The sequence below is a fragment of the Macaca fascicularis genome, chromosome 16 (assembly GCF_037993035.2).
Source record: "Macaca fascicularis isolate 582-1 chromosome 16, T2T-MFA8v1.1".
Lineage (NCBI taxonomy): Eukaryota > Metazoa > Chordata > Mammalia > Primates > Cercopithecidae > Macaca > Macaca fascicularis.
Genome location: NC_088390.1, coordinates 57,528,158 through 57,599,536, shown reverse-complemented (window position 1 = coordinate 57,599,536; position 71,379 = coordinate 57,528,158). Strand labels below are relative to the sequence as shown.

Sequence of the window (71,379 nt, the reverse complement as noted above, 5' to 3'; positions counted from 1 at the left end):
CTGAGGTTGAACAACAGCTCTGATTCCTTCACCTAAGGCTGCAGTTATTTCTGGGTTCAGCTATCACTGTTGCCATCCCTTGTTCCCTCAAGCCTAAGGCAGTAACAGCTTCCTGCTCTTGCTAGTCCCTGAGTGCTTCCCCATCCCTTGTTGGTTTCCTTAACCCTATGCACATCTCTGTAAATAGGCCCTTGTTCAAACTCCGCAGTTACCCCCTTTTGAGTGTGCCATGTTTTCTCTCATGAAACTGACATTGACTAATGCATATGATTGTTTAAGGAAGTTTAAATATTCATCAAAGGTCCCTTGAAACTTCTTATTATTATTTTGAAACAGGGTCTTGCACTGTTGCCCAGAATGAAGTGCAGTGGTATGATCATGGTTCACTGCACTCTTGACCTCCTGGGCTCAAGTGATCCTCCCACTTCAGCCTCTCAAGTAGCTGGGACCAGAGGTGTGTGCCACCATGCCCAGCTAATTTTTGTATTTTTTGTAGAGATAGGATTTTACCATGTTGCCAAGGCTGAGTTATTTTTAAAATTTATTAGACTTATTGATAGAAATATGTCTAAGGTGACTTTTGCAATAATAATGCTGTATAACAAACCACCCCAACCATGCTTACAATAAGTTTTATTCTCGTGCTTGTGGGTATGAATATCAACTATAGTTCAGTTGATCTAGGCTGGGCTCAGCTGGGTTACTCTGCTACAAACTGCTGGCCAGCTGGGCTTGGCTCTGCCTGGCCCTGGGTTCAGTTTGGATCCGATAACTGGGTTTTCTCCTGGGGCCAAGGGCTGAACAGGCAATAGGTCCCTGGGGCATGTTCTTCTAATGGTGGATCACTGGAACTCAGGAGAGAAAGCTGATCCATACAAACATATTTCAGCCTCTGCTTGAGTCCTCATCTGCTAACATCCCTTTGGCTACAGTAAATATTTTGGTCAAACCCAAGGTTGAAGGGCATTGTCCATTCTGAGGCTATGGCAAGGTGTGATGTTCAACTCTTTTACAAGGAAGCGAGGAATTCAAACTAATAATTCATCCCATCACAAATTAAAAGGTCTGTTTGTTGAATATGGAGCTTGTACTCGTGACTTCACTACATTTATTTATTTATTTGAAACGGAGTCTTGCTTTGTCACCCAGGCTGGAGTGTAGTGGTGTGATCTCAGCTTACTGCAACCTCCGCCTCCTGGGTTCAAGCGATTCTCCTACCTCAGCCTCCTGAGTAGCTGGGATTACAGGTGTGTGCCACTACGCCTGGCTAAGTTTTGTATTTTTAGTAGAGACAGGGTCTCATAATGTTGGCCAAGCTGGTCTCAACCTCCTGACCTCAAATGATCCACCTACCTTGGCCTCCAAAAGTGCTGAGATTACAGGCATGAGCCACCATGGCCTGCCTACGCTTAATATTAATTTAAACCGTAGTAACCATAGGAGACTTTTCAACTCACAAAAGATGCCCTTCAAATAATAATTGCTAACACTATGGCAAATGTTACTTCCCAAGCACTGTTTTAAGGACTTTACATTTATTAACTCATTTAATTCTTAAAACAACCTCATGAGGTAGGTGCTGTTACCATCCATATTTGCAACTGAAGGCACAGAGATGTTTAATCATTCGTTTAAGGTCACACAGCGGGTTGGGAGCAGGAGCAGAGCCAGCCTCTGGAATTCATCTTTTTTTTTTTTTTTTTTTTTTTTTTTGAGACGGAGTCTCACTCTGTTGCCCAGGCTGGAGTGCAGTGGCCGGATCTCAGCTCACTGCAAGCTCCACCTCCCGGGTTTACGCCATTCTCCTGCCTCAGCCTCCTGAGTAGCTGGGACTACAGGCGCCCGCCACCTCACCCGGCTAGTTTTTTGTATTTTTTAGTAGAGACGGGGTTTCACCGTGTTAGCCAGGATGGTCTCGATCTTCTGACCTCGTGATCCGCCCGTCTCGGCCTCCCAAAGTGCTGGGATTACAGGCTTGAGCCACCGCGCCCGGCCTGGAATTCATCTTTTAACTAGGATTGCACAGCCTCTTGAAGACATCAAGATAATTCAGAAGATAATTGAGAAGAAATCTGCAGCCCCTCGAGTCTGCACCCCCTTTGCCCTGCTCCATGTCAATGATATACAACCATTCACCCATCCTTCTTGACTCCCAGGGTCAGGCTGAAGTCAGCTGGGCAGCATCCTGGACTTCTGTCCCTTCCTCACTGTTCCGGACTTGGCCCTGGCCCTTCCTGACTGTCTTCCTATCTCCCCTGCATCTCTCCCATTCTCACTAACCTAGACCCTCCGCTTCAACCAGGCAGCAGGGCAGATGTGGGCTCTATATCCAGTGGAACTGATTCCGGTCCCCTCTGTGTCCCTCTACAGTTCTGATTTTTACTTTCCTCATGTGAAAGGGAGACAAATACAACACTGAAGACCCAAGATTGTTCTGAGCATCAAATGATAGAATAAAATTCATTCATTCCTTTCTCCATCAGATGGTTTTTGAATATCAACTATGAGCCAGGCCCTATGCTAGGGATACAATGGAGAGCAAAACAGGAATGGCATTGCCTTTCAGGGAACAGGGGAAACAGATAGCAAACAAACACACACAGAGTAATATGCAATTACAAACTCTGATCAGTGTTGTGACTGGAAGGTACTGGATGCTGACTGTCAGGGCATGAAAGAGGACTTGGACCTAGTCTGTGGCTAGGAAAGGTCTCCTTGAGGAACTAACATTTAACCAGAGACAGAAGGGTAAAAGTCAGAGAAAAGAAGCACAGGTGAGTGGAGGAGTTTTTTTCTTTTGTGTGTGTATGAAACAGAGTCTTGCCCTATTGCCCAGGCTGGAGTGCAGAGGTGTGATCTCAGCTCACTGCAATCTCTGCCTCCTGAGTTCAAGAGACTCTCCTGCCTCAGTCTCCCGAGTAGCTGGGACTACAGGCATGCACCACCATGCCTGGCTAATTTTTTTGTATTTTTAATAGAGACCGGGTTTCTCCATGTCAGCCAGGCTGGTCTCAAACCCCTGGTCTCAAGTGATTCATCTGCCTCAGCCTCCCAAAGTGCTGGGATTACAGGCGTGAGCCACTGTGTCCAGCCTGGAGGAGTGTTTTGAAGAGAGGGAATAGCAGGTGAGAACTTGAATAAGCTTCACGCCTCACTGAGATCCTAGCACAATCTGTTTAGAACCTTCCCCACAATTGAGGACCCAACCCCACACACAAATTGCTTAATCCTCATCCTTGAGCAAGTGACACCACTTGCTTTTTCCTTGAGATTATGACAAGCCTGGATGTTTTGTTCCCACTTCTTCAGTCTTCTGAAGAGCTGACCCCTCATCTTTTTCCTTTCAACATACATTTATTGAGCATCAGCAAAGGCTGAATTTGAAGAAGAGGAAGGGTTACTGATGATTTGGGTGGGAAAACACTCCCAGCACTCATGGGAATTGTTCATTCAGTCAGTGAATGGTGCCTACTCTGAGCCAGGCCTATGCAAGGCTCTGGGAACAGAACAAGGAATAAGACATGGTCCCATTCCTCTGGAGTCAAGCAATTGCTAACTGGCAATCACCACCTTGTTGGGATGGCCCAAATTGTTCTACTTTCTTCTTCCCTGAGCACTTCTCTTGGTAGGAATTGCTGTTTTAACTAGGCCAAGATGCAAAGCTAGCTTAATCAGTCTTCCAGGAACAACTTTCAGAAAACTCAGTTATGGCACTAGAATCTGTTGGCTCAATCTGGTCCCATGTGGACCACTTGAAGCTTCTCCCATAATGGATGAGTAGATAGGGGCTTGGTGGTGAAAGGTAAAAAGAGTTTGTCCTTTGGCCCAGCAAGACCAGTGCCAGAGGTGGGTATACTGGGCACTGGGAGTAGCTGGAAAGACCAAATATAAGGGAGATTCAGGTTACTTAAGAATTTGCCAATTTGTCAAAGCTGATTGCTGGAAATGGGTCCACAGCCAGGGAGAAGTGGAAGTCTTATAATGGTAGTAAAATGGATCTACCACAGTGAAAAAGCCTGGGGTCACCACTAGGGGAAGCTACCCTCAGACTGATCCCAGACAGGGCCTGTAATGTGATGTGCACAGGCTGGACAGCCATCAGGGCTCCAGGTGGACTTGGACAGCCATCTCTTCTTTAGTCCTCAGTAAGAGTTAAAGAAAGAGGAAAGAAACACGAAAAGCAGCTCAACAGTCAAAGACAGATTTATTTTGGAGAATAAACCTGAGAGGGGCTTCTGGCCGATTTCGGTCATGAGTGCTCTCTCTTACAGACTAAGAGTATTGGTTTTAGGGTGAGAGAGCTTATCACAGGCTTGGAATGTTTCTATGTGTGGGAGAAATTTATTGCAGGTTGGAATGTCTCTGGTCAGAGAGGAGGCAGTCTTGGGCTGGCATGTCTCTGGTTGGGGAGGGATTTATCTTATGGTTGGAGTGTTTCTGGTCAGAGATGTCATTTGTGATTTATGGTCATGCTGACCTTAGACATTAGGCTGATGCCCTTTGGATTTAGGTGGTTTTTGATCAAGGTAAACTTTAAAATGGCGGTGCTTGTCCAAGATGGTGATACTCCTGCTCTGTCAATCCTGACCCTATAGTTATAAAAAGGATGAGGGGTGGTATGTTCTTTCTGGCTACTTCCTGCTGATTGGGGGACAGAGAGTTTTCTGGTCTCAGATTGACTGTAGGAGTAACACTCTGTATTTGTTTCTGGGTAGTTGTCTGTGAAATGGCAATGATCCTTTCAGTTAAAAATATTTGAAAAAAGGTTAATTAGGCAGGGTAAGAACATTAGTCCTAGGTATGTTATTAGAAGAGAAGGCCCAGAAATGGGATGACCCATGCTATTATTTTGTTTCCAAACTAATAATCTGCTTGGTTGTTTTGGTATTCTCTTACCTTTTCAGCCCTTTCTTTAAATTTTTCAGCAGCGACTCTTACTAGGCCCAATTGGTTGAGATAGAAACAACATTCCTTACCTAATGAGAGGCAGAGGCACATGTTTGGAAAGGCCTGTGTGTTATTTTCTGTTAGTAACCATTTTTCCTGCTATGAGGATAATAATTAAGCAAAATGCTACAGTAACTGAGATTCTCTGTCTGATATTCCACCTTGAGGCCGCTACGGTATATAATCCTACTGCAAATTGTAGAGTGAGTAAAGCAGTTCCCACAGGGTGGCATAGTCAATAATTTCCATTAAAAGATTTTAATATTTGGCTGAGAAGGAGAGGTAGGAATGACAAAAAGCATTTGGTGAAGTAGGGGTGAGACTGAGTAAGATGAGTAGTTCTCACTTAGTTACTTATTTTTTATGATTTTCAGCTTAAGATTTCCTATTTCTTTACATTGATATTTAGGATGTTCCTTTGGGCTGTCAGGGGTTGCTTCCTCAGCTTTCCAGGCTTTGACTTGAGTGTGATGTACCCAGGAGTTGATTCCTGTAACAGATACTGTCTCAATTACCCTGGGTTCCATGGACTTACTAGACGTGGGGGCGAAGGATGCTGGGCACCCTCAGTTATTAGTTGTCAGCGCCAGCAGTGAAGAGATTTCCTCGTGTGATGATCAGAGGCTTAGAGGCAGCGCCTGCTGAAACAGCTAGTTTTCAGTTCATAGGGCTTTAAGAAAGCACAGCTTATTTTGGAAACTTGTAGCCAGGAAAGTTAGAATTTAATTTAAACTGTAGAAAATAATAAAAATTGAAAAACATTTTGCAACACTAGAATTTAATAACAGGCATGCTATAGTTTTTGAAACATAATTTCCTTTCTTCAATTTCCCATTTTTATTAAAAGACAAATCATGGTAGGAATGGCTTGTTTTATTACTCTTGGCTTAATTATTTGCATAAGTGCAGCAAGGATAATTATTTGTTACATAGGCCTTTTAAATTGGCATTGATGGAACTTTTTTCCACAGAAGGAATCTCAGATAAGACTTTTTAAAGCTGAGCCCAGCCATGGAATTGTACTATTAAATACCTATTAGTTTCCCCTTGAGATTCCAAAATAACTTGGGGTTCCTGGCCTATCAGAAAGTGACATTCTTTACTTACTGCAGATCAGAAACCCTGTACAGGGACTGTGTACACAAAACATGAGGCCAGTTTCCCAAGGGCTTCCTTGGCTTCATAAGTCAGGTTTGATTCCTTAAAGGAAAGCACACCATTCCAGTCAAAGCCTTGGTAAAATAACCAGTTTTTCCAGTTGTGTCCTGTTACAAAAGAAAACAGATTCTTATTGCACTTATGCAAATAACTATATTGGCACAACTTAAGAATACTCAGTTTCCAAATTCTGGAGAAAGTCAGGTAGAGAGAAACAAGTATGCTCCAAATTTTGTTCATGGGAGTATACTAAATTGTCAAAAGCTGTCAATAGCTCAAAAGAAGAGTTTCTTTGACTTTGAAAAGCAAAACAAAGGATTATCACTATTTTAAGCAAAACGTCAAAGAGATCACTTCAGTCTCCTATTAGTTCAGTTAATGCAGTTAATTTCTGTCCTGCTTGATAGTAATGAACATATTAGCTCTTCAAAAGTCCTGAATATTTTTCCTCTATTCTGATGTCACAGTCTCCAAAGTTATCCAAAACCTCCATTCAAGAGCACCTGTTAGAGCTTTATAGCTGATTATAAGACTGTCTTCTAAAGAGGACCAAAACAACGCAACAATTGTTGACGGATGACAAAAAGTTTTAGAGTAGCTATAGCTAAAGTCACAATTGACAAGGATATCTGTTACCTTTGTGGCACACAATAATTTTAACATAACAATTATAATTATTACTGATAACATACACTAAGATATATCAGAATTATAGGAGTCTCCCATAACTTTGGAACACATGCCAATAACATATTTATACAAATATAGCTCAAAGAAAGCCAAACACCATTTTATATTTGACAATGCTTTCTGTATGATTTTATACCACATTTTACCATTATATTAGTGTGCTATTAATGTTAAGCTCAATTTTTAACAAAACCTTGTACACAAATTTACTCAATTTTAATGTTTGACCATAAGGTAAAGATTTTTATAGACCCTTTTTAACCCTTTATAATTTTTGCTAAAAATCAAGTTAGTGCTTTAAAAGAAATCTGTGCTTTTATTTTAATGCTCAATTTACAGAAAAACTGGATCATACCCCTTCAACTTTAGCCAATATGTTTACAGAGAATTTCCTTTACAATTAACCTTTCAAAAATTGCTTAAACCTTCATTTTTATTTTATTAAACTTAAAACAGTTCTTTAATCTTTAAATCTAGGTAAAAATCCACATTACATTTTCATGCCTCCTTATAATCTTTTTACCAAAAGTATATGTAAACTTTTTTCAGTAGTCTTAAATACATGTCACACTGTTAACTTTTAGCAACCTTTACTTTTGTTGGTGAGTTTGGGATTTTATTTTTATTTATTTATTTTTGAGATGGAGTTTCACTCTTGTCACCCAGGCTGGAGTGCAATGGTGCAATCTCAACTCACTGCAACCTCCACCTCCTGGATTTAAGCGATTCTTCTGCCTCAGCCTCCCGAGTAGCTGGGATTACAGGCGAGTGCCACCATACCCGGCTAATTTTTATATTTTTAGTAGAGACGGGGTTTCACCATCTTGGCCAGGCTGATCTCGAGCTCCTGACCTCAGGTGATCCTCCTGACTTGGCCTCCCAAAGTGCTGGGATTACAGGCATGAGCCACTGTTCCCAGCCAAGCTTGGGATTTTAATTATGTACTAGGTGTAGAGCCTAGGACTAGACAGAAGTGCAGATAAAGTCTGACTTATCCAAGCATTTAACTCCATGTGTCCTAGGTCTTACCTATCTTCAATGAATCAATGAAGGCCAGTTGTACAGCTAAGAGTTATAGTGGCATTTTATAAAGCATGCAGGAGGCCTAATCACTTTTAAATTGTACACTTCTTTTTCTTTCTTTCTTTTTTTTTTTTTTTGAGATGCAGTCTTGCTCTGTCGCCCCAGGCTGGAGTACATTGGCACAATCTTGGCTCACTGCAGTCTCCATCTCCTGGGTTCAAGCAATTCTCCTGTCTCAACCTCCTGAGTAGCTGGGACTACAGGCACATGCCACTATGCCCAGCTAAATTAATTTTTGTATTTTTGGTACAGGCAGGGTTTCACCATATTGGTAAGGTTGGTCTCGAACTCCTGAAATGCCTTGGCCTCCCAAAGTGCTGGGATTACAGGCATGAACCACTGCGCCCACCCTAAATTGTACCTTTCTTACATAAATTTCCTTTTATAAAACTTTTTACGACGTACACAGACAATTTCTGACTTGCCTCAACTTTCTGATTTGTTGTAAACATTCCTTTCTTTAAACAATCAGTTAATTTACTTTAGGACAAGACGTTACCATATAAGATTCTTTTTTATATAAATTATCTTTTCTTTAATTTCAAGATTAGAAGTTAGGGTATCTCACTAAATAGTTCAAGATGGAGCTATCTTTATTAAACCAATATTAATGTTTCATTTATTAAACAATTACACAAGCAAAGATTATTCTGTTTGGGCTGAGTTACAGTTTTATAGCCTCTACGCCAAAATTTAATACCTTACAGTATTTGGCAGAGATAGGTATGAAATTGCTTGATAAATAAATGCAAACAAAAATGTATGCTGGCAACTCTTAAGACATTTCTTTTTATTTATTTATTTATTTATTTATTTATTTATTTATTTTGAGACGGAGTCTCGCTCTGTCGCCCAGGCTGGAGTGCAGTGGTGTGATCTCGGCTCACTGTGACCTCCTCCTCCCGGGTTCACACCATTCTCCTGCCTCAGCCTCCCAAGTAGCTGGGACTACAGGCGCCCACCACCACGCCTGGCTAATTATTTTTTTATATATGTTTAGTAGAGATGGGGTTTCACCGTGTTAGCCAGGATGGTCTCCATCTCCTGACCTCGTGATCCACCCGCCTCGGCCTCCCAAACTGCTGGAATTACAGGCGCGAGCCACCGCGCCCAGTCAAAACATTTCTAATCTTACTGTACCAGTAGGTTTTAAAGATTAAAGTCATGCGAACTGAAGGTCCTACAACTTTTACTTTGTCCTTAAAAATGTTTGATTTAGGCCGGGCGCGGTGGCTCAAGCCTGTAATCCCAGCACTTTGGGAGGCCGAGACGGGCGGATCACGAGGTCAGGAGATCGAGACCATCTGGCTAACACGGTGAAACCCCGTCTCTACTAAAAAATACAAAAAACTAGCCGGGCGAGGTGGCCGGCGCCTGTAGTCCCAGCTACTCGGGAGGCTGAGGCAGGAGAATGGCGTAAACCCGGGAGGCGGAGCTTGCAGTGAGCTGAGATCCGGCCACTGCACGCCAGCCCGGGTGACAGAGCGAGACTCCATCTCAAAAAAAAAAAAAAAAAAAAAAAAAAAAAAAGTTTGATTTAAGTGCTTATTTTTCTTAGGTCAATTAATTAGAGCTTTTAAAATAGATACTGCACACATAACACGTATATAGCCACACAGATAACCAGAAAAAGATCCAGTAATTATAAGATTTAAACAAAAATTTCCCTGTTGGATTAATGGCCTTCGGGTGAGGCCCTTTAAAAATAGGGCTAGGAAAACAATTTCCAGAACCTAATAAACAAGCATAGCTGGAAGACAAAGACAGATTTTGGGAAGTACTTAATCACCTCTAATTCTAGCGGTTGCATAAGGAAAACAGAGATTTTTCCCAAAATGGGATTTGTGGTGCCTTTTTGTTTTCCCAAGGAGTCCCAGGCCACCAGAAGTCATTTTAGGGTCTTTCATACATGCATCAAGAATGGCAAGGCAGAGTGGAGAAAAGTAATTCAGTTGACTGGGAGAAAAAACCTTTCCTAGGAAAATAAGATTTATGAAGAGACAAAACATAAAGGCCTTTTGAATATACTCATAGCTTGGATATCCATTTTAATTAAGCTGAGCACTTTTTTTTTTTTTTTTTTTTTTAAATCAGGGGTGAGGGTGAAGGTTAGAATTATGTAAATGTTAGGCCAAGTTAAAGGATTGGGTTATGTGCAGGAATTCCCTGTGGTAATGAGAGGGATTTTTCATAGAAAGATCCTAGGTACTGTTTGATTTGCAACAAATCAGACATGGAGAAAGGGCATGAATGCAAGCAATGCCTTCAACCCCAGCCACTTGCCAGAGAGGGAGAATGGCAGAGATGGTTTGATTAGATGGAGCAGTTTTTGAACGGGTAACAGGTGGAGAAGGGGGGGAAGCGGGGTTTGGGGCTGAAGGCTTGGGGGCAGGAGGGGCCACCGGGTCAGAGGGTTCAGACATGCGAGGAGCAGATGCAGGGGGATGAGAAGGCAGAGGGGGTTCATCTGCAGGGTCAAAAGGGGTTTCAGAGGAAGGGGTTTTGAAGGAAGGAGTTTCAAAGGAAGGAGAGACCTGGGGAAGGTTTTCATTAAGAAGAAGGATTTCATGAAGGGTGTAAGCTTGACACAGGGAGGGTTGGAATCTAAGGTAGAAGAAAGCCTGAATATAGAGAACCTCTTGGCATTTGCCATTCCTGGTTATAAAGTTGTCAAGGTCCCTGAGAATTTGAAAGTCAAAGGTGCCATTTTTGGGCCTTTGGCTTGAAAATTTAATTTGCCATTATTTAATTTTTACTGGGGCCAGGCCATGTTGCAATAAAAATCCAAACACTTTGGCTTTATATTTCCTGTTAGCCAAGTTTGGTGAGTTTGTGAAGGAGACAGCCCAGTGGAGAGGATGTGGGAATGTGGGATTGTTTGGCACCCATGTGGACTGGTAAGAGGAAGCCGAGGGTGTCTGGTTTAGTTCTAGGCATTCCCAGTCAAAAGACAGAGACCTGGAATCCTCTTTATAAAGAGGATGGTCAAGTTGAGAAGAAATTGGGCATCCCCAAGATTTCTTCTAGCTTAGTCCCACTGGTCCTCTGAGGACTAGGATGGTAGACCTGACTTTCCCGAGTACCACAAGAAAGAAAGGGGAAGGCAGATCTTACCAGTTAGCTGGATTAGTGTCTGATGTTAGATGTTCCAGGTGGACTGGCAAAGGGCCTCTTGGACTGGAGCCACAAGAGGTGGGGTGGGGAGGAGAGAAAAACAGAGAGAGAGAGAGAGAGGAGGAGGAGGAGGGAGGAAGAGGGGAGAAAGAGAAATACCTGATACCCCTTGTGGGCAGTCAGAGGTGGATTCCTGAGATCTGAGGGTTTTGAGGGCTCACTGGAGAGTAGCCCCAGCCCGAGCCTCGCAGTCTCCTTCAGGTTAGTTGTCCTTGTCACGCAAATCGCTCAAAAAATAAAGTGAGAGACAAGATGGGGTGGATGGCCAGAGACTCTCAGGATCCAGTGGGATGAGCAGCTGCTGTCCACTGCTTCCTGGGTTGCAAAAGAGCCTCTATCCCCAACACCTGTCCTGGCTTTCAGCACCAAATGTAAGAGTTAAAGAGGGAAGAAACACAAAAAGTAGTTCAACAGTCAAAGACAGGTTTCTTTTGGATAATAAACCTGAGAGGGGCTTCTGGCTGATTTTGGTCAGGAGCATCCTGTCTTACAAACTAGGAGTATTTATTGGTTTTAGGGTGAGAGAGCTTATCACAAGCTTGGAATGTTTCTGTGTGTGTGGGAAGTTTACTGTGGGGTTGGAATGTCTCTGGTCGGAGGAGAGGTTATCTCGGGGCTGGCATGTCTCTGGTTGGGGAGGGATTTATCTTATGGTTGGAATGTTTCTGGTTGGAGATGTCATTTGTGGTTTATGGTCATGCTAACTTTAGCCATTAGGCTGATGTCCTTTGGATTCAGGCGTTTTTTTGATCAAGGTGAACTTTAAAATGGCAGTGCTTGTCCAAGATGGTGATGCTCCTGCTCTGTCACTCAGGGAAGCAGCAGGGCAGCTGCTTGGCTGTGGTCTAGGTAGTCAGGGACCACAGCTAGCTCTGCTATGGAGAAACCCTGATGAAGCTGAAAAACAGTAAATACATTCTCCTTTAATCCACTCTCCCTCCCTGCAGTCATCCCTAGAGCAGGGAGAGAGGATCAGCAACTATAGAGGGTTCACCTTGGAACCACAGTCACCAATCACAACACGATTGTGAAGGAAGAGTTATGCCTCAACTATCCTCTTCCCTGCTTCCAAACCACAGAACTGATGGAAAAGAGTTTTCCTACTTAAATAGAGCTGGTGTGGGGACAAGAGCCACTTTATTTTAAATGCAAATCTACCTGGTTAACCCCCAGTCCCAGGAGTGCCTCTAAAATGTCTAGTTGGGCCAGGCACAGTGGCTCTTGCCTGTAATCCCAGAACTTTGGGAGGCTGAGGTGGGAGGATCACCTGAGGTCAGGAGTTCAAGACCAGCCTGACCAACATGGTGAAACCCTCGTCTCTACTAAAAATACAAAATTAGCCAGTTGTGATGGTGCATGCCTGTAGTCCCAGCCACTTGGGAGGCAGAGGCAGGAGAATTGCTTGAACCCGGGAGGCAGAGGTTGCAGTGAGCCAAGATCATGCCACTGCACTCCAACTTGGGCAACAGAGTGAGACTCCATCTTCAAAAAAAAAAAATGTCTAGTTGATGTATTACTCTTTTTTTTTTTTTTTTTTTTTTTGAGACGGAGTCTCGCTCTGTCACCCAGGCTGGAGTGCAGTGGCCTGATCTCAGCTCACTGCAAGCTCCGCCTCCCGGGTTTACGCCATTCTCCGGCCTCAGCCTCCCGAGTAGCTGGGACTACAGGCGCCCGCCACCTCGCCCGGCTAGTTTTTTGTATTTCTTAATAGAGACGGGGTTTCACCGTGTTAGCCAGGATGGTCTCGATCTCCTGACCTCGTGATCCGCCTGTCTCGGCCTCCCAAAGTGCTGGGATTACAGGCTTGAGCCACCGCGCCCCGCCGATGTATTACTCTTTATGTATGAACACTTACTCATTGTAAGTTTCCTTCTTATTGTTGCAGAAACCATAAGCTGTGATGCCTGTAGTCACCCATGTATTCCTTCTAGGATACATATGCTTTTTGCCCAAGATATAAGCTGTGGTTTGAGGGGTTGTAGTGTAGAGATCTACCTGCCTTGTGGTGCCCAGGACCACACATCTAAGTTCCCTTAATAAATCACCCAATACCAACAAACTGGATTTGTGTGCCTCCTCCTTTGGTTTCTCAGCTCCTTCAGCATTTGGGGGTCTCTTTGCATATACAACCCTTTCACAGAACAGTTGGTGATACAGGGGGTTCGAGGGAGCCAGCACTGGCTTTAGAGACAGCACTCCTGGGTGAAAATCCTAGCCCCATTGCTGGCCACATAAGCTTGAACAAGTCATGAAAGATCTCATAGGCTCAGTCTTCACATCTGAGAAATGCCTGACAGTGTTATTACAAGAGCTGAATGAAGGAGGGGAATGCATGTGGAAGCTCTTCCTAAGCAAGGAGGTGTTATACAAATGTCTTTTTTTTTCCCCCCTACATGCACGTGGTCAGTACAACACTTTTCTGGTTGGTCTTGTCAAAGAGGATCTCTTTTCCAGCCTGGAGCTAGAAAATAGTTACCCGCATTTGCTACATTAAAACTCCTTTCTGAGAGACTCCCTTTCTCTACTGGCTGCCAAGGAGCTCAGACCTGAACTTGGGACTCACCTGCATCAAAGTTGTAGATCACACTGGCATTTCCTTCTACTCTTTTCCAAGACTCACTTTCCCAGACTCCGTCAAAAAGAAAAGCACTGGTCATTTTTTTTTTTTTTTTTTTTTTTTGAGATGGAGTCACTTTCTGTTACCCAGACTGGAGTGCAGTGCTGCGATCCCAGCTCACTGCAACCTCTACCACCTGGGTTCAAGTGATTCTTGTGCCTCAGCCTCCCAAGTAGCTGGGATTACAGGTGTGTGCCATCACCCCAGGCTAATTTTTGTATTTTTAGTAGAGATGGGGTTTCACTATGTTGACCAGGCTGGTCTCAAACTCCTGGCCTTAAGCGAGTCACTTACCTCAGTTTCCCAAAGTGCTGGGATTACACACGTGAGACACCGCACCCGGCCCTATTTTGCATGCACTTTCACGCCATATTTAAAGATTCTTGCCGGTCGTGGTGGCTCACACCTGTAATCCTAGCACTTTGGGAGGCCGAGGCAGGATGATTGCTTGAGCTCAAGAGTTCAAGGCCAGCCTGGGCAAGAGAGTGAGACTTCCTGTCTACAAATTATTATTATTTTTTAATTAGCCAGGTGTGGTGGTGGGTGCCTGTAGTCCTAGCTACTTGGGTGACTGAGGTGGGAGAATCACTTGAGCGCTGGAGGTCAAGGCTATGAGCTACGATTACACCATTGCACTCCAGCCTAGGCAACAGTTTAAAAAATAAATTCTCATATTTGTGACAGCTGGGCCATTAGAATACAATATAATCATGCGTGAGAGGAGCCATGGGAAACACTGAGCCTGGCTTATGAAAAAGGTCCTGCAAATCTAATTTCATCTGAAGTTCAACAGACTCTTTCTTCCAGGCACACAGGCGTTATGTGGCCCCACGGGTCCCTTGCCCGTTAGAGGGATTCAGCCACACCCCAGCTTTCCAGTCCCTAGGGTCTTTTGCCAGGACAGTACTTGTGGAGTGTGGGGTGAAGTGGAGGGTGGAGGTGGGACCAAGGCCGAATTTAGCGACCCCCAGCATAAGCTGCGGACGGGTCAAGGCCACGAGGTTGGAGTGCACGGGAACACAGCATAGCGAGGAAGGAAAGGTAGGGACTGCGGTGATAGACTAGGGGTGGACGCGGGGATTGTGTTTTTCTGTAAGCGGGAGAGAGAAGCGCGATCACCAGTGGCAGAGGAGAAAGGTCCAGGGTAGAGATGGGGGCGCTGGGATGGGGGCGGTTAGGAGAGAAGGGCGGGGGCCGGATCGCTGCGAGGACCGGCTCCGGTAGCCGGGGGAGAGGACGCAGGCGCGGGGCGGGAAGCGCAGGGGACGCAGCTCGTTGCTCCTGGTGGGCGAGTGGAGACGCTACCGACCCTGGATCACGTGAGCCTCCCTGCCCCGTCTCGCCCACCCCTTTCCACACAGAAGTTCGGGGACTCTCACCCACCGGTAGAGTCCGGAGGGTCTGGAGGCGAGCGGTGGCGTCTTATAACTTACCTCCGAGTTCGAGGGACAGAAAATGCACGACTGGAAGCTTCAGGTCACCCAGACTTGGTTCGAATCCTAGCGTCTGCACTTTCCAGCGGATTACCCCACTTTTCCTCGGCTTGCTCTTCTGAAAGGTGAGCTGGTAACTGTCCTCATCTCGTAGGGCCGTTGTGATGAATAAATGACCCCGCGTAGATGAAAAGCGCTTAGCGCCGAGCTCACTGTTTACCTAGCGAGTGTCCCATGCAGGGGCGGTGGTCATCCTTGTCGCCTTCTGGAGTTCTCCTGGGCGCGGGCCACTGGCGGGTCTGTGCGCCGCGGGGTCCGGTGGTCCCCAAACCACGACAACGATGTCTGGACGTGTCGGCGCCAGGCTGGGCGCACAGAAAGACCTAGGGCGTGGGCGGGGAGTGGGTGACGGGGGCGGGGACAGCCCCAAGCGTCCTGCACCTGCTCTGCTCGCCGAGAATTTGCCCGGGTCGGTGCCAGGGCAGGGCAGTAGGAGGCCTGGCTGCTAGGGTCCGCGACATCCGGCCGTCCGAGGGCGGCGGGATTCGGGATGACTTCGGGCAGGTGAGTGTCCCCGGGGCAGAGCGGGGCAAGAGGTGAAACTTCGGGAGCCTGGATCGCCGCGGGTCCTTTCTGGCGTCTGCAGAGCCGGCAGATGCGGGGGCCACAGACGCCGGAGCCCAGGGAGCTGGCGGTTGGAGTCTTAAGTCCAACCGGTTCCCCGCATAGGTGGCTGCAGACGCGAGGTGAGGGCGCCTTCGAAACGAACTCTGCACCCGCAGGAACGGGGAACGCTGGTTTTCCATGGGAAAATTCCACGTGGAGGTGGTCTCTTGCTGTCGGGAATGTGTCTCGGGGACGCCCGAGTGTGGAATCGGCTCGGAACTGCGGGGTTCGGGGCTGGCTGTTTGCTTGGAACTCAGAGGCGCTGACCCGGCCTGGGGCCCCTTTGCTGCCCACGGGAGGAACCGCCGTCAGGGGTATGTAGGTGCCCGGGCGCGGGGATTGAGTGGGGCTCTGGACAGTCGGGGACCCCGGCGGCTTGGTCTCCTTCACAGTCCGCGCTGAGTCAGGGAAAAGTCGGTTTTCAGATCCAGGCGCCCACCGCAGGGCAGAGTGAGCGGCGGTTGTGTGGCCCCGGGTGCTAAAGAGCCTCTACGGAGTGATATAATAATTAACGGGGTAAAGTCTAAATTAATTTTTATAAGCTACGAAGAAGGATCAGGCACACATTTTGTGTTCTTTTATCCCCGAAGTTTATTTTGTTTGTATTTTCCAAAACTCTAAAACAATTATTAAACATTGACAAAGAAGTCATCTCACAAAAATACAAAAACATGTTTGTGACATGACATCTTGTAAGCATGAAAAAGAACACGTTTGGCTGGACGCAGTGGCTTACACCTGTAATCCCAGCACTTTGGGAGGCTGAGGTGGGCGGATCACTTGGGGTCAGGAGTTCAAGACCAGCCTGGCCAACATGGTGAAACCCGTCTCTACTAAAAACATAAAAATTAGCTGGGTGTGGTTGCAAGTGGCTGTAATTCCAGCTACTTGGGAGGCTGAAGCAGTAGAATGGCTTGAACCCTGGAGCAGAGTTTGCAGCCAGCCCAGATTGCTCCATTGCACGCCAGCTTGGGCGACTGAGAGAGACTCAAAAAAAAAAAAAAAAAAGTAGCAGCACAGGTTGAACAGAGGATTGGTGGAATGGGGGAAAGGAAGGCAGATTGCATCCATTTACGTCCCTGGCTAAGGCTTTCACTCCTGCGTTCCCCTTCCCCAACTTCCCCCACTCCACCTTCCTTAATGGGTGACTGAGAAGGAGGAAGCTGGAAGGCCTGATAATGATGCCAATAAATTTAAAGCTGGCAAATCCTTAGCAAATATGACTTTTCCTCCACCTGTGGAAACATGCACAAAAGGTCTGCAGTTTTTTTTTTGAGACGAAGTCTCCCTGTGTCTCCCAGACTGGAGTGCAGTGGCGCCATCTCGGCTCACTGCAAGCTCCACCTCCCGGGTTCACGCCATTCTCCTGCCTCAGCCTCCCGAGTAGCTGGGACTACAGGCGCCCGCCACCACGCCCAGCTAATTTTTTGTATTTTTTAGTAGAGACGGGGTTTCACCTTGTTAGCTAGGATGGTCTCGATCTCCTGACCTCGTGATGCACCCACCTCGGCCTCCCAAAGTGCTGGGATTACAGGCGTGAGCCACCACGCCCGGCCTGCAGTTTCTTTTTAACTGACAAATAATAATCGTACATATTCACGAGGTACATAGTGATATTTTGATACATAGTGATAAACACATAGCATAGTGATCAGATCAGGATAATTAGCATATACATCTTCTTAAACGTTTATCATTTCTTTGTGTTGGGAACAAACATTAAATATCTTCCTCTTAGCTATTTGAAACTATATTATTATTATTATTTTGAGATGGAGTCTCGCTCCATTGCCCAGGCTGGAGTGCAGTGATGCGATCTTGGCTCACTGCAATCTTTGCCTCCCCAGCTCAAGCGATTCTCCCACCTCAGCCTCCCGAGTAGCTGGGATTACAGGCATGCACACGCGCAACACCATGCCCAATGAAATTTTGTAAATTAATTTTATTTTATTTTAATTTTTTGAGACAGAGTCTAGTTCTGTCGCCCAGGCTGGAGTGCAGTGGCGCAATCTCAGCTCACTGCAACCTCCACCTCCCTGGTTCAAGCAATTCCCCTGCCTCAGCCTCCAGAGTAGCCGAAATTATAGGCCCACGCTACCACACCCAGCTAAATTTTTTGTATTTTTAGTAGAGACAGCGTCTCATCATGTTGGCCAAGCTAATCTTGAACTCCTGACTTCAAATAATCCACCTGCCTCGGCCTCCCAAAGTGCTGGGATTACAGACATGAGCCACAGTGCCCAGCCTGAAACTATATATTATTGTAACTATATTCATCCTACAATGTTACAAAATACTGAAAGGCATTTCTGCTATCTAGCTGAAACTGTGTAACCATGCCCTTGGACTTCCTAGTGTTCAGGACCATTAGCCAAATAAATTTTTCTGTATAAATTACCCTGTGGTATACCTGTGGTGTTTTGTAATGGCAGCACAAAATGGGTTAAGACAGTTTCTGTAACTTGATTAGTTTAAATGTATTTATTTTTCTGGGTACCATTTTAGAAAATTTGAAATTTAAGATGTTACAGAAATATGTGACAAAGATAGTGCAAATTCAAATTACACACACACACACACACAACACACACACACACACACAGAGTATTTCTGGACTTCGATTTGTTCCATTCACTTATTTGCTTATTCCTGAATTCGTACCATGCTTTTAATAACTGTGGCCTTGCGATAACTTTGCTCTTCAGTAGTAATATAGCTATCCTTATTTATTTATTTTTTTTAGATGGAATTTCACTCTGTCACCCAGGCTGGAGTGCAGTGGAGCGATTTCTGCTCACTGCAACCTCCACCTCCCAGGTTCAAGCGATTCTCCTGCCTCAGCCTCCCGAGTAGCTGGGACTACAGGCGCGTGCCACCACGCCCTCCTGATTTTTTGTATTTTTAGTAGAGATGGGGTTTCACCATGTTAGCTAGGATGGTCTTGATCTCCTGATCTTGTGATCTGCCTACCTTGGCCTCCCAAAGTGCTGGGATTACAGGCGTGAGCCGCCACACCTGGCCCATCCTTCTTATTTTTAATATCTTCCTTGCTATTCTCATGTGTTACTTCTAATAAATTTTAAGAGTCATTTTGACCAATAAAAAATCTGTTCTGCTGGCTTCTGTGGTGTGTGCCTATAGTCCCAGCTACTCAGAAAGCTGAGGCAGGAGGATTACTTCAGCGCAGGAGTTTGGGACCAGCCAGGGCAACACAGTGAGATCCTGGCTCTAAAAAAAGAAAATCCTGGCCAGGTGCGGTGGCTCACGCCTGTAATCCCAGCACTTTGGGAGGCCGAGGTGGGCGGATCACGAGGTCAGGAAATTGAGACCATCCTGGATAACATGGTGAAACTCCGTCTCTATTAAAAAAAAAAAAAAAAAAAAAAAATTAGTCGGGCGTGGTGGCGCATGCCTGTAGTCCCAGCTACTCGGGAGGCTGAGGCAGGAGAATGGCATGAACCTGGGAGGTGGAGCTTGCAGTGAGCTGAGATCGCGCCACTGCACTCCAGCCTGGGCGACAGAGCGAGAAAAAAAGAAAGAAAATCTTGTTTTGCTTTTATTCATGTGGTTATTATATTGAATTTATAAATTAATATAGGGCAAAGTTACATCTCTAAAAAGTTGAGCCATTCTAATCAAGAATAAAAAGAAGGCATCTCAATCTATTCATCTATGTATTTCCCTAATACAGTGGTAATTTGCTTAATTCTTTATTTGTTCAGTGATGAAATTAATTCTTGATCATTACAAAAAAAGAAAGAAAAAAGAGAGACTATAGAAACGTGTTCATTGAATAGTGCAGATCACAATTAAGAGCTTGATGTGTGTCATTTCAGGCATACAATCCAATAAGGTTTTAAGTTTTTAAGGGCTCATATTTTATATTTTATGTATATTCAGTAATTTGATTTTTTAAAAGGTGCCTTTATTTACTTAGATGTTTAAGCTCTCACATTAGAGTTTATTTATTTATTTATTTATTTATTTATTTTTGAGATGGAGTTTCGCTCTTGTCGCCCAAGCTGGAGTGCAGTGGCATGATCTCAGTCCACTGCAACCTCCACCTCCTGGGTTTAAGCGATTCTTATGTCTCAGCCTCCCGAGTAGCTGGCATTACAGATGCCTGCCACCACACCTAGCTAATTTTTGTATTTGTAGTAGAGACAGGGTTTCGCCATGTTGGCCAGGTTGGTCGTGAACTCCTGACTTCAGGTGATCTGCCCACTTCGGCCTCCCAAAGTGCCGAGATTACAGGCGTGAGTCACCGTGCCCAGCCTCACATTAGAGTTTCACAAGCTGGTGAACGCTTGGCAAATTGTTTCTCCCAGAGAACTACAATCATTCATTCTTACACATTAAACTATTATCAATACACATCACAATTTTATCAATTACACAGTAAAACAAATTATCAAGTATACAAATATTAAGTTACACAGCTTAAAAGGCATGCAATATATCAGATGTCTGCTCAATTCATTACCAGAAACCCACTTTTTTCTTTTCTTTTTTTTTTTTTTTGCCAGAGATTGACAAGAAAAGGAAAAATCACACTTAAGCAAAATAGCTGTAAACGACTTCCAATAGGTATTTCAAAAATTACAAGTTGTTCAGAAATCTTACGAAATTGCTTTAGCTATATAATATGGTTTGCATGTGTCCCTCAAAGTTCATGTGCTGGAAACTTGATCCCCAATTACACAATGTTAAGAAATGGAGCCTTATAAGAGGTGATTAGGCCAGAAGGGCTCTGTGCTCATGAATGGATTAATGCCATTATCATGGGAGCGGGCTCATTATAGTAGGAGTGGATTCCTTATAAAAGTACAAATTCAGCCCCCTCTTGCTCTGTCTCTCACACGCACTCACTTGTTTTTCCACCTTCCACCATGGGATGATGCAGCAAGAAGGTCCCCAGATGTGTCCCCTGGATCTTGGACTTCCCAACCTCCAGAACATGAACTTCTGTTCCCTGTAAATTACCCAGTCTCAGGTATTCTGTTATAGCAGCACAAAACAGCACAAAACAGACCAAGGCAGTGTGATAACAGAGCACTGTTTCCTTTTAAAACGTATTTACTAAATTAAAAGGTATATTCTACATATTCTGCACAAGACAAAAACCACATTTTACCAAAAATATTTAATTGTTCCCTCCCATTCTTTTTCAGAACTTAACAGGGAGGGCCCTGTTAAGTTGCCCACTAAAATTTAAGCATTTGATGAAATGTAATGTCTGGAGACATTAAAGACATGTGCTTCCATACAGTGTAGATTTTCAAAATGAAAATCCATAACAGCACAAGATGAGACTTATAGGAAGATGTTAAATGATCACTGTGAGACCTGATTACAATCCAATAAAAATCAGCGGTTGCACAAATCTGATGTAGACTGGTACAAATGCAGTAGATATAAACATACAGTGAGCAGGCAAATAATCAGATAGGCCCCACTTTCAATGTTTGAAATGACGGGAGGAATAAACCATGTAAGGTCTAGAGTGCTCCTAGTTCCAGGGATTTTAGTTCAGTATGATACTAAAAATATACAAGTATTGGGCAGGCCATTTTGGTACTTAATCTCTCTAAATTTCCTATATATTAACAAGATTCTAGCATGGCAATAGATTTAAAGAAGATTTATAACTCAAGACTGCATGATTTCAGGAAATGTCAGTTGGTACCACCCATAGGCACATCTTGAATGCTGAAAACCAAGAATCTTTTGCTAAGTGCCCAAGAGATCAAGATCGTATGGGCCACCTAAGAGTCTGCCACATAAGTCCCACATGTTTCTTCTTAAGTATCTGCCTGCCTGGGTCATTTTGTGTTGTGTTATTCATTTGAAGCAGATTTCTGCTTTCATTATGTTTTCTGAGTTGTTGGCTTATAGAAACCTCTATAGGGTAGTGGCTAAAAGTGTGGTCTGCTTTTGAATTCTGCATCCGTCATAACCAAGAGAGCAGGTTACTTTTCCCATTTAGCTTCAGCTATCTCATCTGTTAATTGGTGGAGTAATCAAACTTCTCTCGGCCAGGCGTGGTGGCTCATGCCTGTAATCCCATCAGTTTGGGAAACTGAGGCAGGCAGATCACCTGAGGTCAGGAGTTTGAGACCAGCCTGGCCAACATGGTGAAACCCCGTCTCCACTAAAAATACAAAAAATAGCCGGGCGTGGTGGTGGGCACCTGTAATCCCAGCTATTTAGGAGGCTGAGGCAGGAGAGTTACTTGAACCTGGGAGGTGGAGGTTGCATAGAGCTGAGATTGCGCTACCGCACTCCAGCCTGGGTGACAAAGCAGGACTCTGTCTCAAACAAAACAAAACAAATAACAACAACAAAACAAAAACAAAAAGTAAAACTTCTCTTGTTATGCTCTTGTGAGGACTAAATGAGATAATGCATACAAAGCTCTTGGCAGGTGGTCTAGAACATACTAAGTGGTCATTAGATAATTATTATTATTAATTTTTTACTATATTTTGTCACCAGATACCCTACTAAAATTTTACTAATAGTTTCTCATCTAATACATTTTAGTTTTCTGAATATGTAGTTATTTCATCTGTAAATAATACTTTTTATTTCCCTTTTCATTATTTATCTTTTTATTCCATAAGCTAATCTTACCTGCATTGATTAGCACTTCCATGACAATGTTAGATAATAGCAGTGGGCTTTTTTTTTTTTTTTTTTTTTTTTTTTTTGAGACAATCTCCCTCTGACACCCAGGCTGGAGTGCAGTAGTGCAATTTTGACTCACTATAACCTCTGCCCTCTGGGCTCAAGTGATCTTCCCACCTCAGCCTCCCAAGTAGCTGGGACCACAGGCCTGGGCCACCATGCCCAGCTATTTTTTTTTTCCAGTAGAGACATTCACCATGTTGCTGGTCTCAAACTCCTGAGCTCAAGTGATCCGCCTGCCTTGGCCTCCCAAAGTGCCGGGATTACAAGCGTGAGCCACCATGCCCAGCCTATTATTTTTTTAGAGATGGGGTCTCAGTTGCCCAGGCAGTAGTGCAGTAGTGCAATCATAGCTCACTACAGCCTTGAACTCGTGGGCTCAAGGGATTCTCCTGCCTTAGTCTCCTGAGTAGCTAGAACTACAGGCACATGCCACTGTGCTTGGCTATTTTTCAATTTTTTGTAGAGACAGGGTCTCGCTTTGTTGCCAGGCCAGTCCTGAACTCCTGGTTTCAAGTGATCCTCCTGCCTCGGTCTCCCAAAGTGCTCAGATTACAGGCATGAGCCACTAAGCCTGGCCAGGTTACATTTGAATTGTGTTGTCAAAATGTATGATCTGAACTATTTCTACTTTATTACAGTTTTCTTTGTGTCCTAATATGTGGCCAATTTTTATAAATGTTCAAGAGCTCTTTAAGAGAATACAAATTACATCATTTTGTTGTTCTGCTGCTTTAAAATATTTTTGAGACTTGATCAAGTTAGACATGTCAGCATCTCTAACTATCTTTGTATTTCTGATCCTTCTTTCATACCCTGCCGTTTTTTCTTTGTATACTTTAATGCTATTATTAGTGGATAAAGTTCATGGCTATCTGTTTTGGTATCATGCATTTGATCACTGTAAGTGGTCTTTTTGTCCTATTTAATACTCTTTTTTTATTGCCTTGAATTTAGCTATGCTGACATTAGCATTACTAACCTTTTTTTTTTTTTTCAGAAGGAGTCTCGCTCTGTCGCCAGGCTGGGGTGCTGTGGCATGATCTTGGCTCACTGCAACCTCTGCCTCCTGGGTTCAAGCAATTTTCCTGTCTCAGCCTCCCAAGTAACTGGCACTACAGGCATGCGCTACCATGCCCAGCTAATTTTTGTACTTTTAGTAGAGACCAGGTTTCACCATGTTGGCCAGGATGGTCTCGATTTCTTGACCTCATGATCTGCCCGCCTTGGCCTCCCAAAGTGCTGGGATTACAGGCGTGAGCCACCGTGCCCAGCCTCTAACCTTTTTTTTTTTTTTTTGCTGGATTTTTTTTTTTTTTGGCCATCCTTTTATTTGTAATTTTTCTAAGTCCCTTTGTTGCAACTTGATTCTTTCCTCCTCTGTTTATCAGAAATCAATTTTAGTGATCAATATAAGCTATATGCTTAGCTTACATTTTTCCTGAAGTTATCAGTCTCATATACATTACATAATCAATAAAAAAGATTTTAACATAATCTGTTCTTTTGTGTCCCAACAGCTCGAGATTTCTGTGGCTCCTCAAGATATTAGTCATAATCTTGGGACTTGGCGTTGCTGGTTTTATGTTCGGAAGCACGTTCCTTCAAGCAGTGTTCAGTAGCCTCAAGCCAGAGCTCCCAAGTCCTGCCCCGGATGTCCGGAAGCTGAAGCTTCTGCCTGAGGAACATCTCAGGAACCTCTTTTCCTACGATGGAATCTGGTGAGAGACTGAGTGTTCTTTCTTTCACCTTAGTGCACACATCTTCCTTGCTCCTCCTCTGGAGTACTGGCCCCATTGTACAGATGGTTCTCTTGCTTTTCTAAACCTGTGCTGAATGCGCAAGTTACTGCAAGCCAGGATAGGGCTTGGTCTATAGGATCCAGTCTATGTCCTCTATAGCACCCAGTAAAATCCCTGCAAACTTTGGAGAGCATGTAGTTTTTGATCAAAACCGCAGAAAAGATGCTGCTTCTCTGTCCCTCTGCCCTCCTTTCATGGTGGGGTGAGATACAACTGACAGTCATGTAGCTCTCAGATTTAAAGAAGTTAGGTGCAGGGGATAATTCAAGAGGAAGAGTCTTCAGCCTTTCTCTGTCCCTACTTCCCTCCCTTTGTCCCTTTGTCTCTGTGAGGGGCCAGTGCAGGGGATTCCAGGGTCTCATCATCTCAGAACAGTTGGGTGTAGGAAAGAAGATTTTCAGAGTAAACTACACATTGGATTAGGACTCCGGTTTCCTCTCACCCACCAGCCTACCCACCCAATCCATATTTACAATCCTCTTGCTTGTTTCAGGCTGTTCCCGAAAAATCAGTGCAAATGTGAAGCCAACAAAGAGCGGGGAAGTTACAACTTTCAGGATGCCTATGACCAGAGCGACCTCCCAGCAGTGAAAGTGAGGAGACAGGCTGAATTTGAACACTTTCAGAGGAGGTAATGCAGGCCATGAAGGCTCTTGGGTTCTGAGATGGAACAAAAGCTCTCCCCATGTCCTGAGGGTGTGAGTCTTAAGAGAAAAAGCAGGAAGGAATTCTCTCTCTTGCAAGGGTCCCTGGGAGGAACTATTAGGAATGAAACAAAAAGAAGGAATTGAGGAAATCATCCTTAAATGAAGATTTCCAAAACTTTGTATGTATAAAACATTTCATAACAACAACAAAAAGCTGGGGTTGGTGACACATGTCTGTAATTCTAGCATTTTGGGAGGCCAAGATGGGAGGATAGCTTGAGCCCAGGAGTTTGAGACCAGCTTGGGCAATATAGTGAGATCCCACCTCTACAAAAAAAAATTTTAAATTAGCCAGGCATGATGGTACACGCCTGTAGTCCCAGCTACTCAGGAGGCCGAAGTGAGAGGATCACTTGAGCCCAGGAAGTTGAAGCTGCAATGAGCCGTGATCACACCACTGCATTCCAGCTTGGGCAACATATTGAAACTCTGTCTCCAACAAAAGCAAAAACAAACACAAAAAACAAAAGGAATGGAGATGGTTTGAAATATCTGGTGGTACAGCCTCCATGCACCCAGGCCATCATAGCAGGTGATTTTGTAGTCATCACCAAGTTGCCCTATTTTATTCACTTATATGTTGAAAGCATACTATCCCTGTGCTATATGCAAGAAGTGTATCATTTTGTTTTAGATTACAAGGAGTGTCAACACTCAGGTGTATCAACCAGGATTGTTGGTTGAAAAGGGCAGAACTTGGCTGGGCACGGTGGCTCACGCCTATAATTCCAGCACTTTGGGAGACTGAGGTGGGAGGATCACTTGAGGTCAGGAGTTTAAGACTAGCCTGGCCAACATGGTGAAACTCCATCTCTACTAAAAATACAAAAATTAGCCAGGTATGGTGGTACACGCTTGTAATCCCAACTGCTTGGGAAGCTGAGGCAGGAGAATCACTTGAACCCAGGAGGTGGAGGTTGTAGTGAGCCGAGATTGTGCCATTGCACTCCAGCCTGAGCAACAGAGCGAGACTTCATCTCAAAAAAAAGAAAAAAGGAAAAAGTAAACAAAACAAAAACAAACCAACAAACCAACAAAACAAAAACAAACAAACAAACAAACAAAACAAGAAAAGGGCTGAACTTGGCCGGGCGCGGTGGCTCACGCCTGTAATCCCAGCACTTTGGGAGGCCGAGGTGGGCGGATCATGAGGTCAGGAGATGGAGACCATCCTGGCTAACATGGTGAAAACCTGTCTCTACTAAAAATACAAAAAATTAGCTGGGCGTGGTGGCGGGCGCCTGTAGTCCCAGCTACTCGGGAGGCTGAGGCAGGAGAATGGCATGAACCCGGGAGGCAGAGTTTACAGTGAGCCGAGATCACGCCACTGCACTCCAGCCTGGGTGACAGTGAGACTCTGTCTCAAAATAAATAAATAAATAAATAAATAAATAAATAAATAAATAGGGCTGAACTTGATTCTGGATGACTTACATCAAAAGGGAATTTGTTAGAAGGATGCTGGGGCCTTACCAAACCCATAGGTGGTAGGATGTCCAGGCTGGGAAATCAGGTAAGAACTAAAGGAGCATGAAGAACTGGTCAGGCTCCAGGGCCATCTGGTCCCCATATTGTTGGTGCTTCTGCAATGAACTGTCCCCAGGTCACTACCTTAGTGCTCAATTAACTGAGCCTAACTCATGAATGGAAAGGAAGGGAAAGGGTGCATCAGACCCCTCCAGGTTTGACTTTTGAAGCTAGCCACTGCCTTAGTCCATTTTCTGTTGCTATGGCAGAATACCACAGACGGGATAATTTATAAAGAAAAGCTAAGTTTATTTAGCTTATGATTCTGGAGGCTGAGAAGTCTAACAGTGTGGTGCTGGCATCTGGTGAAGTCTTCTTGCTGCATCATAACATGGTGGAGGGTATCACGTATTGAGAGGGCAAGAGCACATGCATCAGCTGAGGTCTCTCTTCCTCTTCTTCTTATAAAACCACCAGTCGCTTGGTTGGGCAAGGTGGCTCACGCCTGTAATTTCAGCACTTTGGGAGGCCAAGACAGGTGAACCACCTGAGGTCAGGAGTTTGAGACTAGCTTGGGCAACATGGCGAAACTCCATCTCTACTAAAAATATAAAAATTAGCCGGGTGTGGTGGTGAGTGCCTATAATCCCAGATACTCAGGAGGCTGAGGCGGGAGACTCGCTTGAACCTGGGAAGTAGAGGTTGCAGTGAGCTGAGATTGGACCACTGGACTCACTCTAGTCTGGGTGACAGAGTGAGACTCCATCTCAAAACAACAACAACAACAACAACAACAACAACAACAACAACAACAAAAACCACCAGTCCCATCATGGAGTCCCTACCTGATGACCTTATCCTAATTAATTCCTAAAGGCCCCTACCTCCAAACAACATACGAATTTGGGAATTAAGTTTCTAACACATGAAATTTGGGGAACACATTCAAATTATAGTAGCCACTACCCTCCAAATTACATGCAAATGGAAAGCTCCCCAGAAGACAGATGGAGGCACTGTCTCCATCAGGAGATGTTGAAAGCTGGACAGCCAGTGGAATACACAGGTGATGCTGGCATGGATTTCAACCCTGGTGCGCCTAGCTATGTGAGGAGCATCTGGTCTTGGTAGTTAACAGTGCTGCCGCAGCTGACTGGCTGCATTCAGGTCCTGCATCCTCTACCTGCCAGCTAGGTGATCTTGGGCAAGCTGCTTAATCTCTGTAAAATGGGGATGCTAATAATACCTAGCTGCAGTCGGGCGTGGTGGCTCACTCCTGTAATCCCAGCACTTTGGGAGGCCGAGCCAGGCAGATCACCTGAGGTCAGGAGTTTGAGACCAGCCTGGCCAACATGGTGAAACTCCATGTATTAGTCAGGGTTCTCTTAGAGGGCCAGAACCAACAGGCGGGGGGGGGGGGGGGGGGGGGTGGGGGGGGGGGAGAGAGAGAGAGAGAGAGATTATTAAGTGTTAACTTACATGATCACAAGGTCCCACAATAGGCTGTCTGCAAGCTGAGGAGCAAAGAGAGCCAGTCCAAGTTCCAAAACTAAAGAACTTGGAGTCCAATGTTCAAGGGCAGGAAGCATCCAGCACAGGAGAAAGATATAGGCTGGGAGGCTAGGCTTTTCTCGTCGCTTCACGTTTTTCTGTCTGCTTTATATTTGATGGCAGCTGATTAGATGATGCCCACCCAATTAAGGGTGGGTCTGCCTTCCCCAGCCCACTGACTCAAATATCAATCTCCTTTGGCAACACCCTCACAGACACACCCTGGATCAGTATTGCATCCTTCAATCCAATTGAGTTGACATTTAGCGTTAACCATCACAAGTCCACCCTTTGTCAACTTGAACCCATACACATCTCCTGAGATCATACATAATCTTCAAATAAAGACAATCATAAGGTCATAATTATGCCTAACATAATACAACTATCTTTCATACAACCAGAAACGCACCAATCCCCAATCCAAATACTATTACATAAAGTTAACAATACTTAGAATCTGATATGAAGTCAATAAATCTTATGTCACATGACAAAGGAAAAGGAAATAAAATGAAGATATTTTCTTAGTACAAGTGTGTATATGCACAAACATGTTTTTAACAAAAGAAGGAGGAAATACTCATGACGATTACAGTCCTCATTTCTGCAGCTGGTACCTGCAAGCACCTCAGCAGGTAATGGTTTTTTTTTTTTTTTCCTGGTGGAGTGACCCAAACCTTCATTCCTGAAGGGTCTAGGTCATTTGTAGTCCTGCCTGGATTGGGCTATTGTAGTTTCCCATTGACCTTAATCACAGGGCATGGTAATACTAAGAGACACCCTAATGGATCTCCTGTATTCCCTGTGCACTCTTCCTTACATCCGTTGTGGAGCAGTAGACTGATTTCATCTTGATGGCCTGGGTCAGTCACCCCAGCTAACACAGTAACTTACTTCTTAGCCTGTTGACTTAAAGGTAGGAGGATCCCAAAGTGTCCAGGTGGCAATCTTAACTTCCACTTTAATGGAATCACTGTTGTGTATCCTGGTGGCAGCAGTCCTCCCTCTGGAACTAAGACCTCGAAGCCAGCAGAACATAATGTCGCAGGAACAGGAAGCAAAACTTTTGCTAGTGGATCACTAGGGGTGATGGTGACCCTTTGATTCCTGGACCCGTGAATCCTGGCCATGGAAGAAGCAGTACCACATATTGGACGCTGATTCAGAGCATACATGGCCTTCTGGAGAACTTTGCCTCAGCCCTGCAAAGTATTGTCACTTAGTTGGCACTATAATTGTGACTTCAAAAGGCCATTCCACCGTTCTATAAATCCAGCTGCTTCAGGATGATGGGGAATATGGTAAGACCAGTGAATTCCATGAGCATGAACCCGTTGCCTCACTTCTTCTTTTCTTTTCTTTTCTTTCTTTTTTTTTTTTTTTTAAGATGGAGTTTTGTTCTTGTTGCCCAGGCTGGAGTGCAATGGCATGATCTCAGCTCACTGCAACCTCCTCCTCCCAGACTCGAGCAATTCTCCTATCTCAGCCACCCGAGTAGTGGGATTACAGGTGCACACCACCACGCCCAGCTAATTTTTGTATTTTTTATAGAGATGGGGTTTCCCCATGTTGCCCAGGCTGATTTTGGACTCCTAGCCTCAAGTGATCCCCCTATCTTGGCCTCCCAAAGTGCTAGGATTACAGGTGTGAGCCACCATGCCTGGCCCAACACTGTCTTTTCTTAATTTCCACTGCTGACTGCTCTGTAGGGATTCCCAAATTCTAGCTAAGCCATGTGTCTAAACATTCCTGTCTGATTGAGGGCTCCTTAAGGTGAGACTGTAGTTTTCCAATCAGTCCAAGGGCTCTATGAGAGCTAAACAGTCCTCCATCAGACTGGAAGGTTCATGCTTATAAGGGCTATGTCTCCTCGCTTAGACTGGTACTTCCAAGGCTGGACTCTCTCCTTCTTTAGATTAGGGATTCCCTGAAGGTTGGCACTGCTCTTGCAGGATGTCTTCAGCTAATGAAATTACATATGATAAATAACCCAGAATCATTTGCTCCCTGGTCAATGTCACATAAGCTATATAAATCTCTGGAGTATATACAGGAGATATTTCGCAATTTACATGCTTCTTTATATGTTGGGTGAGGTAATCTGGCAAAATTGCGTTTGGAGACCACATCTTATCCTCCAGAGAATGCATGACTGATGTGAAAGGAATGACCCAGGGATCCATATAGGATGACTAATTAAGAGGATGTCTGTGCCTCTTGTCTGTATCCTTGAAATTATGAGTAGAGCTTGATACTAGATGAGATCTCTGACTCAGTTGAGGCTGATTGGTCAATCTGATCCTGTGTGTTAGTGCTGTATTATACTTCCATTAAAAAGCAGCATGTGTAATGCTCCTCTAAGAAGAAGTTCATTTTTTTCTTCTTTTCTTGTTCTCTTTCCCTTCCTCCCTCCCTCCCTCTCTCTCTCTCTTTTTCTCTTTGTTTCTCTTTCTTCCTCCCTCCCTCCCTCCCTCCCCCCCCTCTCTCTTTCCTCCTTCCTTCCTTCCTTCCTTCCTTCCTTCCTTCCTTCCTTCCTTCCTTCCTTCCTTTCTTTCCTTTCTTTCCTTTCTTTCCTTTCTTTCCTTTCTTTCTTTCTTGATAAAGTCTGCCTCTGCTGCCCAGGCTGGAGTGCAGTGGTGCAAACTCGGCTCACTGCAACCTCCACCTTCTGGGCTCAAGCAGTCCTCTCACCTCAGCCTCCCAAATAGCTGGGACTACAGGTGCATGCTACCATGCCTGACTAATTTTTGTAGTTTTTGTAGATATGGGGTTTTGCCATGTTGCCCAGGCTTGTCTTAAACTCCTGAGCTCAAGCAATCCACCCACCTCAGCCTCCTAAAGTGCTGGGAATACAGGCCTGAGCCACAGTGTCTGGCCAGAAAAAGTCCATTTTAAGCCACTCCCCTGACCACTACCACTGCCATCCTCATCCCTTTCTTAAATGATAGGTTCCCTTGTAAACCCAGCTAAAGAGTCTGCCATTATGAATTTGGTATGTATTATTCCACACTATTTTTAAATACTGTTATATACATGTATGTTATATATATGTGTGTATGTGTATATATCCATATAAACATATACTGTTGGTTTTTTGTGTGTTTTAGTGTACTTGGTACCATAAAAACAAATCACTCTGAAATTTGTTTTTTTCATTCAATTATATACATATATATATATATATTTCAGATTATAAATTTATTCAATGCAAAATAATCCTCTGGTTGGGTGCGGTGGCTCATGCCTGTAATTCTAGCACTTTGGGAGGCTGAGGCAGGCGGATCACTTGAGGTCAGAAACCCAGCTTGGCCACCATGGTGAAACCCTGTCTCTACTAAAAATACAAAAATTAGCCAAGTGTGATGGTGGGCACCTGTAATCCCAGCTACTCAGGAGGCTGAGGCAGGAGAATCGCTTGAACCTGGGAGGTGGAGGTGGCAGTGAGCCAAGATCGTGCCACTGCACTCCAGCCTGGGTGACAGAGTGAGACCCTGTCTCAAAAAAAGCTAAAAACAAAACAAAAATCCTCTCCAATTTTACTGAGGTGGCTGACCACGTCCACGACCAAATCTGCCTCTTACTGGAATTTGGTTGTTGACGCAGCCTCAACCTTGGCTCTCTTGTTGACAGCAGGCTATTGGCTTCCCCACTTGTGGGTCTCGCAGGTGTCTCACCCTCCAGACCTTTAGGCGGAGACCTGCCAGTCTCTGCACAGCTGTGGTGTAGGGTGGCAGGCACAATCTTGGGGGGCAGATGGAGGTCATCATGGAGATACCGGATACCCTCGTTGGTAAAGTACCCGTAGAAATGTCTCCAGGAAAACTGTTCCTGCACAAAGCCTCAGGACTTGAGAGACTGCATGACTTTCATGACATGAAGCTTGGCCACCGTGACTCCCTCCTTTAAAAGGAGTTCATAGAGCTGGGCGCGGTGGCTCACGCCTGTAATCCCAGCACTTTGGGAGGCCGAGGCCGGCGGATCATAAGGTCAAGAGATCAAGACCATCCTGGCCAACATGGTGAAACCCTGAGTCTACTAAAAATACAAAAATTAGCTGGGCGTGGTGGCACTTGCCTGTAGTCCCAGCTACTCAGGAGGCTGAGGCAGGAGAATTGCTTGAACCCAGGCGGTGGAGGTTGCAATGAGCTGAAATGGCGCCACTGCATTCCAGCCTGGCGACAAAGCGAGACCCTGTCTCAAAAAAACAAAAAAACAAAAATGAGTTCATAAATGGCATTCCTGTTCTTCTTAGGTGTCAACATCTCGGCGGCTGCAGGGTCCGGGGCCAGAACTGGAAAGGAGTATGAAATGTTTTTAAGAGCTATGTATATATCTAGTTCATCCCTCTTAATGGCAATATAGCTATGAATATGAATATGCTGCATTTTACTAAGCCATTTCCCTATTGAAAGGTAGATTGTTGAAAAACCTTCATTTTTACATTTATATTATTTACAATAAAATTACATTATATTTACATTATTTCCTTTTTCATTAAGACATATATAAGGGCCAGGCGCTGTGGCTCACGCCTGTAATCCCAACACTTTGGGAGGCCGAGGTGGGTGGAGCACTTGAGGCCAGGAGTTCAAGACCAGCCTGGCCAACATGGTGAAACCCCATCTCTACAAAAAATAAAAAAATTAGCCGGGCATGGTGGCGTGTGCCTGTAATCCAAGCTACTCAGGAGAATGAGGCAGGAAAATTGCTTGAACCCGGGAGGTGGAGTTTGCAGTGTGCCGAGATCGCACCACTGCACTCCAGCCTGGGTGACAGAGTGAGTGAGACTTCGTCTCAGAGAAAAGAAAAATACAGGGGCCGGGCGCGGTGGCTCAAGCCTGTAATCCCAGCACTTTGGGAGGCCGAAATGGGTGGATCACGAGGTCAGGAGATCGAGACCATCCTGGCTAACACGGTGAAACCCCGTCTCTACTAAAAAACTAGCCGGGCGAGGTGGCGGGCGCCTGTAGTCCCAGCTACTCGGGAGGCTGAGGCAGGAGAATGGCGTGAACCCGGGAGGCGGAGCTTGCAGTGAGCTGAGATCCAGCCACTGCACTCCAGCCTGGGCCACAGAGCGAGACTTCGTCTCAAAAAAAAAAAAAAAGAAAAGAAAATTACATGTATAAGGATGTTCATTTCAAACAGTGCTGAAATGAACATTTTTATGCTTGTCCTATTGTTCACACATGCAAGCATTTCTCCTTTCACCTAGCATCTTACTTGCTAGATCCCAGGGTATGCCTTTTTTATTTTTGATAGATATTGCCAAATTTCCCTCAAGAGGGCTTGTGTGAACTCACACTTTCATGAAGAGTGTGTGTCACACCTTACGTACACCTAACACTTGCTATCATCAAATTTTCAAACTTTAATGAGAAAGGTATTCCATGTTCTTTTTTTAAATTCACATTTCCCCGATTGAAGCTGAGCATGTTTCATATGTTCATTGCCATTTGTATTTCCTCTTCTGTTAATTGCCTGTTTATGTTCTTTACCGTTTAAAAATTTTGTCTTTTTCATATTCCCGTAAGTATTCACTATGATGGTCTAATCTTTTTTTTTCAAGGTAATTAAATGATCTCCTGGTTAAACTGAGTCCCGAAGGCTAACATTTCAACCATTATACCTTAGTCCCTCAAAAAACTAATCTTGCTGGATTGTGCTATGTGCTTGCTTTTGACTAAAGATTGTTATCAGCCTGTCGTGGTGGCTCACATTTGTAATCCGTAAAAATAGTTACTCTGTTTGCTCTAAAAATATTGTGACAACAATTACTCCCATATACACTTTCTTGTGATTTAGTTTATTTTTTATTTCAGTGGTAGGAGAAATTCCACTTCCCTTCAGGAATTGGTCTACTTCTTCCTTTGGGCAGTAAGGACCATGTAATGGTTGTCAATAGCTTTTTATCCTGGTTCCCATGAAGTTCAGATGTGACTTTGGTGTTTAGCTGCTGCAGCTGGGTGGGTCTCTACCATCTGATAATTTTATTTCTTCTTTTATGCTGGTCATGGTTTTTTTTTTTTTTTTTAAATGTGCTTTGTTAGCCAGGCATGGTGGCTTTCTCCTATAGTCCTGGCTTCTCTGAAGGCTGAGGTAGGAGGATCGCTTGAGCCCAGGGGTTGGAGACCAGTCTGGGCAACATAGTGAGACCCTATCTCTACAAAAAATTTTTAAAAATTAGCTGGGCTTGGTGGCATGTACCTGTAGTCCTGGCTATGAAAAGGCTGAGATGGGAGGACTGCCTGAGCCAGGGAGGTCAAGACTGCTGCGAGCTGTGATTGTGCCACTATACTCCAGCCCAGGCAACAAAGTGAAACCCTGTCTCAAAAACAAAAATGAGGCCAGGTGCAGTGGCTCATGCCTGTAATCCCAGCACTTTGGGAGGCCAAGGCAGGTGGATCACTTGAGATCAGGAGTTCAAGACCAGCCTGGCCAACATGGTGAAACCCTACCTCTACTAAAAATACAAAAAAAATTAGCCAGGCATGGTGGTGCATTCCTATCATCCCAGCTACTCAGGAGGCTGAGGCAGGAGAATCGCTTGAACATGGGAGGCGGAGGTTGCATGAGCCGAGATAGTGCCACTGCACTCCAGCCTCGGTGACAGAGCGAGACTCCATCTCAAAAAAAAAAAAAAAAAAAAAAAAGGCTTTGTTATAAACTACCTCAGTACCTTTGTGGAGGCCAGAAGAGGGGAGGAAATAAGGACGGTGGGGTGAGAATGGAGGGAGACAGGGACAACCCAATTTTGATTTCTCCACATTGTCAGGGCAAGGCTCTGTGCACAGGCACCACTTTGAGAACAAACCAGGGACCAGAATCAGGGCAGCTGCTGATGTTTCTGTTCTCCTTCCTGCAGAGAAGGGCTGCCCCGCCCACTGCCCCTGCTGGCCCAGCCCAACCTCCCCTTTGGGTACCCGGTCCACGGAGTGGAGGTGATGCCCCTACACACAGTTCCCATTCCGGGTAAGTACATCCACATCCCGAGAGGCCCCAGACAACATTCTCACTCTTCTTAGGCAAAAGGAGGGAGAGGTCGGGTGCAGTGGCTCATGCCTGTAATCCCAGCACTTTGGGAGGCCAAGGCAAGAGTTCAAGGCTGCAGTGAGCTATCATCTTGCCAGTACACTCCAGCCTGGGTGACAGAGCGAGATCCTGCTGTCTCTTTTTTTTTTTTTTTTTTTTTTTTTTGAGACGGAGTCTCGCTCTGTCGCCCAGGCTGGAGTGCAGTGGCCGGATCTCAGCTCACTGCAAGCTCCGCCTCCCGGGTTCACGCCATTCTCCGGCCTCAGCCTCCCGAGTAGCTGGGACTACAGGCGCCCGCCACCTCGCCCGGCTAGTTTTTCGTATTTCTTAATAGAGACGGGGTTTCACCGTGTTAGCCAGGATGGTTTCGATCTCCTGACCTCATGATCCGCCCGTCTTGGCCTCCCAAAGTGCTGGGATTACAGGCTTGAGCCACCGCGCCCAGCCCCTGCTGTCTCTTAAAACAACAACAAAAAAGGGGCCGGGTGCTGTGGCTGGTGCCTGCCTATAATCTTAGCACTTTGGGAGGCTGAGGTGGGTGGGCTGCTTGAGCTCAGGAGTTCGAGACCAGCCTGGGCAATATGGCAAAACCCCGTCTCTATAAAAAATAGAAAAATTAGCTGGGTGTGGCGGTGGGCACCTGTAGTCCCAGCTACTTGTGGGGTTGAAGCAGAAGGCTTGCTTGAACTTGGGAGGTCGAGGCTGCAGTGAGCAGAGATTGTGCCGCTGCACTTCAGCCTGAGTGACAAAGTGAGACACTGTCTCAAAAATAAATAAATAAATAAATAAATAAATAAATAATAAAAATAAAAGTATGGAGCAGGCATTCATTGGTACCTGCTATGCGCTCAGCACAAGGCAAGAAGCTTGATGTGATTTTTTCTTTTTTGATGGAGTCTTGCTCCATCTCTCAGGCTACAGTGCAGTAGCATGATCTCGAGTCACTGCAACCTCCACCACCCGGGTTCAAATGATCCTCCTGCCTCAGCCTCCCAAGTAGCTGAGATCACAGGCGTCCGCCACCACGCCTGGCTAATTTTTTGTATTTTTAGTAGAGACGGGTTTTCACCATGTTGGCCAGGCTGGTCTCGAATTCCTGACCTCAGGTGATCTGCTCACCTTGGCCTCCCAAAGTGCTGGGATTACAGGCATGAACCACCGAGCCTGGCTGGGAGTGCACTGTGAAAAGAATATTTCTGTTGGTTAAAACTGCCCTCCATGGTGGATTTTTACACACCCCTCTAGTTCAGCATCACATCCCTCATCAGAGTAAAGTGGAATATTATCAGAGGGACCAGAAGGATGAGCCTGCAGGCACAGACGTCCCCTCCCAGTGCAGAGATGTTGGATTCTGTGGGGCTGTCCAGTGAAGTCTTCTGCTTGTGGGCTCTTGGCATCTTGAGGCAAATAGCCCCCGGAAACCCGCAAGCTCCAGAAAAGACCTCCAAGTAAGGTCTGGGTGTGGTGACACCTGGGGATCTGACATACTTCATGGACCCAGCCTAGCTCTCTCTAGGTCCAGCACTGAGGAGCATGACAGATATCTGAAATTCACAAACCACACCTCAAACAGGTGAGATGAGAATGAGTGCCCGAGACACAGGGGTATGCGGGACATCAACAAATGGCGCGCCCCACACAGAAGGAAGGGCAGGGTCCCAGACAGGGGACAAAGGGGACAGGGAAGCAGAGGTGAGAGTTTAGTAAGTTATCAAGGCCACATAGAGAGGATGTATTTGAATTCAAATTTGAATTAGTCCTACTATGAGAACAGAGATAGATTCTAAAGTAAATGCATTTGGAGTCAAGCACTAGTGTTCTTGAATAGCCATCTTAAAAATTGTTTTTCATTTTGGATGATTCATTTCTTATTGTGGTAAAATATATATAACGCACTGGGCACAGTGGCTCATGCCTGTAATCCCAGCACTTTGGGAGGCTAAGGCTGGTGGATCACTTGAGGTCAGGAGTTTGAGACCAGCCTGGCCAACGCGGTGAAACCCCATCTCTACTAAAAATACAAAAATTAGTCGAGTGTGGTGGCTCACACCTGTAGTCCCAGCTACTCGGGAGGCTGAGGCAGGAGAATCACTTGAACTCGGGAGGCAGAGGTTACAGTGAGTTGAGATTGCACCACTGCACTCCAGCCTGGGTGACAGAGTGAGACTCTGTCTTAAAAAAAAAAAAAATATATATATATATGTATATATGTTATATAGAAGTATATCTATTTTATATAGAAACATATAGCATATATAAAAATGTATATGTTATATAGAAGCATATATATTTTATATAGAAATATATGTTACATTAGTACTATATATAAACATATATATTATATTAACATTATTTACAATACATGATATATAAACATAAAATTAACAATTTTAACCATTTTAAAGTGTATACTTCAGTGACACAAAGTATATTCATGTTGTTGTGCAACCATCAGTCACCACCAGAACTTTTCACCATCCCCAACTGAAACTCTCTTCTCTAACTGAATTCCCCACTGTCCCTCTCCCCCGCCCCTGGCAACCACCATTCTGCTTTCTGTCTCTATGGGTTTGGCTACTCCAGGTGCCTTATACAAGATGATTCATTATTCATCCACCAGTTCCTCCCTTTCAGTAACACAGATTCCCAGAAGGAACGGAATTAATTCACAGCCTCCAAAGCTGAGGATGGGCATCAGAGGTTTTAGAACCGTTGGGGTTTGAGAAAGACCATGAAACAACACCTAACAGAGGCCTGGGGAGAGGAGCACATGTCAGCAAACACTCTGGGTGGGAAGTGACACTTGAGGGAGCCCTCAAGGATGTGCAGGAGTCCACGAGGTTGGCAAGAGCAGCGGGGAGCTGTGGTGTCTCTCACGAGCCATTTTCTTTCCTTTTCCCTGTGTCCTCCAGGTCTCCAGTTTGAAGGACCCGATGCTCCCATCTACGAGGTGAGTCCTCCTCCCAGCCCCTCTTTGCACTTGGTGTCCTGTCCTCATTCCCTCAACTGCGGCTGCTCTCAGCCTTTGATGGACCCCCTGTCCAGATTTAAGGTCAGACATGAGCCCAAGGAGGGAGGGGAAGGAAGGGTGTGTAGAAAACGTGACTTCTAGCCTTGGGAGTGGCTAGAGTTCCAGAGAGGATTTCTCAGACCACACTGAAGAATGGGATCCATTGGCTGCTCCTGCTTCTGGTGTGAGAGGAAGCAGCCACCACAGCCATGGGCTCCGGCACGGCGTGGCCTCTGTCAGGGTTAAGGCTGGCAAGACAGATGGTGCTTGTGCCCTGCCTTTCTTTCCCCACTTTACGCAGCTCCACATTAAGGTCTTATGGTGCTATATCTGGTCAGTGGATGCAAATCGCGTCCCAAGAGGAGTCTGGGCAGTGTGGTTTTAGTTTTCCCACCTTTACATGTTAGTCAGAGGTGGGAATGGGTGATGAGGGAGCAGATAGGCAAGGCCTCTGCCATCTGTCACCGTTGGGTTCTTGTTTCTCTATGTTGTCTTCTTTTTTTGAGACAGGGTCGGTCTCACTCGGTCACCCAGGCTGGAGTGCAGTGGCGCAATCATGACTCACTGCAGACTTGACCTCCTGGGCTCAGGCAATCCTCCCACATCAGCCTGTGAGTAGCTGGGACTACAAGCACACACCAACAAAGCTGGTTAATTTTTTTTTTTTTAAAGACAGAGTCTCCCTCTGTCACCCAGCCTAGAGTGCAGTAGTGTGATCTCTGCTCACTGCAACCTCCACCTCCTGAGTTCAATTGATTCTCCTGCCTCAGCCTCCCAAGTAGCTGGGACTACAGGTGTGCACCACCACACCCAGCTAATTTTTTGTATTTTTAGTAGAGACAGCGTTTCACCACGTTGGCCAGGCTGGTCTCGAACTCCTGACCTCAAGTGATCCATCTTGACCTCCCAAAGTGCTGAGATTACAGGCATGAGCCACCGTGCCTGGCCCCTGGTTACTTATTTTTTATTTTTAGTAGAGATGTGGTCTCGCCATGTTGCCCAGGCTGGTTTTGAACTCCTGCGCTCAAATGATCCTCCCACCTCGGTCTCCCAAAGCACTGGGATTACAGGCATGAGCCATCATGCCTGGCTATATTGTCTTCTTCGTAGTCCTACTCTGGACCTGAATTCCCTGCTGTGCGTAGTTCCGTGCTTACCATCTCTCTTCCACACTGGAATATAAGCTTCATGAAGGCATTTACTGCTGTTTTCCCAGTGCCTGTAACTCGGTTTTTATTTATTTATTTATTTATTTATTTATTTATTTATTTATTTTTGAGATGAAGTCTCACTCTTGTCCCCCAGGCTGGAGTGCAATGGCACAATCTTGGCTCACTGCAACCTCTGCCTCCCAGGTTTAAGCGATTTTCCTGCCTCAGCCTCCCGAGTAGCTGGGATTACAGGCGCCTGCCAGCACGCCTGGCTTATTTTTGTATTTTTAGTAGAGACAGGGTTTCACCATGTTGGCCAGGCGGGTCTTGAACTCCTGACCTCAGGTGATCCATCCGCCTCAGCCTCCCAAAGTGCTGGGATTACAGGCGTGAGCCACCGCACCCGGCCTGTAACAGGGTTTTTAGAAAGTATCTGTCGACTGACTAGTGTCAACAGTGTTGGGAGTGACATTGTCCAGTTTCCTTTAATAGATAACTGTGATGACTCACAGAAGACAAGAGAAGAGAGTGGCTGTGGGGGTAGCAATGAGGTGGAGAGGAGTAAGCCAGTTCTAGTTGCATTTTGGGGGCAGAGCTGAGAGGACTTGCCGCCGGACGGGCTGTCTGTGTGGAGAAAAGGGCAGAGCAAGGAGGACTTCCCTTGGGGCCTGGAATAGCTGAGTGGATGGAGGCGCCATCCGCAAGGCAGAGGGAACGGAGGTGAGGGTGGGAGGAAATGGGTTTACAGAGGAAAATCAGTAGTTCCATTTTGAAGACAACAGGTTTGAGTTGCTTGTGAAATGTTCCAGCAGTTGGATCTCAGAAAGGTGAGCTGAGACCTACTACAATGTGACCCCATCTGCAAAAGAACGGGTTTTATTTTTTTTTTATTTTTTTTTTTGTTGAGACAGAGTCTCGCTTTGTCGCCCAGGCTGGGGTGCAGTGGCCAGATCTCAGCTCACTGCAAGCTCCGCCTCCCGGGTTTACGCCATTCTCCTGCCTCAGCCTCCCGAGTAGCTGGGACTACAGGCGCCCGCCACCTCGCCCGGCTAGTTTTTTGTATTTTTTAGTAGAGACGGGGTTTCACGGTGTTAGCCAGGATGGTCTCGATCTCCTGACCTCGTGATCCGCCCATCTCGGCCTCCCAAAGTGCTGGGATTACAGGCTTGAGCCACCGCGCCCGGCCAAGAACGGGTTTTAAAGCCATGGGAACAGATGTAATCTAGCAGGAAGGTGTGGAGTGAGAAGGGAAAAAAGTCTAGGATTGGAGTTTGAGACCAGCCTGGCAAACATGGCAAAAGCCCGTCTCTACTAAAAATACAAAAACAAATTAGCCAGGTGTGGTGGCTCATGCCTGTAACCCTAGCTACTCGGGAGGCTGGGGCAGGAGAATTGCTTGAACCTGGGAGGCGGAGGTTGCAGTGAGCTGAGATTGTGCCACTGCACTCCAGCCTGGGTGACAGAGCAAGCCTCCATCTCAAAAAAAAAAAAAAAAAAAAAAAAAAAAAAAAAAAAAAAGCATCCAGATCATGTTCTGAAAAACTCCATTTGGAGATAGAGAGAGAGAGGAGGAGGAGGAGTTGTCAAAGAGAGGTCAAAAAAGGCCGTGGGTCTTTTTTGTCACGAAGAATGGAACCCTGCAAGCTGAGAGGTGGGAATGTTTCCAGAAATGGGTCCTTTCATCCTTGGGGCCCTAGGACTTGGGGGTTTGGGGGCGGGGGCGCTAGCACAGTGACTCCCTGCAGAGCCAGCCCTACACTGTCAAGGGCACCCTGGTGCTTCTCCCCTCACCCTTATGTGCTCTGCCGTGGCTCCTGGCCTGGGTATGTGTGGACCTTTCCAGAGAGATATTTTCCAATCTCTGCATTGAGCATCATTCTACCTCACCCACCCTAGGTCACCCTGACAGCTTCTCTGGGGACACTGAACACCCTTGCTGACGTCCCAGACAGTGTAGTGCAGGGCAGAGGCCAGAAGCAGCTTACCATTTCTACCAGTGACCGGAAGCTGTTGAACTTCATCCTTCAGCACGTGACATACACCAGCACGGGGTACCAGCACCAGAAGGTGGACATAGGTGAGAGCTTGTCCTTGGGGTGCAAAATGCTTAGGGATCCAGAAGATCCCTCTGGGCCCTCTCAAAGTCGTCCTCCTTCAGGAAGCCTGCCTGTTTTTGTGTGTTTTTTGTTTGTTTGTTTGAGACAGAGTCTCACTCTGCCACCCAGGCTGGAGTGCAGTGTTGTGATCTCTGCTCACTGCAACCTCCACCTCCCAGGTTTAAGCGATTCTCCTGCCTCAACCTCCCAAGTAGCTAGGATTACAGGCGCCTGCCACCATGCCCGGCTAATTTTTGTATTTTGAATAGAGACAGGGTTTCACCATCTTGGCCAGGCTGGTCTTGAACTCCTGACCTCATGATCTCCCTGCCTCGGCCTCCCAAAGTGCTGGCATTACAGGCGTGAACTACTGCACCCAGCCTGCCTGCCTGCTTTTAAGATTCCTGCCCTCTTTCTTCTTTCTAACCCCAGACACATAACTTCATAATTGCAGTACCCAGTACTAACCCCACATTGCCATTGACCCCATAGAGCCACTCGGGGAGAGAACAAATCATGCTGTGTGCGTTGCACATGGTGAGAACCATCCAGTTCTGCCCCCAGTCCTCTGCTGCTCTCAGAGCTGAAGATTTCCACTGCAGTAGAGGAGGGAGCCAGCCTGTGCCTCAGCATCTTGTCTTGGGCACTAATAGGAAAGAACTGGGAGAACTCCCCGTTCCAAGGGCAGTGACTTTGTCTCTCCCCTCCTTCCCTCCCACCAAGAAGTTCTAGGGAGAACAATCCCTGCCACTCTCAGGGCAGCCTGGGTTTCTTTCTGGATGAGTTAAAAGCACCCTTTTCTCTTTTGACCAGATACACAGGATGCATTCCCAGGACACCAGCGGAAAAAAATGTAACAGGGTTACAGATGATATTCATGGTCACTAGCTAAAGAGTTAATTCTCCCCACCTTCAGATTTTCAAACATTCCTCTTCACAAGATTACCCTGTGAGGCAAAATAGGGTGGGTATTGTTATCCTGGTTTTGCAGACAGAGAAAAAAGTCAGATAGGAAATGGTAAAGTCAAACTTAGCCCAGACCCTCTGGTTTCAAGCCCACTCCACCCTACCACATCCTCACAGGGGAAGGAATGTGAACTTAGGAGTCATTGAGCACGTTGCCCCAGGGACACAGCAAGGCGGAAGCCTGAATGCCAGATACTCTATGGGGTCCTTAATCTCATCCCAGCCAGGACTCTCCCCACCAAACCTTCACTCGCCTGTCATGGTGGCTTCCCGGGGTGGCATGGAGTTTGATCCAGACATGATACTGCCTGTGCCATGACCTTATTTCTCCCTCCAGTGAGTCTGGAGTCCCGGTCCTCAGTGGCCAAGTTTCCAGTGACCATCCGCCATCCTGTCATACCCAAGCTATACGACCCTGGACCAGGTAAGGCCCTTGTCCTTGGGGCTCCATGGTGGCACCCTGTGAAGCTATTGGTGAAATTCAGAAGGGATCACCTCTGAGACGGAGGATAATTGATCAAAATGACAGCTCTGATATGCTCCCTGACAAGCTTTGTTGGGAGGAAAAAACTTCTAGGACACAGTCCCCTAAAATTGCTCAATGATATTTAACTTATTTTGTGGTTGTGTGCTAGTTTTGGGAAAGAAAAGCCAATGAATTATAACATTTTAGTAAGTAATAATAATAAAAAGAGTGGTACTGAATCAAATTGGAAATCCAGATATAAACCCAGTACATGTTGGAATTTCACTGTGTGATAAAGACAACTTGTCTGGCTGGGCGCGGTGGCTCACGTCTGTAATCTCAACACTTTGGAAGGCCTAGGTGGGCGGATCACCTGGTCTTTCAAGACCAGCCTAGCATATGGTGAAACCCCACCTCTACTAAAAATACACAAATTAGCCGCGCGTGGCGGCGTGTGCCTGTAATCCCAGCTACTCGGGAGGCTGAGGCAGGAGAATCTCTTGAACCTAGGAGGTGGAGGTTTCAGTGAGCTGAGATTACGCCACTTCACTCCAGCCTAGGCAATAGAGCAAGACTCTGTCTCAAAAAAAAGAGAGAGAGAGACAGCTTGTCAAATTAAAGGAGGGCAAATGAACAAATTAAAAATGGGCTTTTCAAAAAATTATGTGAGATAATGGTGTAGCTATAAGAAAGATAAAAAGCTGAATCCAAGTGTGATGGCACCTGTAATCCAGCTCACACCTCTAATCTCAGCTACTCAGGAGGCAGAGATGGGAGGGTGGCTTGAGCCTGGGAAGTTGAAGCTGCAGTGAGCCACGATCACCACTATACTCCAGCCTGTGCAACGGAGCAAGACCCTGTCTCAAAAAAAAATTAACAATTGAAAAATAAGTTTTAAATTAGAAGTAAAACTTGAATCTATGCCACAGTTCATACCAAGATAAATTCCAATTGGTCAGATATCTAAATACGTTTTAAAGTACTAGAAAAAAAACTTGTAGTTTAAAAGTCAGCCAGGTGTGGTGGCGTGCACCTGTAATCCCAGCTATTGGGGGGCTGATGCAGAAGAATCATTTGAACCCTGGAGGCAAAGGTTGCAGGGAGCCGAGATCCTGCCATTGCATTCCAGCCTGGGCGACAGGGCAAGACTCTGTCTCAAAAAAAAAAAAAATTGTAGTTTAAAAAGCAATCTTAGGGTATAAGGCATGACACAAAACTCAGAGACCATGAAGAAAAAAATAAAAATATAAAATATATAAAATTTTATATATTAAAATTAGCAAATTTTAATAAGTAAAGTTATATAACAAACGACAAATTGGGAAAAAATCTTTAATTCACGTTAAAGACAAAGGTCTAATTTTACTTAAGGGCATCTATGGGCCGGGCGCAGTGGCTCACGCCTGTAATCCCAACACTTTTGGAGGCCGAGACTGGCAGATCACGAGGTCAGGAGATCGAGACCACCTGGCTAACACGGTGAAATCCCATGTCTACTAAAAATACAAAAAATTAGCCAGGCGTGTTGGCAGGTGCCTGTAGTCCCAGCTACTCGGGAGACTGAAGCAGGAGAATAGCGTGAACCCGGGAGGCGGAGATTGCAGTGAGCTGAGATCACGCCACTGCACTCCAGCTTGGGGGACAGAGTAAGACTCTGTCTCAAGAAAAAAAAAAAAAGCATCTATGAATCAATAAGAAAATAACACCCAATAATGGAAAAATGCGCAGTTCAGAAAAAATTAAATTCAGCAACACTTTTAGCCGTTAAAATATATGCCCACTCTCACACTGAGAAAAGTGCATACGAAAACTACTTTCAGGCCGGGCGCGGTGGCTCAAGCCTGTAATCCCAGCACTTTGGGAGGCTGAGACGGGCGGATCACGAGGTCAGGAGATCGAGACCATCCTGGCTAACACAGTGAAACCCCGTCTCTACTAAAAATACAAAAAACTAGCCGGGCGAGGTGGCGGGCGCCTGTAGTCCCAGCTACTCGGGAGGCTGAGGCAGGAGAATGGCGTAAACCCGGGAGGCAGAGCTTGCAGTGAGCTGAGATCCGGCCACTGCACTCCAGCCCCAGCGGCAGAGCAAGACTCTGTCTCAAAAAAAAAAAAAAAAAAAGAAAACTACTTTCACATCAAAAAGGTTTTGGACAGGGCTAGAAAAACAGCATATCAATTGCAGTTAGGAATGCAAATTGGCACCTCTCTGGAGGCAATTTGGCAATACCTATCAACATTTTAAATGTGTTTAAATGTTTAAATATCCTTTAGGCTGGCAATTCCATTTCTATAAATTATCCTACAGATATTAATATATGTGTGAAACGACATTTGTTTGAGGTTATTTATTGCAGCACTGTTTGCAATGACAAAAAACAGAATGGGCTGGGCACAGTGGTTCACACCAGTAATCCCAGCATTTTGGGAGGCCAAGGTGAGCAGATCACTTAAGGTCAGGAGTTCAGGATCGGCCTGGCCAACATGGTGAAAACCCATCTCTACTAAAAATCCAAAAAATCCAAAATCGGGCATGGTGGTACATGTCTGTATTCCCTGCTACTTGGGAGGCTGAAGCAGGAGAATCGCTTGAACCTAGGAGGCGGAGTTTGCAGTGAGCTGAGATCATGCCACTGCACTCCAGTCTGGGTGACAGCCAGAACCTGTCTAAAAAAAAGGGGCAAGAGGGTGGCACAGGGGGAGGGTTCTGGAACAACTGCTGTCCAAACGACTTCTGATTTTTGTCATTCTAGGAAAGTGGCTCTGTGTACTCACCCACTAACAGGTAGGGTTGTGGCTTCCAGCATGCATTAACTCCAGCTGGCCCCATGCCATGCAGACACGGGAACTGCACAGTCCGATGCCAGTTCTCCGTTTAGTGGCTGAATCCCAAACACACCTGCAGCTCCAGTTGTGACGTCATGGGGTCTTTTCCGTAGGAAAGCTGTCCGCTCTCCAGTCTCTTGTACGTCACATGCCTTAAGATAGACAATTCGGTCCAGGCCTTGCAATCTCCAAGTAAACGTATTTCTAACCATGTCTTCCTGAGGATAGAGATCAGGTAAGCTTTTCTCTAGGAGTTGCAGATGATGGTAGAAGCAAGTCTCAAGATTTGTAGATGTTTTCTCCTCTTCCTGGGCTCCATGACCCTCCATATTGAACCCTTAGATGGCACAGAATCTGATCTCCATGATTCTGTGCATTTCAACTCCTAATACTAAGACGAAGACCAGGAGCATGTAATCCCAGCACTTTAGGAGGCCGAGGCAGGCAGATCACCTGAGGTCAGAAGTTTGAGACCAGGAGACTAGGAGCTGAGACCATCCTGGCCAACATAGTGAAACCCCATCTCTACTAAAAATACAAAATTAGCCAGGTGTGCTGGCACATGCCGATAATCCCAGCTACTTGGGAGGCTGAGGCAGAAGAATCACTTGAACCTGGGAGGCGGAGGTTGCAGTGAGCCGAGATTGCACCATTGCATTCCAGCCTGGGCAACAGAAGCAAAACTCCATCTCAAAAAAAAAAAAAATAATAAAATAAATAAATAAATAAATAGCAGATCACAAGCGAAGTGCTAACAGGCAGGAGGTGTAAAATAAAGCATTCAGACAGACAGTTGGGAAATGACATAGTGGAGCCAACAGAACCAGGAAATGCAACAAATTGGGTATGTTGTAAATGTCTTTATTTTCTAATGCAACTGACAAACTCTTATTAAGCACCTCCTGGGTACAAGAGGCATGAGACCCACAGACACTGACAGGTTATGGCAGAAATAAGCCATTGGATCAAAGCAGGAAAAGACAGTGAAGCTTCCTACAGGACAGAGCTCTGACACCCACTGTCTTCTGCCCAGAGAGGAAGCTCAGAAACCTGGTTACCATTGCCACCAAGACTTTCCTCCGCCCCCACAAGCTCATGATCATGCTCCAGAGTATTCGAGAGTATTACCCAGACTTGACCGTGATAGTGGCTGACGACAGCAAGAAGCCCCTGGAAATTAAAGACAACCACGTGGAGTATTACACTATGCCCTTTGGGAAGGTATGTCCCTCTCAGATTGGGGGGCACCTGCATTCCAGGACAAGAGGGCCCCAGGGTCAGGTTCCACCCTGGATGGGGCCGCTTCCATAAGGGTCTTCCCAAGAAAGCACGGTCCAGGAGTAGGAGTGGGTGAGGGCTGTCCTCTGAGTCCCCTTGCTGATTCAGAGAGAAATTGGTCAGCCTCACTTTTCCGCATTCATGAGGTGGTTATTCCACCTTTCCTCATTTTTTTTTTTCTTTCCCTTTTTTTTTTTTTTTTTTTTTGAGATGGAGTCTTGCTCTGTCGCTCAGGCTGCAGTGCAGTAGCATGATCTCAGCTCACTGCAACCTCCACCTCCTGAATTCAAGTGATTCTCCTGCCTCGGCCTCCCGAGTAGGTGGGACCATGAGCGTGCACCACCACACCCGGCTTTTTTTTGTATTTTTAGTAGAGACGGGGTTTCACCATGTTGGGCAGGCTGGTCTCAAACTCCTGACCTTAGGTGACCCGCCTGTCTTGGTTTCCCAAAGTACTGGGATTACAGATGTGAGCCACCACGCCCAGTCTCTCATTTCTATTTTTTTATTTTTCATTTTTTTGAGATGGAGTCTTGCTCTGTCACCTAGGCTGGAGTGCAGTGGTGCAATCATGGTGATCATGGCAGCCTCAACCGTAAAGTCTCAAGTGATTTTCTCACCTCTGCCTCCCTAGTAGCTGGGACTACAGGCATGCACCATGATGCCAGGCTAATTTTTAAAATTTTTTGTAGAGATGGGGTCTCACTGTGTTGGCCAGGTTGGTCTCGAACTCCTGGGCTCAAGTGTTCCTTCCACCTAGGCTTCCCAAAGTGCTGGAATTACAGGCATGAGCCACTGTACCCTGCTCCCATCTTTCCTCATTTCTGATGTGGAAATTGACTGGGGTCCTTACAGTGACTTGAGGTCTCTGACATCCCAAAGATTCCTGACATGTAGAGAAATCTCTCATCTCCATGATTCTACCAAAGCTAGGGTCTTGGCCTCTCTCTCCTCTTTCTCTCTCTCCCTCTTTCTCCTTGACTCTCCCTCCCCACTCTCTTTCTCTCTCCTTCTCCCTCTCTTCTTCCCACCCTCCTGCTCTCCCCTTCCTCTCTTTCTCCCTACTCTCTCTTTCTCTCTCCCTCTTATTCCCACCCTCCCTCTCTTCCCCTGCCTCTCTCTCTGCCTCCCTGCTCTCTCTTTCTCTTTCCCTTTCTTCTTCCCACCCTCCCTCTCTCCCCCCACCTCTCTCTCTTCCTCCCCACTCTCTCTTTCTCTCTCCCTCTCCCTCTCTTCTTCACACCCTCCCTCTCTCTACCCGCACCTCTCTCTCTCCTTGCTACTCTCTCCCTCTCTCATTTTTTTCCTCCCTCTCTCTCCCCCTTCCTTCCTCCAAGGACAAAGGAGGAAGTGAATATTATACATACCAGACGTCCCTCAAACTTGACATCTTACAGGAGACAAAAGGAGAGCCATAGAAACTGTCATGTGAAAAGGGACTTCAGCCAATTCATATAGGCCATAGAGCCAAAGAGTGACTTTCTAGCCTTTTTTTGTCTCAGTCTTTGATCCACATAGTCACTGTCCCTTCCAGACTTTCTCTGAGACATGGACTTCCTTCAACCCTGTGGTTCTCAGCCTTGGCTTTACATTGGATTCGCTCGCACCGGTTCTAAAGGAATTTGTCTGCAGTGCATGCAGCCTGGCCGTTGGAAATTTAGAAAGCGCCCCCAGGTGATTCTAATATGTGATATGGGCAACCACTCCTTCAACCTCATTTCATCTATAGGGTTGGTTTGCTGGTAGGAACCTGGCCATATCTCAGGTGACCACCAAATACGTTCTCTGGGTGGACGATGATTTTCTCTTCAACGAGAAGACCAAGATTGAGGTGCTGGTGGATGTCCTGGAGAAAACGGAACTGGACGTGGTAAGGGACAGTTGCCAGTTTTACCCAGCCGCAATCTGTAGAGATGGAGAAGGAGGGAGATGAGAGCGGGAAGAAATATATGAGAAGAGGAGGGGGAGGGAGGGGAGGGAGAGGGGCTGGCACAGGAGGTGAATAGGCCAGTGCAACCCAGGTGGAGAGTGCTGCACCAGCTCAGGCCTCCACACTGACTTCTCTTTGAGTAAATTACAACCCCTCCCTAATTTGCAATTGTTTTCCTTTATTGGTGTGTTTATGCAGAATTTCTAACTTCCTCCATTGACTAGTATGAGATTAAAGACAGCAGCCCTCTGGTTCTGTCACACAACATTAAAAACAGTATAAATGGTACAAAGCTTTAAAAGCACACATGGCACTAATGACATTTTTAAAAAGAATAAGAAGAAAATAATAAAAACAGCCTAGGCGTGGTGTTTCACACCTGTAGTCCCAGCCCTTTGGGAGGCTGAAGCAGGGTGATCACTTGAGCCCAGGAGTTCAAGACCAGCTTGGGCAACATGGCAAAACCTCATCCGTACAAAGAAATAAAAAAAATTAGCCAGGGGTGGTGGTGTGCATCTGTAGTTCAAGCTACTCAGGAGCTGAGGGGGGAGGATCACCTGAGCCCAGGAGGTCGAGGATGCAGTGAGCTGAGATTGTGTCACTGCGCTCCAGCCTGGACGACAGAGTGATACCTGTCTCAAAAAAAGAAAAGAAAAGAATAAAAACATCAAAAGCAAATTCACCGTAGAAAAGAAAAAGGGGCATGGATGAGAAGGTAAGTGGTGTCGTGACCACAGTTAACTCTACTGCAAGTGGACAATCTGCAAAACACCTAGATCAGCAAAGACATCTCTTGGCAACTCGTACAGAGACCAGAGCACAATAACTTAAGAAAGAAGATGTTCCAGCTCATGTGACAAGCACACTGGCAGCTGAGCTGGCTTCAGGATCATCCTGGATCAGCTTCCTTTTCTTGTTGCTCCTCGATCCTTTGGTTCCCGGCTGCATGGTCAGGAGGAAGATGGGAAGAGGAAGTGAAGGGAGAGCAGGTTTCTTTTAAGGATGTGATGTAAACATTTCTCGCATCAGTTCTAAATCATATCCCTTCAGCCAGAACTTGGTCACACAGTGAAACCTTGCTGCAAGGGAGGTCGGGAAATGCAGTGTTTTTTTCCTTAAATAACAAATGGGCTTTTGTTTTTTTTTTATAGATTGGGGGGCCCAGGTGCAGATAGCTTATACACATGTCTTTCGTAGTGCTGAAGTCTGGGCTTTTAGTGTACCCTTTACCCGCATAGCGAACATTGTACCCAACAGGTAATTTTTCAACCCTCACCCAGTCTTCTCTTTTTTTTTTTGAGACAGAGTCTTGCTCTGTCACCCAGGCTGGAGTGCAGTGGCACGATCTCGGCTCACTGCAGCCTCTATCTCCTGGGTTCAAGTGATTCTCCTACCTCAGCCTCCCGAGTAGCTGGAACCATAGGCACATGCCACCGTGCCCAGCTGATTTTTGTATTTTTAGTAGAGACAGGGTCTCACCATATTGGCCAGGCTGCTCTCGAACTCCTGAGCTCAGGAGATCCACCCACCTCAGCCTCCCAAAGTGCTGGGATTACTGGCGTGAGCCACCATGCCCGGCCTAACCCTCGACCACTCTTAACCTCCTACCTTTTGTATTCCCCGGTGTCTGTTATTCCACTCTGTATGCCCATGTGTACCCATTGTTTAGCTCCCGGAAATGCAGTCTTTAGCTGACTAGTTGACTATGTCATAAAACTCAGAAGGGTCATTTACTAAAAGGAAGAAGGAAAGAACAGGTGATGGGGGACAATGAGCAGACTTTACCATGTCCCCCTTAGAAGATTATGATTCTTTCAGAGATAGATGTACTTGCTCATCTGTTGTGCTCAGGCTCAAACATGAAAATACACGTCTCTTCTGTGAGTTCATGGATAGGCAGTTCAGAGAGGTAAGCCAGGAGCAGAAAATAGTAGGAAGACACCTCGAGACAAACAGCTCCCTGCAAGACATCTAACAAGTGGAAATTCCGCAAATGGACCAGTGCACACGGGCTGCCTCTTACCCACACTGCAGTACTCGTCTCCCAGTGGAAGGGAGTGAGTTACCTTCTTCTGGAAAGATAACCTTCTTTGGTCTTGGGTAAGGGCTACTCATGCCAAGGAGATTTTCTGGGGTACGCAGGAAATAAAAGAGCCCAGGGACCCAACAGTAGTCTAGTGAAAGCCGTGGCCACAACAGCAAAAAGGCAGTCCCTGAGGGATAATTTGAAGGATAGATAGAGAAATAACAATTCTTGTTATAACCAAGGTGCAGTCCAGCAAGGCTTCCTGGAAGAGGCAGGATGAATATTGATCTGCACTCTCTAACATGGGTTTCTCTGCCTGCTGGTTAGGTAAGCGGCAGTGTGCTGGGAAATGTGTTCCAGTTTAAGTTGTTGCTGGAACAGAGTGAGAACGGGGCCTGCCTTCACAAGAGGACGGGATTTTTCCAACCCCTGGATGGCTTCCCCAACTGTGTGGTGACCAGTGGCGTGGTCAACTTCTTCCTGGCCCATACGGAGCGACTCCAAAGAGTTGGCTTTGATCCCCGCCTGCAACGAGTGGCTCACTCAGGTGGGAAGGCTGAAAGAGTGAGGAAGGGAGCTGGGCTGGGAATTAGCTACAAAAGTTTGTTCTTTCCAAGGGCTGTACCCAGCTGGCTGATGGTGGTCGCCTGCCCAGCAGCAGTATGTCCTTTTCCCCTTTCTCCCCAGACTAGGGAGCTCTTGATCTCTCTGACCTCCCTCCTCACGTCTCTTTGACTTCTGTGTATCCTGTAGGCTGCCCTTCTTTTCCTTTCCCTTCCTTTCCTTACAGCTCTGTCTTCTTCCTCCTTTCCCATGCTGCTTCATATTCTATTTTTCCAGAAATCCTGTCCTGTTAACTGCTCTCTCTTTCCCTCTTACTCCATCAGCCCTGGAGTCCACAGTTCTGTCCAGTTTGAAAGCCAATCTGTGCCTCTCTGCCTCTGTGCCCATATCTCTGCCTGAGAAATGAGCTTATTTATTTCCTTCCAGCTCATCAGCAGGGACAGGCTCCTAGAGTTAAGGGTGTGGCTTCACGTGGGGCTTCACAGTTCACACTCTCCAGTGTATGAACTGTGTCCTCTCCCTGGGACTCTCCCCCCTCAGACCTGGAATAGTACCCATTTTTCTGACCACAGCTCCCACTTCCTTCTGCTCTCCCTCTCTTTGCAGAATTCTTCATTGATGGGCTGGGGACCCTACTCGTGGGGTCATGCCCAGAAGTGATTATAGGTCACCAGTCTCGGTCTCCAGTGGTGGACTCAGAGCTGGCTGCCCTAGAGAAGACCTACAATACATACCGGTCCAACACCCTCGCCCAGGTCCAGTTCAAGCTGGCTCTCCACTACTTCAAGAACCATCTCCAATGTGCCACATAAAGGTGTGAGGGCATAGGAGAAACACTAGACTGGCTGGTTATGGTATCTATAGCAGGCCACCAAAAACTGGACTCCTGATAGGTGAACATTGTAGCAAACCAGCTGGTGAGTAGGGCAAAGGGAAATGGCTCAGTTACTGAAGTACCAATCAGAGGTGAAGGGTCGTTAGAAATGAACCAGTCACTGACCAGGGCAGTGGAGACTGTATTAATAGCAATGATTTGTACAATGCCCTGCTTTTTATGAATCATTTACATGGACAGTATCTCATATCATCTCATCTGATCTCACACAGAAGACTACATTTGTTGGTGTCCTCAGTCAAAAGAACAGCTGCCTGGTCCTTGATAGTTGTTTGGTGGAGATTCTGTCACAGTCAGAAGCATTGGCTCCAGCATCACTGTCGTCCCTACATTTGTATTGGGTTCTATCTTGTAGACTCAAAAATGTGAACAATCTAGGGTCCTTGCCTTGAGGAGGTTTGCAGCCTGGTTCAGTTCAGTCTAATCACAGAATCAGGCAGCCAGGGTCAGAGGATCAGAGAAGGGAAGGCATCATCAGGTCCCAGGCAGCAGAGGAAGTCTCCGTGGAGTGAACTTGTTAGGAGCCTGAAAGCAGACATTCAGGCATCAGAGAGGGCAGGAGGGTCCTGGGGCCATCCCACTGTCTACCAGAACAAAGGCTGCCCTGGCATCAGACTTGCTCCAGACCTGTTCCAGAATGCCAGGGATTGAACTCAGAGCCCATGCCAAGGTGTCCAAGGTGTGACGGCAAACAGACAGTGTGAGTGTGGTGACAGGCCACCAAGCTCCAGGGACCTGAGGCCAGTTGCTGATCACTCAAAACTCATGACATTTACAGAGTGGTTCCATCACTCTGTTGTTGGATAAGCCTCTTTCTGTTGCCTGGGGGTTGGCAGATTGCTGAGACCAGCTCAATCGTGGAGACCCTAACCCAGCGGTGCTGGAGGAATTAAAGACACACACACAGAAATATAGAGGGTGGAGTGGGAAATCAGGGGACTCACAGCCTTCAGAGTTGAGAGCCCCAAACAGAGTTTGACCCACATATTTATTGACAGCAAGCCAGTGATAAACATTGTTTCTATAGATTATAGATTAACTAAAAGTACTCCTTATGGGAAACAAAGGGATGGGTCAAAACAAAGGGATGGGCTCTGGCTAGTTATCTGCAGCAGGAACATGTCCTTAAGGCACAGATAGCTCATGCTATTGTTTGTGGCTTAGGAATGCTTTAAGTTGTTTTCAGCCCTGGGTGAGCCAGGTGTTCCTTGCCCTTATTCCGGTAAACCCACAACCTTCAGCGTGGGCATCATGGCCATCACGAACATGTCACAGTACTGCAGAGATTTTGTTTATGGCCAGTTTTTGGGCCAGTTTATGGCCCAGCTTGGGGGCCTGTTCCCAACATGTCCCGCTTTTTTGTTTTCCGAAGCAATAAAAGCAAAGGCAGCTTTGTCATGGTGAGCTACTCTCAGGAGTTGGGATCCGTATCTGCAGACTATACAAAGACAAACAACACAGATTAAGAGCACAATCATCACTGAAATCACAGAGCTACCAAGTGTCTTTATCTATTTTAATGGGTTAATAGCTGCTAATCTGTCTGCAGCTCCTTCAAGCACTCCAGTTCCTGGCATTAAGGTCAGGTGTGCCCAGGATGCTTTAAATATTTGTTCTTTTAATTTTGCAATATCCAAAGACAAGTTTGTAGGGTGTCCTTCTAGATGCTTTTTTATTTTTTCCTAAATTTTGATCTTATTAAGAGTCATTAATAGTTTCCACAAATCCTTATGTTTAGCTCCTACAGTGGCCTTATCATTTGAGATTGAGGTGCCACTATACTGCCATGTTTCCAGATAATAGGAACTCTTGACGTATTTCTTACCCTTTCTAGCATCTGATGTTTTGTTTAGACCAGCTGAATGTAGTGTGGCCGTGGCATGCAGACTGAGAGGTGCAATTCAGCTAAACATCCCCTTAGGGGACTAATCAATAATGATTCCATAGGAATTGTTGTGCAGCACTTCTGCCTGTTCTGCTATGCAATCTTCCCAAACAAGTTAGTTCATTATTTCTAGCCAGGTCCAATTCTGTTTACAAATAGATTTTTGAGGGTGGTATGCTTCAATTATAGGAGCAGATTTATTATGGTAAATACTGAGATCAGAAAGCATGTGTAACTGTGTCATACAGTGATTACATCCAGGCATTATTGCCAGCCAAGATTGATAAATATGCCCAATAAGTATAATTGTTCTCTGTTGTTCCTTGTTGCAGGAACACTCATAGCAATGGTGATCACCGCTATCATAGCTATCATTAAATTACTCATTGTGACTGGTTGTCCCACTTTCCTCAGGTTTTCTTCCGCCATCTGTGACAGCTTCTTGATCTGTCCCCAGGTAGGTGGCTGTGTTCGACAGCTGTTGCTTGTGATAGTTGGGGTCCTCCTCAGCGTCAGTCTTGACATGGCTGCAACCAGGGTCTCCTCGGGATCCTCCTGGAATCTCTTCCTCAGCATCTGGCTCATGATAAGGTTTCAGGTGTCTTGACGGCACCCAAATTGGCTGTTGATTCAGTCCTGAAGAAACACAAGCACAACCTCTACCTCAAGTTATTATTTTACGTATTTCCCAAATTTTTGTTATTGGATCTCTCCACCAGACCAGTTGTTCTGCTTCTGTCTTTGCAGCTGGTTTCTGTATATGCTGTTCAGCTGCTGGCCTTTAGGCAGGCTCAAAAAATTTAATGTCAATAATGCTAGAATCAGTTGCATATGGGGTGTCCCATAGTCCCTGTTTTCCCCTTTTGCTTTTGCAACTGCTGTTTCAGGGAGAGATTCATTCTTTCTACTATAGCATGTCCTTGAGAATTATATGGGATGCCAGTAATGTGTTTAATATTCCATATAGAGAAAAATGTAGCTAGAGCTTGGCTAGTATAGCCTGGGACATTATCTGTTTTAATAGAAGCTGGAATGCCCATCACTGCAAAACACTGCAAAAGGTGACGTTTAACACAGGCAGAAGACTCTCCTGATTGGCATGTAGCCCACACAATGTGAGAAAAGGTGCCCACACATACATGTACATAAGCTAGTCTCCCAAACGAGGGAACATGTGTGACATCCATTTGCCAAAGATAATTAGGTTCCAATCCTCAAGGATTATTAACTCCTCCTGTAAAAGATGAGGAATCCACTATTTGGCAAGTTGGGCATCACTGGATAATAGCTTTAGCTTCTTTCCAGGTAGTGCTATATCTGCGTTTGAGACTAGAGGCATTAATATGGGTTAAATTGTGAAAGTGTCTAGCATTAGATATTGCATTAGCAACTAGGCAATCAGCCATTTGATTCCCTTCAGTTAAACGTCCTGGAAGAGATGCATGAGCCCTTATGTGAGTGATGTAAAAAGGATACATTCTACTCCTGACTGCTGTTTGCAATTGGGTAAATAAAGTCATCAGTTGCTCATCTGTGTGGAATCATAGTTGAGCATTTTCAGTTGTGTGGAATGAACCATGTATGAGGAATCAGAAATCACATTAATAGGCATATTAAAAGCAGTCAATACCTCAATTACAGCTACCAGCTCCACTTTTTGAGCTGAAGTATAGGGAGTCCGAAGCCCTTACTTTTTAAGCCAGAATAAGAAGCTTTACCATTACTAGACCCATCTGTGAAGACATTTTCAGCACCTTCAAGTGGTTTGAATTTAGTTATTTTAGGGAGAATCCAATTAGTTAATTTCAAAAATTGAAACAATTTTGTTTTGGGAAAATGATTATCAAGAATACTCACAAAGTCAGCTACATGGGTTTGCCAAGTAAGACTATTTATAAAAGCTTGCTGTATTTGTGCCTTCATGAGAGGGACAATAATTTTTCCAGGATCATATCCATGTGATTTAACAATCCGAGTTCTCCCATTTCCTATCATAGTAGCGATTTGATCCAAATAAGGAGTTAGAGTCCATGAATTAGTATGTGGAAGAAAAGGCCACTCTACAAGATCTTGCTCTTGAACAATAACACCAGTAGGTGAATGCTGACTTGAAAAAATTAGAAAATCTAGAGTCTTTTCTGGATCTATTCTATTTATTTAAGCTTTATGGACTTGCTTTTTGATTAGCTGCAGTTCTGCTTCAGCTTCTTTTGTTAATAGCCAAGGGCTAGTGAGACTAGCATCTCCTCTAAGATTAGAAAATAGATTACTCATGGCATAGGTAGGAATGCCTAGAGCGTCATATCCAATTAATGTCCCCTAGTAATTTTTGAAAGTAATTTAATGCTTTCAGTTGATCCCTATGTATGGTTACTTTCTGCGGCACAATGGTAGTGTCATTTACTAAGGTCCCCAAGTAGGAGTAAGGAGTAGCAGTCTGAATTTTGTCAGGAGCTATAATTAAACCAGTATGAGAAATCAAATTTTGCAAGTGAGCATAACATTGGAGTAATATATCTCGAGTGGGGGCAGCACAAAGTATATCATCCATATAATGAATAATGTAACACTGTGAAAATTTTTTTACGAGTAAGTTCAATTGCTTGCCCTACATAAGTCTGGCAAATTGTTGGACTGTTTAACATGCCCTGTGGCAACACTTTCCAATGGAAATGCTTAGCAGGCTGCAGGTTGTTTACTGCAGGAATTATAAATGCAAACCATTCACAGTCCTGCTCAGCTAAGGGGATAGTAAAGAAACAGTATTTTAAATCTATGACTTAAAGGCCAATTTTTTTGAATCATAGCAGGGGAAGGCAGTCCTGGCTGCAATGTCCTCATAGATTGTATAACTGAATTAATGGCTCTTAAGTTAGTTAACAGTCTCCATTTACCTGATTTTTTCTTAATTATAAAAACTGGAGAATTCCAAGGGGAAAATGTTGGAGCTATGTATCCTTTTTCTAATTGTTCAGTAACTAAGTCCTCTAAAGCCTCCAGTTTCTCTTTACTTAGCAGCCATTGTTCTGTCCAAATTGGCTTATCTGTCAACCATTTTAAGGGTATAGGTTCTGGAGGCTTAACAATGGCTGCCATCAAAAATGATATCCTAATCTTTGGCGGGAACTTTGTCTTTCCGCTTGAAGCAGTTCTTTCAAACCTTGCCAATTTTTCCTAGTCCCATACCAGGGACATACCCCATTTCATGCATCATATGTTGACTTTGAGGGCTATACAATTGCTCTGGAATTAGAACTTGTGCTCCCCATTGTTTTAACAAGTCTTTTTCCCATAAATGTATAGGTACAGGAGTTATAAATTGGTTGAATAGTCCCAGGTTGTCCATCGGGCCTTCACAATGCAAAATACAACTACCTTGATATACTTCAGGGGCTTTACCAACTCCAACTATGTTAAATTGAGCAGGTTGAATTGGCCACGTGGATGGCCAGTGTTGTAGAGAAATGACAGAAATGTTTGCTCCTGTATCTACCAAACCTTTAAATTTCTTTCTCTGAATAGTTATTTCACAGGTAGGATGTTTATCAATAATTTGATTCACCCAATAAGCTGCTTTGCCTTGTTTATTTGTGCTTCCAAATCCTCCTGTTCGTTTAATTTCACTTTTCCCCATTTCCACATACAGCACAATCAGGAGTTGTGCTGTATGCTTTCCTGGCTCTGCTTTCCAGGGAAGAGAAGTAAATATAACAATTTCAATTTCCACATTGTAATCTGAATCAATAACTCCTGTATGTACTTGCACTCCTTTTAAATTTAAACTAGATCTACCTAGAAGTAATCCTATCATCCCCGCTGGCAAGCATCCACAGACCCCTGTTGTAACTTTTTGTGGGGGTTCCCCAGGCATAAGGCTCACAGCTTTTGTGCAGCATAAAGCTACTGCAGCACTACTGGCTGTGGTGGGGGACAGACATTGTACAGGGGTGAGGGAGTGAGCTATAATATTTCCCTGTTGATCTTGGGGGTGTATCCTAACAGGGAACTGCCATGCTTCTATATCATCCTCTCGTCTAGCTTGCTGAATTCCTGCCTGAATAGAATTGAGAGTGGTTGCTCAAGGCGCTGCTAGAACAGTCACTGGGGCAACTACTTTTCGCCCAGTGTCCTCTGGAAAAGAAAGATCTGGAGGGTCAGGTCACTAGTTCTTCAAAATAATGAGGGGGTGCAGAAGGATAGGGACAACCCTCTTCCTCTTTTGCTGCTTTAGCTTTAGCTGGCAAACAAACCTGCTCTGTCATCTCTTCTGTTACTTTGTTATACTTTCCTTCCTTCTCATCATTAGTGTGAAAAGGTTCCAAGGTGGAACAAACCAGAGCCCACACTTGTCCCATTGTTACCCTGATGCTTCTGAGTTCCCCTTCTTACTCACTACGGGGATTGCTTAAGAGTACTTGGGTGTCCTCCAGCTTAGTTCCATGTTCTCCAACCGTCACTCCAGAGACCCTTCAACCAGGGTTCAAGCCCCACGTTGGGCGCCACTTGCTGACACCAGCTCGGTCGTGGAGACCCCAACCCAGCGGTGCTAGAGGAATTAAAGACACACACAGAAATATAGAGTGTGGAGTGGTAAATCAGGGGACTCAGCCTTCAGAGCTGACAGCCCCAAACAGAGTTTGGCCCACATATTTATTGACAGCAAGTCAGTGATAAGCATTGTTTCTATAGATTAACTAAAAGTATTCCTTATGGGAAACAAAGGGATGGGTCAAAACAAAGGGATGGTCTCTGGCTAGTTATCTGCAGCAGGAACATGTCCTTAAGGCACAGATCACTCATGCTATTGTTTGTGGCTTAGGAACGCCTTAATAGGTTTTCCACCCTGGGTGGGCCAGGTGTTACTTGCCCTCATTCCAGTAAACCCACAACCTTCAGCGTGGGCATCATGACCATCACAAACATGTCACACAGTGCTGCAGAGATTTTGTTTATGGCCAGTTTTGGGGCCAGTTTATGGCCAATTTTGGGGGCCTGTTGCCAACAGCAGATTCTATGACCCCTCCAGCCCCGCCTTCACAGTTTCTGTTTACCTGTAGACTTTTTCTTCCTGAATGTGGCCTAGGGTAGTTCAGGATCATTAAAAATGTGTTCTGTGAGATATTATTAAAAATTCCTGAAAAATGGACTTACAGCAAAATTGATTTTGGTGCTCAAATAATTTTGAAAAATACCGCTATGTCTCCTTCTTGGCAGGCTGCAGTTCACATTAGTGTAGTAAAGGCTCTGAGAAGACCTGAGGTAAGGAAATCTCTTTAACTTTGTTTAATTCGGCATTTCTGAAGTATGGATAGAGACTAGCAGTCATTTTTTATTCTCCCAAAACAGAACTGAGCACATACCTCATTCATTGTATGTCATAAAGATTATATTGCTATAGTTTTTCTGTATACTAACATAGCTATAGGCCGGGCATGGTGGTTCACACCTGTAATCCCAGCACTTTGGGAAGCCATGGCAGGAAAATTGCTTGAGCCTCAGGAGTTTGAGGCCAGCCTGGGCAACATAGCAAGACCCCATCTCTAGTAAAAAAATAAAGGATAAATATAGGCAGCCTTTGATTGGAAGGAAAAAATAAGATAAACAAGCATAGTTATATAGAAAAACAACATTGCATTGTCCCATCCCAACACAGTCCCATATGAATCCTCTTAGATCCAAGCAAGAAGAGCCCCTACCTTGACCTTGTGCTCTAGAGTACCTTGCATGTCACAGACATGTGCATTTACTGATGAAGCCCAGGGCATCTCTGTCACTTAGGATCCAGTGCTTGGCACCAATACAGCATGACTGGTAACCCTAAACATCCACTCTTGGGACTAATGCTATTCAGGCCCCAGGGAAATGCTTCTCCACATCTCTTGCCTTGTGTCTTCAAAAGACAATTGCATCCAAATGCAATGAAAGTTTGTGGATGGTGCTTTGGAGTACTGGTAGGATTTTGGCTGCAATGTGCTTAGGTAAAAGGAAATGACGAATTTTAAAATTTGCTAGATTCTGGTGGGCGCAGTGGCTCACACCTGTAATCCCAGCACTTTGGGAGGCCGAGGCAGGTGGATCATTTGAAGTCAGGAGTTCGAGACCAGCCTGGCCAACATGGTTAAAACCCTGTCTCTACTAAAAATACAAAAATTAGTCAGGTGTGGTAGCACACGCTTGTAATCCCCAGCTACTTGGGAGGCTGAGACAGAAGTGCTTGAACCCAGGAGGCAGAGGTTGCAGTGAGCTGTGATCATGCCATGGCTCTCCAGCAGCCTGGACAACAGAGTGAGACCCTGTCTCAGAAAAAAAGAAAGAAAAGAAAGTGTTGGTCAGGCACAATGGGTCATGCCTGTAATCCCAGCACTTTGGGAGGCGGAGGCAGGAGGATCACTTAAGCTCAGGAGTTCAAGACCAGCATGGGCAACATAGTGACACTCTGTCTCTATATTTAAAATTTTTTAAGTTAAAAAAAAAAAAAAAGTAAAGTCTTGCCATGAAAAAAATGTCAACTCAACTAAAACCGCGTGCTTAGGGATTCTGGCACAAGCCCCTTATCTCATTGCAGGCTGATAACAAAGAGCTCCCAGGCCAGGCCTCAGAGCACACTTTGAGTAGCATTGCTTTAGATTAGGGATCAGCAAACATTTTTGTAAAGGACTAGATAGTAAATATTTTAGGTTTTGTAATCCACACAAGGTCTCTGTTATGTATGCTTTTAAAAAGATAACTCTTTAAAACTGTAAAAGCCATACTGAGAGCTTATGGGGCCATTCAAAAACAAGCCATAGGCTGCATTTGGCCCTTGGCTGTAGTTTGCTACTTTACTTAAAACTTAAATAGAGGCCGGGCACAGTGGCTCAAGCCTGTAATCCCAGCACTTTGGGAGGCCGAGACGGGCGGATCACGAGGTCAGGAGATCGAGACCATCCTGGCTGACACGGTGAAACCCCGTCTCTACTAAAAAATACAAAAAACTAGCCGGGCGAGGTGGTGGGCTCCTGTAGTCCCAGCTACTCGGGAGGCTGAGGCAGGAGAATGGCATGAACCCGGGAGGTGGAGCTTGCAGTGAGCTGAGATCCGGCCACTGCACTCCAGCCTGGGCGGCAGAGCGAGACTCCGTCTCAAAAAAAAACAAAAAAAACAAAAAAAAACTTAGAGTACAAATTATGTGAACAATCTTGATTATAAAAGCATAATTAGTAATTTTTGTTGAAATAAAAGCAAGAAAATTAAATGATATGGGATATATGGTAATTTACAAATTAGATATATATATATGTGTATGTGATGTGTCTTTGTGTTTTTTGTTTTGTTTTGTTTTTGTGAGACAGAGTCTCACTCTTTTGCCCAGGCTGGAGTGCAGTGTTGTGATCTTGGCTTACTGCAACATCCGCCTCCCAAGTTCAAGCAATTCTCATGCCTCAGTCTCTCTAGTAGCTGGAATTACAGGTACCCACTACCATGCCCAGCTAATTTTTGTATTTTTTGTAGAAACGGAGTTTCACCATGCTGGCCAGGCTCATCTTGAATTCCTGATCTCAAGTGATCTGTCCACCTTGGCCTCCCAAAGTGCTGGAATTACAGCCATGAGCCACTGCGCCCAGTTGAGTGGTGGTTTTTTTGAACAACGAAAAGTAGTCAATATATCAAAGCAATGGAATTTATTTATTTGTTATTATTATTATTATTATTATTATTATTATTTTGAGACAGAATTTTGTTCCTATCGCCCAGGCTGGAGTACAATGCTATGATCTCAGCTCACCGCAACCTCCGCCTCCCACATTCAAGCGATTCTCCTGCCTCAGCCTCCCGAGTAGCTGCGATTACAGGCATGTGCCACCATGCCTGGCTAATTTTGTATTTTTAGTGGAGACGGGGTTTCTCCATGTTGGTCAGGCTGGTCTTGAACTCCTGACCTCAGGTGATCTTCCCACCTCGGCCTCCCAAAGTGCTGGGATTAAAGGAATGAGCCACTGTGCCCAGCCAATTTAATTATTATTATTATACATACCTTGGTGTTGGCTTGATGGATTGTTGATGTTTGGATGAGTAAGAACAAATGGCCCAGTGCGGTGGCTCACGCCTGTAATCCCAGCAGTTTGGGAGACTGAGGCGGGCAGATCACCTGAGGTCAGGAGTTGGAGACCAGCCTGGCCAACATGGTGAAACTCTATCTCTACTAAAAGTACAAAAAATTAGCTGAGCATGTGGTGCATGCCTGTAATCCCAGCTACTCAGGAGGCTGAGGCACAAGAATCGCTTGAACATGGGAGGCAGAGGTTGCAGTGAGGTGAGATCATGCCACTGCACTCCAGCCTGGGCGACAGAGCAAAACATTGTCCAACAACAACAACAACAACAACAACAACACAAAACAAAACAAAAATAAACCACCACCACTTTTCAATTCTTTTTAATTTTGCTACTATAATGACATCTTTGTTAAGGTAAGAGGATAGAACATTAAACAGTTTGCTAGCTTCATTTTTTACAGCTTTAAATATTTAGACATAAGGATGTTGGTTTTCATGTGTACTCTTTTTTTAATCTTTAGAGACAGAGTCTCACTCTGTTGCCCAGGCTGGAGTGCAATGGCGCCATCTTGGATTCAAGCAATTCTTGTGCTTCAGCCACCTGAGTAGCTGGGACTACAGGCATGCATCACCACACCCAGCTAATTTTTGTATTTTTTGTAGAGATGGGGTTTCACCATGTTGGCAGGCTGGTGTCAAATACCTGGGCTCAAGCGATCCTCCCACCTCAGCCTCCCAAAATCCTGGGATTACAGGCTTGAGCCACCATGCCTGGCTTGATTAACCTAATTTGAGCTGGTTCCTGTTACTTATAAACAAAGTGTCCTAAATAATACAACCATGCTGTACAACTGCCTGTTTCCAAAACAAAAAGGCATACATAAATAAAAGGTTTTCTCCTTTGGGCAGTTTGGAAGCAAAAATCAGGTCACAGACAATCCCAGACACATAGGCTTTCCTCCAGCCTTGAGTTTCAGACACAACCAAAGAGCCTGGACCAAACCAATGACAAAGCTATCCTTCCAGGACAGAGTATCCCCCTGATACTTTCTGCTGAACTCCAAATTTCAGGACAGCTGGGTACAAATAGTCAAATAATTGCATGGGCCTCCAGGGGGCGCTCAAGCCTACCCTCTCTGTTTCTTTTACTTCTTCCCCACCCGCTTAACCCAGGAAAGGAAAACTGCTGCTGTGCTTTTGGAGGGGATGGATCTTATTGGCTACTGGGCTACAGGTCTTTTTCTTGCCTGCATAGGTGTGTCCATTTCCTGTGACTGAAGTAGAAATTGGGTCTGAGGTCAGCTGGCTTCTTCTACAGTCTTATGAAGGTGTTTGATTTTTTTTTTTTTTTTGAGATGTTGTCTTGCTCTGTTGCTCAGCCTGGAGTGCAGTGGTGCGATCTTGGCTCACTGCAACCTCTGCCTCCGGGATTCCAGCAATTCTCCTGCCTCAGCCTCCCGAGTAGCTGGGACTACAGGTGTGTGCCATCATGCCCGGCTAATTTTTTTTTATTTTTTTTTTTATTTTTAGTAGAGACGGGGTTTCACCATGTTGGCCAGATGGTCTTGATCTCTTGACCTTGTGATCCACCCGCCTTGGTCTCCCAAAGTGCTGGGATTACAGGCGTGCACCACCACGCCTGGCCAAAATCTCATAATGTTTTAAGAAGGTTTACAAATTTGTGTTGGCCCGCATTCAAAGCCGTCCCGGGCCACAGATTGGACCAGCCTGCTCTAGGAGAAGCACCCCCGTCCTTTACCTTCCAGATCCACATCTGGTGGGCAGTGGGCAGGCTGACCTTTCTGAAACCTACACACAGCTTTAACTGCCCACTTCCTGTTAGTGGTGTTCACAGGCGTGGGCATGGCTGTAGGAGCAGAAACTCGTTAGCTGTTAACAGGGTTTAAAGGAAACCGAACTGCCAATGAAATCTGATTGGCAGTTCCTTAAAACGCACAGGTTTCCTGTCACTTCCAGTCACTTCCAGACATCTTGTCTAGACATATCTTTGAGACTGGGGAATCTATTCTTGTAACCACAGGCCGCCACCCAGGCCTCTGGCACTCAGTTAAATGGCTTCTGCCTTGAGGCTATTCACAGTAGTCGTTTCTAGTACAGAGGGACCATCTATAATCTGCTATTTGTCCCAGTTTTTCCTCTTTGTGGGCAGAAAATGTTTAAAGCGTGTCCTGCCCAAATCAGTGTCCTGCTAAGTCCCCTGTCTCTGTGGATGCTAACTTTCACTTGGGATACAGAATTCAGCTTTTCCAGCCCTGTAACACTCCAAGTTGTAGGATTTCCAGTAAACTTGGATTGCAAGCCACTCTAAGCAAAATTGAAAACTTTTTTTTTTTTTTTTTTTGAGACGGAGTCTCGCTCTGTCGCCCAGGCTGGAGTGCAGTGGCCGGATCTCAGCTCACTGCAAGCTCCACCTCCTGGGTTTACGCCATTCTCCGGCCTCAGCCTCCCCAGTAGCTGGGACTACAGGCGCCCGCCACCTCGCCCGGCTAGTTTTTTGTATTTTTTAGTAGAGACGGGGTTTCACCGGGTTAGCCAGGATGGTCTCGATCTCCTGACCTTGTGATCCGCCCGTCTCGGCCTCCCAAAGTGCTGGGATTACAGGCTTGAGCCACCGCGCCCGGCCGCAAAATTGAAAACTTAAAACAGGGCACCTTCAGTCTAAAAGATGTCTCTTACAGGACCTGAAGACTGCATGAAGTCACTAACTCCTGCCAGCATTCCAGTTTCCTCCTACCATTTCCCATAAGTCTACAGTCCTGATAGGCACATAGTCTGTGTTTCAGATACCAGCATCGATTTCAGGATCATTAAATTTTGAAGAGGTTCCTGCTCTCCCCCCTACCTCTTCCACTCAACCCTGCTTCTGTCTTGACACAGGATTCAAGTTAACATATAGCTCTTCTTTTTCTTATTCCTTTGTTTGGATGCTCCTGCTTCCTTTATGCCCTTCAGTTTCAAACAAGTCTCCCATATAAATTCTAATTCCCTCATCTTTAAATTTTACCAAGGGATTATCAAGGTGCTCCTCATGTAACTGAGTAATCTATATAACTGCATATGCCTCTCTCCTGTCCCATTGTGCTTGTAAAGATCCCAGCTCTCCACATGCAAAGAACACAAAAGGCATTAATCACAAAAGAAAAGAAAAAGATACATTTGACTTTATCTATCAAAATTAAAACCTTCTGCTTATCAAAAGACATTGATATGGTTTGGCTGTGTCCCCACCCAAATCTCATCTTGATTTCTACATGTTGTGGGAGGGACCTGGGGGGAGGTAATCGAATCATAGAGGCAGGCCTTCCCCATGCTGTTCTGTGACAGTGAATAAGTCTCACAAGATCTGATGGTTTTTAAAAAGGGAGTTTTGGCTGAGTGCGGTGGCTCACGCCTGTAATCCCAGCAATTTGGAGGCCGAGGCAGGCTGATAACCTGAGGTCAGCAGTTCAAGATCAGCCTGGCCAACATGGTGAAACCCTGTCTCTACTAAAAATACAAAAATTAGCCAGGTGTGGTGATGCATGCCTGTAACCCCAGCTACTTGGGAGGCTGAGGCAGGAGAATCACTTGAACCCAGGAGGTGGAGGCTGCAGTGAGCTGAGATCATACCATTTCACTCCAGCCTAGGTAACAAAGCGAGACTCTGTCTCAAATAAATAAATAAGTAAATTAATTAATAAAAGGGGAGTTTCCCTGCACAAGCTCTCTTCTTGTCTGCCACCATGTGAGACATGCCTTTTGCCTTCTGCCACGATTGTGAGGCCTCTCCAGTCACATGGAACTATAAGTCCATTAAACATCTTTTTCTTCCTAGTCTCAGGTACATCTTTATCAGCAGCATGAAAACAGACTAATACAGAAAGTTGGTGTTACTGGGGGTCAATTTTTCTGGCTGGAAATCTCTGTAATCACAGTGCCTTTGCCTGAATTCTTGTCCTGCCTCTGGAAGAATGAGGTATGCAGACAAGTAAAGGGTGACGAAGAGTTTTATTTAGTGTTAGAACAGCTCAGAGGAGTGGGTACCTCCTCTCTGTAGGCAGGTTGTCCGGTTGAGTGTTTAGCTCTTAGCTCAGAGAGGAGGCCCTGGAGAGGGTGGTTTCTCTCCTCAGCCCAGTCATTCAGATGTCTCAGTAGGTCTCTGAAGCTCTCAGCAGAGAGGGTACTCCTCTCTGCTGGTCCATCATCTCTGCAGCTCTCAGCAGAGAGGGTATTCCTCTCTGCAGCTGGTCATCTTGTCTCATAGATGATACTCCTCTCTGGAACTGGAATAGATGGTACTCCTCCTCTCTGCAGCTGCTCGTCCTGGCCAGTCATGTCTCCCTGCCCTCTTTGTCCTCTGGCCATCCTCTGCCTGCTCTGGCTGAGCCTAGGGCTTTTATGGACCTCACAGAGGAGGAAGTGCATGCCAACTGGTCCATGGGCAACTGTGGGCAGGCTGGAAGAGGCACCACAAGTCCCCACTCCAGTCTGTGGGACTGGCAGCCCAGCCCCCAGCCTTCAGGCCCTCCCTGGCCTGAGGGTGGGGCCTTACTAGGGACCTCACCCACTTCTGCCCAGGACTTTCTGCCTCCTGCTACCATTCATGGTCTGGGACTTGGCCTTAACCTTGCTCTGAGATGGGAGCAGGTGCCAGGACTGGAGAGAGGCCAGGCAGTGGGAGCAGACACCTCTGAGCCTGCAGGAATTGCGGGGGCTGCCCTTTCTAGGGCACCCGAGGGTGCAGGGTGCAGAGACGCCTGGGTCCTGTACCTGGGAGGACAGTCGCAGCTGCACCTGGGAGCTCCTACCCTGCTAACTCAGAAGAGGCAGGCCTCCCGCTTGTCCCTGGCTCCTGCCTGCTGCATGGAGTAGGAGGCCCAGGTCTGCAGTTGCGGGTCTGGTGGCTGCTGCCGCACCCAGGAGGGCAATCCTGCCTGCACCCAGCTCCCCCAAGAGCACAGGGAGGTTCAGATCCATAGCTGCAGTTTGCATAGCCCCAGGAGGGTGAGGCTTCTGCCTGCTTTGTAGAGTCAGAGGGCTGGGTCTGCAGTTACAGTTTGGGCAGCTACAGTGGCATGGGGCACCCCGCTCCCAACTCAAAAGGGGCAGGGCTCCCACTGGCTCCATGGAGTGTGCAGCCCCAGCCATGCCTCCCTGATGCAGCTGGCAGGATGGCAGCAGCCACTGCCACCATTGGTACTGAGAGTGAGGTGCTGCTGAAAAGATACTCAAAAATGTGGAAGTGACTTTGGAACTGGGTAACAGACAGAGGGTGGAACAGTTTGGAGGGCTCAGAAGAAGACAGGAAAATGTGGTAAAGTTTGGAACTCCCTAGAGACTTGTTGAATGGATTTGACCAAAATGCTGATAATAATATGGACAATGAAATCCAGGCTGAGGTGGTCTCAGATGGAGATGAAGAACTTGTTGTGAACTGGAGCAAGGGTGACTCTTGTTATGTTTTAGTAAAGAGACTGGCAGCATTTTGCTCCTGCCCTAGAGATTTCTGGAACTTTGAACTTGAGAGAGACGATTTAGGGTATCTGGTGAAAGAAATTTCTAAGCCTAAAAGCATTCAAGAGGTGACTTGGGTACTGTTAAAGGCATTCAGTTTTAAAAGGGAAACAGCACAAAAATTTGGAAAATTCGCAGCCTGACAACACAATAGAAAAGAAAATCCCAGCTGGGCATGGTGGCTTTCAGTCTTCAAAACTTTCTCAAATCTGTCTGGTCTCACACCTGTAATCCCAACACTTTGGGAGGCTGAGGCAGGCAGATCACTTGAGGTTAGGAGTTTGAGACCAGCCTGGCCAACATGATGAAACCCTGTCTCTACTAAAAATACAAAATTAGCCAGGCACAGTGTTGCGTGCCTGTAATCCCAGCTACTCGGGAGGCTGAGGCAGGAGAATCACATGAACCCAGAAGGCAGAGGTTGCAGTGAGCCAAGATTGTGCCACTGCACTCCAGCCTGGGTGACTGAGCAAAACACCATCTCAAAAAAAAAAAAAAAGAAAAGAAAAAAAAGAAAAAAAAATCCCATTTTCTGAGGAGAAATTCAAGCCAGCTGCAGAAATTTGCATAAGTAATGAGGAGCCGAATGTTATGTTAATTGCCATGACAATGGGGAAAATGTCTCCAGGGCATGTTAGAGGTCTTCACGGCAGCCTCTCCCATCACAGGCCTGGAGGCCTAGGAAGAAAATATGGTTTAGTTGGCCTAGCCCAGGGTCCTTGTGCTGAATGCACCCTAGGGATTTGGTGCCCTGCATCCCAGCTGCTGCAGCTGTGGCTGAAAGGAGCCAACACAGAGCTTGGGCTGTAGCTTCAGAGGGTGCAAGCCCCAAGCCTTGGCAGCTTCCACATGGTGTTGAGCCTGTGGGTGCACCAAAGTCAAGAATTGAGATGTGGAAACCTCCACCTAGATTTCAGAGAATGTATGGAAATGTCTGGATGCCCAGGCAGAAGTTTGCTCCAGGGGTGGGGCCCTCAAAGAGAACCTCTGCTAGGGCAGTGAGGAAGGGAAATGTGGGGTCAGAGCCCCCACACAGAGTCACTACTGGGGCACCACCTAGTGGAGCTGTGAGAAGAGGGCCCCCATTCTCCAGTGCCCAGAAAGGTAGATCCACCAACACCTTGCACTGTGCACCTGGAAAAGCTGTAGATAACACTAGCCTGTGAAAGCAGCCAGGAGGGAGGCTGTACCCTGCAAAGCCACAGGGGGGTGCTGCCCAAGACAATAGGAACCCACCTTTTACATCAGTGTGACCTGGATGTGAGACACGGAGTCAAAGGAGATCATTTTGGAGCTTTAAGATTTGACTGCCTCACTGAATTTCAGACTTGCATGGGGCCTGTAGCCCCTCTGTTTTGGCCATTTTTTCCCATTTGAAACAGCTGTATTTACCCAATGCCTGTACCCCCATTGTATCTGCTTTTGATTTTACAGGCTCATAGGCAGAAGGGACTTGCCTTGTCTCGGATGAAACATTGGACTGTCAACTTTTGAGTTAATGCTGAAATGGGTTAAAACTTTGGGGGACTGTTGGGAAGGCATGAATGGTTTTGAAATGTGAGGACATGAGATTTGGGAGGTACCAGGGCAGAATGATATGGTTTGGCTGTGTCCCCACCCAAATCTCATCTTGAATTTCCATGTGTTGTGGGACGGACCCAATGGGAGGTAACTGAATCATGGAGGCAGGTCTTTCCCGTGCTGTTCTCATGATAGTAAATAAGTCTCATGAGATCTGATGGCTTTTAAAAAGGGGAGTTTCCTGCACAAGCACTCTTCTCTTGTCTGCCACCATGAGAATACATGCCTTTCACCTTCCGTCATGATTGTGAGACCTCCACAGCCACATGAACCATGAGTCCATTAAACCTATTTTTCTTCCCAGTCTCAGGTATGTCTTTATCAGCAGTGTGCAAACAGACTAATACAGACACTATTAAGAAAGTGAAAAGGCAGCTGGCCGCAGTGGTTCATGCCTGTAATCCCAGCACTTTGGGAGGCTGAAGTGCGCGGATCACTTGAGGTTAGGAGTTCGAGACCAGCCTGGCCAATATGGTGAAACCCCATCTCTCCTAAAAATACAAACATTGGCCAGGCATGCTGGTAAGCACCTGTAATCCCACCTACTCAGGAGGCTGAGGCATGAGACTTACTTGAACCCAGGAGGCAGAGGTTGCAGAGATCACGCCACTGCACTCCAACCTGGGTGACAGAGTGAGACTCTGTCTTTAAAAAAAAAAAAAAAAAAGTGAAAAGGCAAGCCACAGACTGGGAGAAAATGTTCAACATACATATATTTGATAAAGGATTAATATCAGGATACATAAGGAATTCCTGTAAATTAATAAGAAAAACTTTTTTTGTGAGACAGGGTCTTGCCAAGTCACCCAGACTGGGAAAAACAGTTTCTTAATGAACAATACTTTAAACAGCATTTAGAAAAGAACATATCTATACAGTTAGTAAGCATGTAAAACAGATGTTCAACATCATAACCATCAGGGAAATACAAATTAAAACCATAAAAAGAGATCACTATACAACCACCAGAATGGCTGAAATTTAAGAGACTAACAATACCACCTACCAACAAAGATGTAGAACTGGAACTCTCCCATACACTGCTGGTGGGAGTATAAAATAGTACAAAGCATCTTGGAAAACTGTTTGGTAGTTCCTAATAAACTTAAGTACACACATAGCCTATAGCCCAGCAATTCTATTCTTAGGTTTATACCCAAGACTAAAAAAGGGTTGTACAAGAGTGGTCATAGCAGATTTATTTATACTAGCCCCAAACTGTAAACAACCCAAATGTCCATCAACTGGAGAATGGACCAACGAATTGTGGTATAGTCATACAATGCAATACTACTCAGCAATGAAAGAATGTACTACCGATACACAAAATGACAGGGATGAGTCTCAAAATTGTTATTTATTTATTTATTTATTTATTTATTTATTTATTTATCTGAGATGGAGTCTCACTCTGTCTCCCAGGCTGGAGTGCAGTGGCGTGATCTTGGCTCACTGCAACCTCTGCCTCCCGGGTTCAAGCAATTCTCCCGCCTCAGCCTCCCAAGTAGCTGGGATTACAGGCATGCCCCACCACGCCTGGCTAATTTTTTTGTATTTTTAGTAGAGACTGGGTTTCACCATATTGGCCAGGCTGGTCTCAAACTCCTGACCTTGTGATCCACCCACCTCAGCCTCCCAAAGTGCTGGGATTACAGGCGTGAGCCACCGCACCCAGCCTTCAAAAGTATTGATTTAATTTTGTTGATTGATTTTGTGTCTGGCAAAATAAACCAGACACAAAATACATTACAGATAAGTGAATTTCATATATGTAAAATTTAAGAGCAGGCAGAAGTAATTTATGGTGATAGAAACCAGTATAGTGATTCCAGGGAGGTAGGCGGTAATGGCTTGAAAAGAGTACCAGAGAACTTTCTGGGGTGATGGAAATGCTTTATATCTTGATCTAGGTGATGATCAAACAGGTGTATACATTTGTTAAAAAAAAAAAAAAGTATTGGTTTCTCCAGTTAAAATTTGTGCATTTTCCATTATATAAATAATAATTCATTTACATATCATTTAAAGGGATAAAGCGGGGGGCAGTGGCTCATTCCTGTAATCCAGCACTCTGGGAAGCCAAGGCAGGAGGATCACTTAAGGCCAGGGGTGCAAGACCAGCTTGGGCAACATAGCAAGATTCC

The 71,379-nt window shown here is 45.6% G+C and overlaps 1 protein-coding gene across 3 annotated transcripts; it reads left to right on the top strand.

The window, feature by feature from the left end:
• Nucleotides 1-14,659: 14,659 nt before the first annotated feature.
• On the top strand, nucleotides 14,660-59,262 carry B4GALNT2 (beta-1,4-N-acetyl-galactosaminyltransferase 2 (SID blood group)). Of its 3 annotated transcripts, none has more exons than XM_065531367.1 (11): nucleotides 14,660-14,710; nucleotides 23,976-24,176; nucleotides 24,751-24,888; nucleotides 34,848-34,954; nucleotides 37,927-37,964; nucleotides 41,072-41,252; nucleotides 42,575-42,661; nucleotides 46,560-46,747; nucleotides 48,534-48,674; nucleotides 51,088-51,307; nucleotides 51,931-59,262. In XM_065531367.1, the coding sequence occupies exons 2-11, from the start codon at nucleotides 24,040-24,042 to the stop codon at nucleotides 52,134-52,136; spliced, it is 1,443 nt and encodes a 480-aa protein (XP_065387439.1). In that variant the 5' UTR covers nucleotides 14,660-14,710; nucleotides 23,976-24,039; the 3' UTR covers nucleotides 52,137-59,262. The 3 variants fall into 3 exon arrangements, with proteins under 3 accessions (XP_065387439.1, XP_005583653.3, XP_065387437.1); XM_005583596.4 differs by lacking the exon at nucleotides 14,660-14,710 and adding an exon at nucleotides 15,558-15,666; XM_065531365.1 differs by lacking the exon at nucleotides 14,660-14,710 and adding an exon at nucleotides 15,558-16,082.
• Nucleotides 59,263-71,379: the final 12,117 nt, after the last annotated feature.

Coding starts and splice junctions, on each gene's coding strand:
- B4GALNT2 (XM_065531365.1), top strand. CDS start 15,907: ATGGGAAAATTCCACGTGGAGGTGGTCTCTTGCTGTCGGGAATGTGTC. Junction 42,662..46,559: donor GCTATACGACCCTGGACCAG/GTAAGGCCCTTG, acceptor TCTTCTGCCCAG/AGAGGAAGCTCAGAAACCTG. Junction 51,308..51,930: donor GCAACGAGTGGCTCACTCAG/GTGGGAAGGCTG, acceptor CTCTCTTTGCAG/AATTCTTCATTGATGGGCTG.